At 34.4% G+C, this 72,089-nt stretch overlaps 1 protein-coding gene, 1 long non-coding RNA gene and 1 pseudogene across 2 annotated transcripts; 2 read left to right on the forward strand and 1 right to left on the reverse strand.

Annotated features, from left to right (window-relative positions):
* Window positions 1-17,294: 17,294 nt before the first annotated feature.
* LOC107872410 lies at window positions 17,295-25,679 on the reverse strand. Its single transcript, XR_001674823.2, has 4 exons — window positions 25,554-25,679; window positions 23,817-23,900; window positions 22,971-23,083; window positions 17,295-17,474 (listed from the first exon to the last, which is right to left on the reverse strand). It is a non-coding gene; the product is annotated as an uncharacterized LOC107872410 (long non-coding RNA).
* Window positions 25,680-53,998: 28,319 nt separating this feature from the next.
* LOC107871777 lies at window positions 53,999-54,703 on the forward strand (annotated as a pseudogene).
* A 7,017-nt stretch (window positions 54,704-61,720) lies between these two features.
* Window positions 61,721-65,206, forward strand: LOC107870606 (UPF0187 protein At3g61320, chloroplastic). Its single transcript, XM_016717186.2, has 4 exons — window positions 61,721-62,535; window positions 63,820-63,987; window positions 64,261-64,467; window positions 64,789-65,206. The coding sequence occupies exons 1-4, from the start codon at window positions 61,849-61,851 to the stop codon at window positions 64,963-64,965; spliced, it is 1,239 nt and encodes a 412-aa protein (XP_016572672.1). The 5' UTR covers window positions 61,721-61,848; the 3' UTR covers window positions 64,966-65,206.
* The last annotated feature ends 6,883 nt before the right edge of the window (window positions 65,207-72,089 follow it).

The following is a 72,089-nucleotide window of genomic DNA, read 5'->3' on the forward strand; positions in this document are numbered from 1 at the left end:
AAAAGATCCAACTACCCCCTAAAGATGTGGATTTTTAATGACTGGAAATTAAACCATCAATGCGCAGACCGACATACCGCGTCCAGTCTGCATTAGTTCATAGTAAATTGCCACTGGGGGACAAGGAAAATATTGATCAACGCGATGGCCGATGCACCACACCTAGATCATGTTGATACACTATTTTGGATTTTCAAATATGGTTCAAACGAGGTCCAAAAAATACGAAACTCATTCGGGAACACCTACTGACATTCCTGATCATGAATTAACCTAAAGATTGATATTTTAAAGTAATAGAGGTCGTGAAATAGAGTTTCCAACTTACAAAGTCCAAAATGATACTAAGTTTGAATACTTAGCTAAAATATTCATCCTCGAATGAGACTGATTAAACTAAGAATACTGATAGACTGGATTTAGACACTGGACATGCATAACTAAAGCATAATTTCATGACTGAAATTACTGATATACTGAATTATCATACTGAACATGCATATATGAGGCATGATTACATATCTGAACATGATTCATGAATGCATGACTGAGTATGTAATGTAAATTGATACTACATTGGTAGCTATATCTAAACATGAGACTGAGTAAGTTTAAGGAAAAACTGTTACCTTGGGCTGAGTCTGAGTTTGTGGAGAAGAGGTGAGGACACTTGGTTCGCATATTTGCTTCCGCTTCCCAAGTAGCTCCCTCAACAGACTGATTCCACCAAAGAACTTTGACTAGAGGGACTTCATTATTCCTCAGTCTCTGAATCTGATAGTCAAGGATTTTGACTAGAATCTCTTCATAAGAGAGGTTGTTCTGAATATCTATACCCTCTATAGGGACTACAACTGCTGGGTCACCTATGCATTTCTTAATCAAGGAGACATGGAACACTGGATGCACTGAAGCTAAGCCAGAAGGAAACTCAAGCTCGAAAGCTACCTTTTTGAAACAACTGAGAATATGATAAGGACCGATATATCGGGGACTGAGTTTCCTGTTTTTGCCAAACCTCTTCACTTCTTTCATAGGAGATATTTTCAAATATAAAAAGTCATCAATCTTGAAATCAAGATCCTTTCTGGATACATCTGCGTATGATTTTTGTCGGCTCTGAGCTATCTCAAGCCTTACCCAAATAAACTTAACTTTTTCTACGGTATCAAATACCAAGTCAGGCCCTACTACTGTGTCCTTATCCACTTCAAACCAACCAATGAAAGATCTATACCTTCTCCCATAAAGCACCTCAAGCAAAGCCATCTGAATTCTACAATGATAGTTTTTGTTAAATGCGAATTCAATCAAAGGCAAGTGGTTATCCTAACTACCTTTAAAGTCTATCGGAAAAGTTCACAGCATATCTTCTAAAGTCTGAATGGTCCTTGCTGCTTGACCATCTGTCTGAGTATGAAAGGCTGTAATAAGGTGAACTCAAGTACCAAGACCCTTTTGGAATGCCTTCTAGAAATAAGAGGTGAACTGGGTACCTCAATCGGAGATAATGGACAATGGAACATCGTGCAACCTGACCAACTCCCTGATATAGAGTTTGGCAGTGTCCTCGACTAAATAAGAGGTATCGACTTGTAGAAAATGAGTTGATTTAGTCATCTTGTACACAACGAACCAAACTGAATCATGCCAATGATGAGTACAAGAAAAACCCATCACAAAGTCCATGTTCACTTCTTCCCATTTCTAGGTGGGAATACTGAACTCCTGCATGGACCTACTTGGCTTCTGATGCTCGATCTTAACCTGCTGACATGTTAAGCACTTAGCCACAAACTCTGTAATATCTCTCTTTATCCCACTCCACCAATAGATCTCCTACAAATCACAGTACATCTTAGTGGCCCATGTATGAATAGAGTAGCGCACACCATGCGCCCTGCTAGAATTCACGATCTTAAATCATCTATACCTGGAACGTATAGCCAACCCTGGCAGCACAATACACCAGCACTTCCTTGGGAGAAAACCTCAACTTTTGGATCTCTGAATGATTCCTTCAACTTGACTAAACTGGAATCCCTATCCTGCTTTTTCTTCAACTCAAACTACTCTCTACCCATACACTACCTTCTGCTGAATCGACTAAGTAAAAACTTAGTCAGGCAAGATGATGAACTTCCTGAACTAACTTTTTCTTAACATACTCCACATGAGAAACGCTACCTATAGACATCCTACTGAAAGCATAAGCCACAACATCTGCTTTACCCGACAAATACAAGAAACTCATGTCATAGTCTTTCATCAACTCCAACCACCTTCTCTGATGGAGGTTTAGGTCTTTTTGAGAGAACACATACTACAAGCTTTTATGGTCTGTGAACATATCAACATGTATACCATATAAATAGTGCCTCTAAATCTTTAAGGCAAAAACTACTGCTACTAACTCAAGATCATGAGTAGGATATTTTTTTCATGGGGCTTAATCTGTCTAAAGGCGTAGGCTATGACCTTACCTCTCTGTATCAACACACACCCCAAATCGACTTTAGAGGCATCACAATATACCACAAACCCATCTGAACCATCTGGTAGGATCAAAACTGGAGCTGTAGTGAGTCAATTCTTTAACTCCTGAATACTCTTTTCACAAGAATCTGACCACTAGAATTTGACTTTCTTCTGAGTCAATCTAGATATGGGGGATGGGTCTAGGCCAGTTTCACAGTGCTTCTGTATATTGGGGATCAACTCTAATGCCATCGCTAGAAATAATATGGCGAAGGAAGGATACTGACCTTAGCCATTTGAACTTGCTAAATTTTGCGAATAGCTGATTGTTTTTGAGAGTCTACAATAGTATTCTGAGATGGTCTGCATGATTATGCTCACTGTGGGAGTAGACAAGAATGTCATCTATGAAGACTGTGACGAACATGTCCAAGTACTACTTGAACATATGGTTCATCAAGTTCATAAAGGCTACAGGGGAATTTATAAGGCCAAAGGACATGACTAAGAATTCAAAGTGACCATACTAAGCTTTGAAGGCTGTCTTCAGGATGTCACATCTCTGCTCTGAGATGATGATATCCTAATCCGAGGTCTATCTTAGAAAAGTAACTGGCACCCTAAAGTTGGTCAAACAATTCATCGATTCTGGGAAATGGATACTTGTTCTTGACTGTGCCTTTATTTAGCTGATGGTAATCAATACATATTCTGAGAGAACCATCTTTCTACGCACTAATAAAATTGGTGCACCCTACAGGGACACACTAGATCTGATGAATCCCTTATCTAGGAAATCCTTTAACTATTCTTTTAATTCTCTGATTTCTGCAGGTGTTATTTTGTATTGGCGAAATAGATATGGTTTGAGTATCTGGAAGAAGGTCTTTTCCAAAGTCGATTTCCCTTTCGGAAAGAACTCTGGGAAGATCTTCGAGAAACACATCTGGGAATTTACATGCTACTGACACTGATTCAAGAGTAGAGGTGTCTAAACTAGAGTCCAGGACTCAAATGAGATGGTAGACACATCCCTTAGATATCATTTTCTTTGTCCTTAGGTAAGAAACAAGCTGACCCCTAAGTGCTGAAGTACTTCCCCTCCACTTAAGGACGGGTTCATTTGGAAACTTAAATTGGACTATTCTATTTTTGCAGCCGATAGAAGGGTTGTAGGAATGAAGCCAATCCATGCCGAGAATGACATCAAAATCAGTCATCTCGAATTCGATGAAGTCTGCTGAAGAGACTTTCTGAGATATCATAACCAGACAGTTTCTATATACCCATTGGGCTATAATAGATTTACCCATTAGGGTAGAGACTGAGAAAGGCTCTACTAAAATTTTAGGACTGACTCTAAAATCAACGGCTATATATGTAGTAAGAAAGGATAACGAAGCTTCTGGATCTAGCAAAGCATAAATATATAAATGGAAAACTTGTAATGTACCAATGAATACATCAGGGTAACTTCCCTAATCCTACCGGGACTGAAGAGTATAGAGTGTTTTTAGGCGCTGCCCACTGCTGGCACTGGAAGCGGCACCCTATTGATTCGAGCGACTAGACTGAGCTGGGGGCGGTTATGCTGACCTTGAGAACCTGACTGAGGATAATCTCTGAATCATTATCCTGGTTTGCCATACCCAAAAGACACATCGTTTCTTGCTCTACAGAAACCTTGGTGGTTTCTATAATATTTCTAACAAAGGGGATTGGTTCGGGCACTTCTAACACTACCCTAGGATTTAGGGCCTGACACCCTATCTTTGTTGCCATCTCTGAATTACGGCACTAGAGCACTGGCTGAGGATGGAGATGGAATTGAGGATTTCAAACAAAACTAAGAATGATTCCCACCCTCTGATGTAGGATGAGCGAAGTTGAAACTACCTGTTCTCGCTCTCTTGTTCTCCCTCTCCTTCTCCCTATTCTTAGCATCCTCTATCTGTAAATCATGGACCATGAACCTGGATATATCCATCTCCTTAATCAACATTGCGGTCCTACAGTCCTAGACCACACTATTAGATATGCCAGACACAAACTTACTCATCTTAGATCTGCTATATGCTACCACATGAAGGGCGTATCTGGCTAAGTGAGTAAACTTAAGAGAATACTCTTGTACTGTCATGTTACCCTGCTTTAGATTTATAAACTCCAAAACCTTCGCTTCCCTCAAATCTAGCGGGAAGAACCTATCCTGAAAAGCAGTGGCAAACTTCTCTCATTCTATAGGCCCTGCATCTTTGGCCATTTTTGCTTTCCACTATTTGAACCATAAGTGGGCCACATCCTACAACTGATATGCGGCCAACTCAGCGCTTTTAACAGCAGTCACCCCCATAATATTTGTAACTTTTTACACCTGATCAAGAACCTCCTAAGGGTCCTCATCTGACATAGACCCTGTAAAAGATAGAGGGTTCATTCGGGTGAAATTCTAAATCTTGGTAGCAGCAGTATTGGCCACTGGGCAGGCTAAAACAGAAGCTGGACGTTCATTCAAGGCTGTCATAGAATGAGCTAGGATGGTGAAAGCTTCTCTGAACTCATTGTGGGAGACAGGTTCATCCAGAGGATCTGGCTGAATGGGCTAGGGTTCTGGATGGTCTCCTATTCCTCTTCCCTTAGTCCTCTTTTGAGGCATATTTTGTAAACGGAGGAGAAATTTGGATTAGTCAGGGAGTTTAACTGGAGCTCGTGCCCACTCACACAACATGAATATTGAAAGAAGGAAAACTTTTCCTAAAACACCTCGCAGGCTCCTATCCATAAGTGTGGTGCGCTATACACCCATACACAAGACTCTACTAGATGCGGCTTTCAAACTTCCTAGGATTTCTATTGAACCTTAGGCTCTGATACCGAGTTTGTAATGCCCCGAGTCTGTACCCTGAAGAAGCACAAGTTAACCCATGACTGGTACCTGCTGCATTAACTGAATAATAATAATGTAGTATATAGAAATTAGGTAGAAAATATGCCATAAGTTTTAATAGTGTAATAAAATTGAATACGATATAACAATACAAAAACTGAAACATTTGTCTCAAAATACTTTAGTCTGAAAAGCCTCTAAACTGTCTTAAATGTGGAGTTGATGGGACAAGTCTTCAACTAACTTCGACTCCTGAAATATGGAAATGGTAATCATGCCCTCAAATTATAAGGACTTACCACTAACTCTGACTGCTAAAAATCTATTACTGCTAGGGATGATTGAGAGCCTTTGCATCAGAACCTATGATATAAAACATCATAGTGCAAGAGAAAAGTTTACGTCAGTACTTTGAATGTACCGATATACTAAGTGAGGTAAGCTAAAATACATGGGTTCATATGCATGAATAATACTAACTGAATGACATGAATATAACTGAATGAGAGTGCATGCATGAATACATAAATTATAACTGAGATCGTGATAACACTGAATACTAAGTCTGAATACTGATTAACTAATATCTGAGTATACTGATACTGAATTATTGATAACTGAATGACTGTACCTGACAGTATCGATTCTGTGGAACTATGATGAGTTCTTTACTGAACTGAGAGACTGGTCTGACGGTCTTAAATATGTAGAACTGAACTAAGTTCTATTCTGAGACTGGAATTGAAACTGAGACTGTGGGAGGCAATCATATAATTGACATACCCTTTTCTGATTATATTGAGGTCCAACATATAACCTTCATTGGAAGGGTATCAGTACCATGCCATGGGTAAAGACAAGCTGAGGCACCCTTATCTGGCAGGTACTCTGAACGAGAACGGTGATACCCTCAACTGGGAGGTAGATCACCTCATCAACCCTCAACTAGCAGGTTGATGTCTCAACCTACGCAGGCTACGTAGTTCTGGAACACAAGGACTACTTCTAAGGCTCACACCCTCTACTGGAAGGTGAGTCACCATCCTTGGGTTCACTCGATGTTGAATCCTACTTCCAACTAAATAGAGACTAGACTAATTTCTATACTGTTCTAAGCTGGACTGAACTGCTACTGATCATACTATTTAACTGAACTGAACTGAGTTCACTGAGTTCCATTGACTAATGGAAAACTATTGAATTCTGTAAACTGACTGAATTTACTGAAGTTTAAACTGAATACTGAACTGGAATGGACTGATACTGAGTTTTTCTTGAATTCTATAACTGACTAAGAGTACTACTGATCGTAACATGACTGATACTATCCTAGGACTAACCATGGCTCTCGATAATTAGCTAAATTATAGGGTATTAAATACCCCCAGTACTCGATAGCATAAATTATAAGACATGGCATAATCTTGAAACATGATAAATAACTACTTGATCATCATTCCTTCTTTGGGACATTCTAGCAAACACTTGCATAACATGAACTTGAATACATGTTGACATGATATAATATCATTATTTACTTCTCATGAACAACTCATCAAACACTTGAAAGGCATTGTATATTCACATAGTACTAATCAACACATGAGCACCATAATTTCAAGGCTTTAAAATAATTTCACATAATTATACATACATAATAGTTTTTTTTACATAAATCTTGCACTTAATCATGGAATAGAAATCCAATCAACATTATAATTATGAATACATTTGAATCCAAATCACGGAAAGCATGAAATTATACTTAAAGTTTAAAAGAGTTTCTTGGACTCCAAGGGTGGAAGGAACCCTTGGATAAACACTTGACATACCCTGGTTGCTAAATTCCTAAAGATTAATGGTGGAATCTTAAGCCTTGTATTTGAAATTTAATCTCCTAGGGTTTCTATTCTTGAGTGTTTTGAGAAATAATGAATATAATTTGCTAATTGAGGGCTAAATCTCGTGTTATGGCCGCTAAAGGATGTAGGAAAAAGACCCAATTACCCCTAAATACATGGCTTTTTATTGACTGGAAATTAAACCATCGATGCGCTGACTAACGCACTGCATCATTGGCATCGATGTGATGGCCAATACACCACGTCAAGTCCATGTTGGTTAATTAGAAATTGCCACTAGGAGCCAAGGAAAATATTGATCGACGCGATGGCTGATGTGCCGCGTCGAGATCGCATCGATACACTATTTTGGATTTCTAAACGTGGTTCAAATGAGGTTTATAAAATATAAAACTCATCTGAAAATACCTACTGGCATTCCTGATCATGAATTAACCTAAAGATTGACATTTTAAGGTCATAGAGGTCGTGAAATAGAGTTGTCAACTTACAAAGGCCAAAATAACACTAAGTTTGAATACTTAGCTAAAAAATTTTACGTCTAGGACCCCTTAGCAAGCTTAAAAGACTGAGTTAAGCTTAGGATTTTGTGGGGTTTTACATTAGGTGCAAGGGGTGATCTCTGGTCCATGTGGAACTTGAGATACCTATACGGCCAGGCCCTGGTTCGGGTAGTGACATCTCTCAAAGGGGAGACGGTGTTCTTTGCTATCAAGGTAGACTATGTGTTTTGAATATAGATGACTTAAGACAGAAAATATTAGTGGAGCCTAATGATTCTCGATATTCTATTAACCTAGGATCCACTAAGATATACCATGATTTATTAGAAGTCTATTGGTGGAATGGTATAAAGAAGGATATCGCATAATTTGTGGCTAAGTGTCTGAATTGTTAGCAGGTTAAGTTTGCAAACTTAAGACCTGGTGGCACGTTTTAAGACATCACTATTCCTACTTGGAAGTGGAAGGTAGTGACTATGGACTTTATTAAAGGGCTGCCTCATACTCATCGACAGCATGATTCCCTTTAGGTTAATGTGGACCAAATGAATAAGTCAGCCTATTTTTTTTAGTTAACACTTTAGATTCAGTCGAGGGCTTCTAAACTTCACCTTAAGAAGTTGGTGAAACTGATTGAATTCCCTTTAACTATCATTTCAAATATACTCAGATGCCTCTCAGTTTTAGAAGGTATTTCTAAAAGGTTTTGGCATTTAAGTTCATCTCAATACAACTTTTTACCCACAAATAAGTGATTGGGAAGAAATGACCATTCGGACATTAGAGGACATGTTGAGAGCATGTGTGATCAATTTTAAGGGTAGTTTGGATGATCATCTACTTTTGATCGAGTTTGCATATAATACCAAGTATTACTCTAGTATTCAGATGGTCCTATTTAAGTTACTTGTTAGTAGTTAGTGTATATCTCCTATTGGTTGGTTTGAATTTGATGAATCTACATTAATAGGTCCAAACTCATTTCATAAGACAATGGAAAAAGTTTAGTTGATTAGATAAAGGCTAAGAATGGCTTAGAGCCATCAGAAGTCCTATGCAGATGTGAGAAGAAGGGAGCTCGAGTTTGTTGTTGATGATTTTATATACTTGAAAGTTTCACCTATGAAGGGGGTGAAGAGATTTGGAAAGCAAGTAAAACTCAATCCCTGCTTTATTGGTCTTTATTATATTGTAGGTCATTTTGGCAAAGTAGCCTATGAGTTTGATTTGTCAGCAGACTTAGCAACAGTGCAGTCAATCATTTATGTTTCCTTTCTAAAAACGTGCATAGGTGATCCTGCATCAATTGTGCCCTTAGAAAGTATGCGCATGAAAGATAATCTATCCTATGAAGAGGTTCTTGCTGAAATCCTTGATCGCCAAGTGCGTAGGTTAAGGAATAAGGAGATCATGTTGGTAAAGGCTCTTTGCAGAAATGAGTCGATTGAGAGAGCTATGTAGGAAACAGAGGTAGATATGATGACCAAGTACCCTAACCTCTTCTTTTTGAAATCAATCCTAGATTGAGATAATAGTTTCCTTTAATTAATTAATTCTTTCTATTTTATGTTATCTAGTTACTCCCATGTCATATCATGTGTCCATGAGTCCAGTTCATTCCATATTTTAGTTACCAACTCAATACCATGTTAGTGGTCATCCCTTAGAAATTCAGTGTAGGAATTTCAGGTATAGATAGTGTTATAGGGTTAAAATAATATCAGACGAAGTGGTGAAGAATATGTGGGAATTGCATATTTTTTCCCAAACCTTCTAGCTCAATCAATATCTATTTGAGGATGAATAACTATAAGGGGGAGATATTATAACACTTCAAAAAATCCAAGCTAAGGCTAGAACCATGCTTCAAGTACTTATAGTATTAAACATCAATTTTTAATAGTATGAGATGGAATTTGGCCATGTACTAAGGACACAAGAACCTTCTGGTCCTTAACAAAGTCAAAACCTCCTTTACCAATCGATTCCTCAAGAAAGAATTAGCTTCAAACGATCTTAACTTCTAGATTTTGATGCATTTTGGATCTTTAGACCCACTAAATAATAGATATTTGAATTATCTTTCCAAAGCATCTAGTTTTCCCTAAATCCAACATCTGGGGGGAAAGTTATGGCCTTTTTAATAAGGCATTACTATGCAACGAGATATTAAGAGTCAAACCATGACTGTGGTTATATTGTAGGACCATACAATGGTCTCATCTGATCGAGACAACACCCAACATCAAAAAGTTGACAATTGTACCTTCCTACCATGAGAAGGAACCATGATCGTTCTTTGAACCCACGATCCTAGGCCCAATTGTGAGTCCCACGAATTCTCCTGATTTAACCTACAAACTAAGGTACGACCATTGGTGGATCCCATAATTGTACCAAGTCTTATCTGATCATGTTCAAAGAGTTCTCATCTAGCTCTCAACCATGACTTTAACCCACGATTGTAGGTTGGTCCAACGATTGTGGGAAGGTCCTATACGCCATCTTAGCAGTTTCCAGTTACAAATTATAAAGGGGAATATCAGTCTTTTCCTACTCTTTTAACATCAAAACCACGTCACTTTGGTTATTTCAAGGATTTTTATTTGGGTTAATATTACCCTAAGCCCTCATTACTCAAAAAAAACGTCTGAACCTTGACTTTTAACAAACAAAAGGGGTGATTACTTTTCCTAAGGCAGAGCTATGATTCATCTTCTTCGGGCTACTAATTCCAAAGAATTCTTTAGGATTCTCATCTCCAAGTATGTGGATTTCATCAATGTATCCCCTTTCATCCGTTGAGTCTTAAAGTTAACCCAATTCTTTAGTTCAGTTCCTTCTTCAAAATTTAGGGTTTATAGATATTGGCAAATTTATTGATAACTTAGTATGTTTTGTCATTGAGTTATAATCCTCATTCTATCATGAATTCCAATATTATTAAATAACCATGATCGCAAACCCTATCTATATTGTAAAATCCATGATTGTTGAACCTGGGTCATTGAATTCTTTAAGTTCATTCAGTTTACAGAATTGGTATAATAGTTACATTCTTCAAAGATGGCGGGTTATAAACACCCGATATCCTAGAATTTCATGCATATACCTTTTGGTACTATATCCTCCAGTTTACATGCTTTGAATGTTTTAATATAGTGTATTTATTTTCAGTCGTAAGATTATTAATAGCATTGAGCATTATAGTTATAGTGTTATTCAGTTGGGAGTAGTACTTAGTGCCGAGAGAACACGGGGATAATGGCTCACCTACCAATTAGGTTGAGACCTTTAGTAGAAGTCCATAAGTCCCAGAACTAAGGTGCCAACATAGGTTCTAAGGGTCACCCATCAGACCAGGCTTGACACCTTAGTCCTTTTGGACATTAGTTTTGTAGATCCACGTCAGTTAGTGTTCATATCTTTGGCAAGATATTACACCCTTCCATCTAAGGTTATAGGTTAGACCTCGGTTAGCTCAGAATGGGGTATGTCATTTATTAATATCTCCCACATTTCATTCCACTATTTACAGTTCAGATCCAGATGTTTGCATGGCCTTATATTCTGTTATTCAGTTTATCATACAGAACATGCTCGTTAATTGGTCTTGCATCAGTTTATCATGTTGCATGCATCGTGCTTAGCCTATATCAGTTATTTTCTATCTCATATACTTAGTACATTCAAAGTACTTATCATATACTTTATTTGTGCTATATTGTCTTATAATATAGGTTTTAATGCTCAGCATTTAGATTACACATAGTACGATCTCTTACCGTATCAGAAACATCATCTTGGTGAGTCCTTGTCATGTGAGGGCCAGTGTCGGCATTTTATTTTGTCTTTGTCGTTCCCAAATTTTAGACAGTTTGAGTTAGTTGGGGCCTTGTCCCAGCAACTCATCTTAGTAGAGGCTTTTCAGGCTTGTGATCTCAAATTCTGTTATTGTTGATTTGTTTTTTTTTAATATTCATTTCATTATTCAATTTAGCTTTTGAATAAGTGTTTTATCAGTTATTTTTTTATATTCTTAGTGTTTTTGTCAAGCCATAGGTTAGCTTGGGGTCACTTGTGACTCTAAGCACCGTGTTACAACTAGGGTTAGTCTTGAGTTATAATAGGCATGCTCTAATAATTTTTATCTATTTATACTAGAAAACATGCAGGTAATAATGGAAGAATGACATAAGAAGGGGAACAATTTTCACTTTCATTTTCAAAATAGAATTCTTATCCCTCTGTCGCTCCAATACAATTTGAAATACTTTACCTGTCATTTTACACTTCTCGTCATGTCATTGCTTCAAACCTTATCTACTCCAATCTTATCGACCCATGATACCATTATTGTTGCTCATATCCCTTATCATCAACATCCTTTAGGAATATCGTTAGTTCCTAAATCTAGAACTACACACGATTTGATTCTCATAAACCCGAGATAATTCGACTTAAAACCAAAGTTTCAACCATACTATTTTAACAACCACCTTCTTGTTGCTTTGATTCCAATAACCCGTCCACTCGATTAGACAAAATTGACTACTATGTCAACGTTCATTACTCAATAAATCTTTTATCATTCCTGAGAAACGGAAGGGTGGCTGTTGACACCAAGTTTAACCTCGTGATATTCCTCCCATGCTGCTATCTTTATAAAAAATTATTAGTTTTGGGTATCAATATTTCTTTACTTATTATTTTAGTATCAGATAAACCTTGACGTGTCACATTCATGTTTTTGAAGTATGCAATTTAGTTTATCATTGAAATTTATATTTTCTCAAATATAATAGTTTACATAATTTTATTAATATTTATTAATTTATTTTCGTAAAATAAAAATAGTTAGTATAAATTACAAACACATTGTCTTTTATTATTATCATTATCATTATTATTATTATTATTATTATTATTATTATTATTATTATTATTATAGTTTATTTCAAAAATATTTACACGTGTTGTTGTCTCCTATGTAGTATTTATTAAATGGAAGTCTAATTCAATTGGATTTTCCTAGTTTATTATATTCTAGCCATTTTTGTACCAATTTCAGCCTAAATTGATTATAACGAGACCCCAAATAGAAATTTTCGTTCAATTTTAATTAAATCCAATCTATGATCCAAATTAGGATGACCCAGATCCTACTCATTTCTGTAATTTAAATCTCATACGTTCATCATATGATCCAACTGTCCATGATTAATCCCCACATTTTCTTTCCTTTTAATTAAAACCAACCCCCAAACCTAAACACCCTAAATCGTTCTCTCTCTCAACCAGCCACCCACTTTCTCTCTCCCCGGCATCTCTCTACACTAAAATCTCCACTATAATTGCTCTTCCATGCCAACGCCACTGGCGAGCCTACGTTCGTGAGCCTCTTATCTACCTCCTCCAGCCACCATCCCTCTCCTCTCTATCGAAAACCCATCGCTGACCACCAGGAATCCCATAATGCTCCTCACCACCACCGTCGTTGCCTCCGGTCGACAAAAGCCTTCATCGATGAGCCACACCATCCGTCCCCCTCCCTCTCCTCTCTTCCTCACTTTTCTCTTCAACCCAAAAATCCCCAGGAATTCGCTTCTCTAACAAACTTCAAGAGCATCTAATGAAGCAAGAAACAAGGTTGAAAGCATCAATAGCGTTAGAGTCGAAGTCCAAATTCAGACTGATTTGAATGCACCCGTACTATTTTTGGCTTTGTCAGATTTTGATGTTCTAAATTGATGATGGATTCTTATGAATCCATCTCAGATGCGATTCTATTTTTTATTTTTTGCATTTGATTAGAATCTTTGCTGTCTCGCTTCATCTTTTCTATAGACAGATTTCCAGATTCAAAATATGTGCATTTTTTATTGTATTTTTTTGTTAATTTTGGATCAATTCTTCTGAATCTATGCTTATTTACGTCCTTTAGTCGACATCTGTGAAAAGCCCCAATTTTTACCAACTTTGGCTAACCCTAGTTTACAAATTCAATATTCATTTCATTTGATTTTCCAAACCTTTGTTGATTGGTTGTTTTTATTAAAGTTTGCAAATTTCGAGCATCATCCCTTGTTGCAAAAATGTGATCATTGGAAACATTTATTATTTATTTAGTAATTCAAAATATTATATTGTGACTAATTGGTGTGTGACCAACTATTAAGCGTTTAATTGGGTAAATTTTGATCTCATCCAATTATTACACCCCTTCTAATTGATTCAATCTTCTTATTTAAGTCCTAATGATTTGGTATTTCGTTAGTATTGGTAAGTGTCAAGTCAAAGTCTTGGTAATTAACTCTAGTCAATATTTTTCTTTTATGAATAAATTACAACCTTTAATGTCTGATTCTATATGGTAATGTTTGACTATCCAGTGTTTTTATATTATTTAGGTGCCTTTTTGTTAATTCAAAATAATCTTACTTGCTATTAAATTTAATCTATAAGAGTAGCAATATGAGAGGAAAAATAGGCAAGAAAATAAGAAGACGACAAGAGATGAGAGTTTTTTATTCTTTCAAGTATAAGTGTCAAGTCTTTCAAATCTATACGATATGAACCTTATGTCTATACAATATGGAGCTTATGCCTCTATTTATAGTGTTACATAGAAGGCATATAAAAGGTTCTCATAAACTGGACATTAAAGAATAAGATCATGGAGGAGGTAAAAGATATAACATTTAGGATTTGAGATCATAGAGGAGGTGAAACATAATGATGAATAGTGGCGGAGAGATGGAGGGATTACATTAAGTGGACATCCACATAAACAATATATTTTATAATATTGTCTCTTGAATGTCCTAAAACCTCCTGTGGAAGAAAAATCCCTAGTGAAGAAAAAAGAGTACACATATCTTAAAAATATTCGTTTGTTTGCTACCTTGATAAAATCCTTGCTAGGAAAATCCATTGGGACAAAACTTAGGCCAAAGAAAAAAAGTGCAGCGCATATATTTTACTCCCCTATGCAAATATCATTTCTTCTCAAATAAAACACATTTCAATCTTATATATTAGCTTTTAAATGTTGATATTGATTGTGCCTTTTGTGGTTAAATTACATTCATGAAGATGTTGAATTTTTTAAATCATCCTGATATGTCGTTTTCTTATTTCTTGGATATGACAAGCCTTTGAACTCGGCCAAATAAATTTTTGACAATCACTTTAGTTGTGACCTCATTGTCGTAAGCCAATTGTGCATTAAACTTATCTGTAACAACAACCAATTAGTTGTGGAAACTTTCATTTTCATGATATTAAAATTGACTGTAGATCAAATATTCTTCTTGCATTTATATAACCAAAAATTCTTTGACAATATTTTTTAGAAATAATAAATTCATATCAATAATATTAGATTTCACTCGCATTCACACAAAAGTAAAATTATGTATTTTTTGCACATCAATAAAAATTATTATCTCATGTATAGAAATAGCATGACACATAAGTGCAATAATTGCAATAATGCATGATATTTTCTAATCATTTTTATGAGATAAAAATTAATCTTTCTTTATATAGTAAGCGATCTTGCAACTATTGGAATATTCAATGGAGCGAATCTCTTTTAAATCTTTCAAGAATTTTCTTATTGTATTTGTCGGCTAACTAGACATGATAGTCATTCGTTATACGCATTCACGTTCGTTCTACATTGTCAGATTTAAAAAAACCTTATTGCATCCATCATAAGAGAAGACATCTCCAAAAAATAATGTCGGAACTTTTGTGAATAACCTTTATGCTTCAAGGCACAAGTCGTACTTTATACCTTATGATTTTAATTTTCGCACAATCAATCTATTTGTACCCCATTGGCATTATATCTTATTCTGTAGACTAATTTTAAAACATCACTTTTCAAGTGAAATATAATATACTTAAATTATTTAATTTATCTGTCCATACTATTTGATAGATTTAAATTCAAGATCCTCGACACCATTTATAATGATGAGCTCTGCATTATACCAAAGATATCATCGACAGTTATTTGATATTGGTTCCAAGAAGACATTACTTATCTAGATCTCTTCATTTAATCATTTTTAGGTACTTGAACCTTTGACAAGGTTTTATGAAGTGTTATTTCAGGGTATTCTTTTAAAGAACTTGCCTCATTATCAAGACCATCTTGATCATTTGCTCCTCTCCTTCTTTAAGAAGTTTTACATTTAGAACCAATTGGTCTATCCCGTTTTTGGAGTACCATAGACTCTTCCCTTTAAGGACTTTTCATTGAAGCATTTATAGATAGGTTATAACATAGGGTCAGTCTGTCAAGGAACTTGCAACATTTTGCAAATTATGAATTATCTGTTGAACTTTAAGTTCACTTTTTTTACGAGGATCTAGATAATTCATTTCATATGCATTTCAGCTATTAATCATATCTCTCCCTAACGTTAGGAAATCTATCATTAACCCCAATCTTATTTGTAGATTCATCTTTGTGCATGGGATATTGCACATTTAAATTTTTAGATGAATTTATTTGGTTCCTGACCCTGAACCAACAATATAGGGGAACCTTGTTGGCTTGATGCATGCAAATATTACTACATTTAAATAACTCGTCTCATATCAAAATTTTTGTGAGATTTATTCACATAAACCAATAGTTCAGCTATAATTGGAGGCACACAATTTTCCGCTAAATCAATCAGCATTATCAACTTTTATAATTTGGAACCATGCTCTCAATTTAACAATTTAAGCAAAAAAAACTTACAAAATCAAATTGTACGTTGATAGCAGCACATGTGACCAAACATAGATGCATCTCATTTCATAGTAAACGGTCCACATGAAAGGTGAACGGGCCCTTATTCACCTTGTTATACATTCTAAAAATTTAGGAAATACAATCATAACTTTAGTCGGTATAATATTTTATCGTGAGAACAAACAACATACGAGATTTCTTAAAGAATATTTTATTTCTTCAATATAAAAAATCACATGAATTCTCAATTGTTTTTGCATCACATTTGAATTAGGATGGTCAACTGATCATGCTAACTAATATATTTTCTGTAAACTTTTAGTTTATTGTAGCGTGTGATTTCATCACCATGCTCATATTTGTAACAACAAACATTAAAAAAATCAGAAGCCTTTCTCATAAATATTTAAAACCCATTTCAATTATAGTAATATGAAGATATAAAAATTTTCATAGTTTATAGTTTCAAAATAATAATAATTTCTTTTTTTCTTTTTTTTTGGGTCAATTTTCTTGAAACTTTAAAATTTTCTTTCGGAGACTTACTACTATCCCAATATCATAAATAATTTCATTCCTCCATGTAGTAACGCATTAGCTTTTTGAAGGTATCAAATACTTGTGGACTACCTTATATTTTACAACTAGATAGGTACACCAATACTTTGCACGGCCCCAACGCATAATTTTGCAATGAACCTAATATAATAATCAAGTGACATATAAACATCAATATAAACTAAACTTTACATATTATCTAAACTAAATACATTTCAATATACAACAATGTCACTATTGTGCACCTAGCATAAATCCCAAATACATGCTTTATACAACAAAAGAAATATCATACTACTGGATGCTCACGATATTCACGTATCATAATTGTTGCCTATTTACACTGTTACATATATACTATTTATAAATTCTACAATAGCAGATGCATTTTTCAGTTGTGTTCAATCTCCCGGATAATCATGAACAAATACCTGTTAAATTAGATTTAATGATCAAATGTTAATATTCTAATAAAATAATTTAACAGTATTATAATAAATTATAATAACAAAATAACAACAATATAATCAATATAATTTCATAAATGAGCTCCGGGAGGAGAGGTAGAGAGGCTTAGTCAACCTTTTTTGTTGGACAAAGTTGTCCCCAGTTACCAATACTGGTTAGTTCTTTAGAGTTTTTGCTACGAACCACACAAATAAAATTTCTCTCTGCCTATAGGCCACACAAGTTTATTTTTTATCACAATCGCGCATAACAAATCTTCCAAAAATCAAGCCCTTACTTTATGTTGAGAAATTTGAAAAGATTTGAAAGAAAATAAAAGTTTACCTTCAATTGAAAGATTCAACTGAGAAAAGAAGAAAACTCAGAGATTGTACTTCAAACTGCCAAGAAAATAGGTCTGAAAGTAAAACTATGGAGGGTCGCTCTATCGTTGGAAGGTAGACCAAGATCCCAATAATGTAGAGAATGATCTTTTGTTATCAGAGAAGATAGCAATGAAGAGATTGCATCAACTTCTACGACAAACAAGGAAGAGTGTAGAAGATAGGATTGAAAACCAATATATCAAATGACCTTAAAGAGTAATAATATTACAAAACTACCTCCACTCATTAATCTCAACCAAGTTGAAGCTAGATATATGAATCTTTACGATCTATGTCCCTCCATCTAAGATATATCTAAGCTTTGGTAAATGCTATATGAATCTTCACGATCTATGTCCCGTTATCTAAGCTATATTCAAGCTTTGGTAAATACATAAGTTAAGAAAGGACTTCAAAATCACATGAACAAGAACTTTCTATACTATGTGATGAAAAAGAAGCATATTATGATGGTCAGTAGATATAACAGAGACCTTGCATATTACATAACCAAGGCACTAAAAAGCACTAAGAAATTTTGCTAGGTCTCACATTATACTATAGAGATGTGAAGATATTGAGATTTATAGAAATGTTGAATGGGTGTGTTTCAAATATTTCAAAAGTTCATACATATATACATTTAAAAAAAGAAAGAAAAAAGGAGATGGCATGTAATACAGAGCATCTACTATAGAAAATGAAAACTGATACTTGATTTTGGAGACTGCTTAAGGTCTACTCATTTGGTTTTTTTTTCTTATTGTTCCTTTTTACTTGGTATATTACATAACATTCATAGTCCAGTCTAAAAAGGTGCTCGTGGCCCATATCTGATGTGGTAATCTTTCATTAAATTATATTCTTGGAGGACTTCCTAGCCTTCCTCCATAACCACACAAGTTGTATTAGGTTCTACATGAATATATTATCGCTTATTCTAATCTAAAGTGTGTTTGAATATTATATGTTAGCAATTATCATATATTGACTGAAGTCTGAACCTATAATGCAGCTCTCATTAAAACTTGATTTTCAAGATAAAGGCCTGGGGGAACGAGAGAGGAATGTCATTTTTGTATCACAAAGCAAGTTCTTCATTATATTTTTATTTAAGATGATATTATACTGTGGTACTGCACCTTCAGACCATAACTTTGCTTTTGTCTAGGCCCCTCTATTACATATTTTAGAAGAGTACATCATCTCGCGACATGAAGAATAAAAAGAAAAACGTAGATATCGGATATCACTTTTTATTCTCTTGTCTAGTACTTGAATATTTAGTTAAATTGTTGAACTATTATCGCGTGCTATGATGGTGATTGAAATTTGAAGGAATAGTATATGTTATGTAAACTATCTATTTTCGAATGTATGCTTGAAACTAAATATAATTATTTTTTATGCTTTAATAATGCATAGCATAGGTAGTTAGATTTGTATGCTTGGGTGATTGATTAATATAAATGTTTCAAGAACAAAAGCGACTTTAAGATCAATTTGCTGCAGAATAAGAAAATATCTAATTAAAATTCAAAATCAAAATTGTAGTAAACTGTAGGACCAACAATTACCACCACTCCTTAATTTCAACTAAGTTGAGGCTAGCTATATGAATCTTTACTGTCTATATCCCTCCATCTAAGATATATCCAAACCTTGGTAAATACATACGTTGAGAAAGAACTCAAAATCACATCAACAAGAACTTCCCATACTAAGTGATAAAAAGGAGCATGTTTGATGGTTACCAGATATAACTGAGACTTGCATATTAGACAAATAACCAAGGTGCTAACAAGCACTAAAAAATTTTGCTAGGTCTCACACTATCCTTAAGAGATGTGTAGATATCAAGAGAATATAGATAGATGCTCTGCAACATAAAACCTCTAATAACTTTTAAGTCATCCAGGATGAGTATAATAAAAAAATATTGAATTATTCATCTGAAGATACATCGAAATATAGAGTAGAGGTGTTCATTAGGATTCAATAGTGGTGATCTACAATAGACTCGGAGTTCTAAACAGCTACAAAACTTAATACAACAAGTTAATATCATTTTAAAGTTAGTATCATTTTTTGTAAGTTATAAGATATTAATAAGGATTAAGAGAATTGATAGAAGTATGAAGACAGTATAATGAACTTACTTGTTGTGAAGTTGAGAAATACACAGAATTAATATTCCTGAGTAGAAAAAGAAGTCCATGGGCTTATTTAATTTAAACGTATATTTGGGATACTTTCTAGAAAATGCGGGTGTTAAACTTTGTGATAGATATTTAGACACGTGTAGTTAGAGTAGTAGACAAATACAATAATATTTGTATTTAAAAATAAAATAAAATATTAAGTAAAATGACTATTATACCCCTAGTCATACTTCTACTCACCTTTTACTATTGATAAAGATGAATGTGAGGAGTTACTATAAGTCGAAAAATCGCTGATGAAAAAATTCCCAATACAAAAGAAAGAAAAAGGATATTCAATTGATTGACCTAGCCTGAAATATAAGAATATACTAAATCTTATATATGCCAAATATATTGTGAAAAATGATTTAGTAGGGCTGTATTAATTAACATGCAAGTATATTTCAGTGTTTTTATTGTGGCCTTGCTGTAACAATCGACATGTATATTCTCGAATGATCTTAAATTAAACCTGCATTAGAATGATAGTCTGAGTTAGCAGTTACTTGAATGATGTATATAGTATTGGAAGGGAAGGATGTTGAAGGAGTGCTATGATTTCTCTTTCAACACGTGTTCGATGTACTTGTACATTATGTACCATTAATTTGTCTTCATATAAGGATTAAGAGAATATATAGAATTTCCTAATACAGGAAAGGAATGTGAAGACATGGGTTGGGAATGTAATACAAAGCTCATCAAGGATTAGGCTAAAACATCATGGTCTCTAAATTGATTCCTCCCAGGAAATACTATATGCTCAATATATTGAATACTGATGAAGCAAAAAAATGTTAGACATCCAGACTTCATTACAGTTGATCATTATGAATTTTTCCATTGCCTTCATAGCAAAAATATCTCCCGATACCTCTCAGTTCTACCAGATGGACAGTGTAAAAAAAATAAAAAGAAACTCTCTCAGACAAAAGATAATCTTTAATGTATAAAATACTTACTGCTTTGAGATCTCTTATGACTTGGATATCACGTGAAACAGTTTTATTAAAGTAGAAAACATCATTACAATTCACAAAACAAGAGGTGCTCCATCAAGGTAAGTGAAAGGTGTGATATTAATATTTGCCTAGTAAAAGTTCTGCAAGCACTAACAGTAAACTTATTTAAAGTCGGTCATAAATTTAAACTACATAGTTTAAAAAAAGAAAAAAAACATCAAGATCTACCATCTATGTAAGAGTTGAAACATGTCAATGAAGGAATATACCACATCATTCTTCGAAGAAAATAAACTTGATATAAGCCTCATATTGGAAGAACATTAATTCCTAGTCAGTTGCATTCCGATGCAACGTCAAAAGACTTTAAACACTTTTCTGCCTCAATCAAACTATACTACATATTTATTGTAGCTGCAGTATGAAAAAATACTTGAAATCCTAGCTAGAAGGCAATGAAATTGAAAGAAAGACACGGATAGGAGGGAAATATAACTACAAAGCTAAGAGCATAAACGAAAAAAAATTAGTGCATTGGCTTCATTGAAAAATTAAAAAAAAAATTATAAAGTAAATGAAAATATTTACATGAGCTTCATTGGCATATGAGAATATTGATTAAGAAACATAAACATTTTTCAGAACTGTCACACAAAGAAACACTAATTAATGTTCTCTTTTGAAGTAAGAAACTTTCAACTTCTTATACAAGCAAGCTTGTAAAAAAAATTCTCAAAAGAAATCGAGATTTAAAAGCTCACAAAGTAATATTTCGTGTAAAAAACTATCCAGGAAAAGATCAAATTATCGAGAGTATTCTTCATTTAAAGTTTAACATATTAACAAAAGCTTAAACTATTCATGATGAACCAATTCGTACAATAGAGATAATGTTATACTAAAATTGACCAATGTAATTTCATATTCCTCGCATAAGATGGAACTCATTTTAGAACTCTACTCTGATCTAAATTGAACTCTACTCTCAATTTATAATACTATTTAAAAAAATTATGTGATTGCAAATAATAGGTTAACAAATTTGATGTGTCATCTTTCTTTCACTGAAAATTTCATCAAACATATTGATTGCATTAAGATTCAAGGTTCTTTCCTAGTAATTATCACCTTTGCTCGAGTACAGTAGCAGTAACGGTATTAAAACACAGAAATTTCAAAGAGATATCATAATAAACAAGCACATGTACGATTAAATTTCAAAAAAGACATGAAGGAGGAAGAAGAGCATCAAAAGTAAAATCATATCAAATCAAGAAAAGAGTTTTTTTTCAAAAAAGTTTTAATTGTAAGTCTTTCTACTTCCTTTAACCCAAAATTTGAAACTTCATCAACAACTAAGAAAAATTGTGAAAAAATAGGGTGAAAAGAAAAAAAATGAGCAAAATCATACCTTAAATTGTAAGAAATTCTTAAAATTATAAGAGTACTCAACAAGAAAAGTATTTTTTTCAACTAAATTTTAATTGTAAGTCTTTATACTTCCTTTAGCCTAAAATTTCAACCTCCATTAACAACTAAAAAAATTTGTGAAAAAATAGGGTGAAAAGAAAAAAAATTGAGCAAATCATACCTTAAATTATAAGAAATTCTTGAAATTAGAAGAGTATTCCTTTGATCTATTGGAATAAAATATGTTTTATAGAGTATATCATTTTTCATCTCATTCTTTGAAAGAGGAAAAAAGAGAGAATGATCTAGAAGAAAAGGATTAAGTAGTTTGCTAAAAATATCAATTTTATGTGATTACTATTTTAACATTTACAATTAGAATCATTGATTTAGGAATTTTCATGCCTATTTCAATCAATTGAGTTATATTTGCAACCTTTTTAATACTTATTTAACAAAAAATAATAGTTTAAGATGAAGCAAATAGAGAATGTCCTCATTCTTGAAGATGAACTTACACAGAAGTATTGATTCTCGAACTATTTCAGCAACAGTTTGAATGGTGCACGAAAATTTCAAGATGATTTTGAAGGATGATTGTAACTGTGTTGGGCCTGCGGGGAAGTAAGGACTGCTAATAATATCAGTAAGTTGACTACTAATTTTTCCATAAATGTGTGAGTTAAAATTCAGTTTTGCCCTTGATCGTCCTAATGTTCACCTTTCTATATAGTAGTAACTAAATAACAATATGTCATAATCATATCTAAATAGCACAGTATCAATTATTGAGAATCCTTTATCCTGAAACACTAATTATTGAAAACAATAGAAAAAATAAAAGTTTATTTTGCATAGATTCCTCTTTAAATATTTTCATAGACCGTCTGTGAAGCAAAGCAAATAACTCTTCTTCAGGACAGAAGTCTGTTATTAGGCAAACATGTGTTTCTGTCTGATTAAAAAAAGATGGGCATTTTAGCTCGTCTGGATACTTCATTTCTTAAAGTATTTAAATCAGTATAACACTTTTTAAACAACACTGAATAATATATTTGTCAGAAACTCAAAGGCAATACAGAAAAGACTTCTCAGCAGGCTCTATAAGTTTTTTGGCTCGATAGATGAACGAATGTAGAAATAGAATATTACAAAGTATCTTCTTTAAACGAATATGAACTTTGAAAGCAAATATGACCTGAAACTCATTAAGAGAAAAAGGCCAAGTTATATAAGTCGACAATTAGTTAATGAAAAAATTTTCAATAAAATAGAAAGAAAAAGGATATTCAATTGATTGACCTAGCCAAAAACAATCTTATATACTGAATTTGATGAAACAAAAAAATCTCAGACATCGAAACCTTATTACGGTGAGCATTATGAATTTGTCCATCACCTTCATAGTAAAAAGATCTTTCATACCTTTCAGTTTCATCGAATGAACACTGCAAAGAACAAAAAGAAACTCTCTCATACAAAAGATAATATTTAATGTATGGAAATACTCACTGCTTTGAGATCTCATATGACTTGGATATCACGCGAAGGAGTTTTATTAAAGAAAAAAATATCATTACAATTCACAAAACAAGAGGTGCACCATCAAGGTAAGTGGAAGGAGTGATATTAATATTCGCCTACTAAAAATTTTGCAAGCACTAACAGTAAACTTATTTAAAGTTATCTATAAATTTAAACTATATAGTTTAAAAAGGGGAAAAAACATCAAGATCTACCATCTATGTAAGAGTTGAAACATTTCAACGAAGGAATATACCACATCAGGCTTCGGAGAAAAAAACTTGATATAAGCCTCATATTGGAAGAGCACTAATTTCTATTCAGTTGCATTCCGATGCAACGTTAAAAGACTGTAGACACTTTTCTATCTCAATCAAACTATACTACATATTTATGATAGTTGCAGTACAAAAGAAGACTTGAACTCCTATATAAAAGGCAGTGAAATTGAAAGAAATACACGGATAGAAAAAAAATATAACTACAAAGCTAAGTGAATAAAAGAAAAAACAATTGATGCATTGACTTCATTGAAAAATTAAAAAAAGTTATAAAGTAAATGAGAATATTTACATGAGCTTCATTGGCATATAAGAATATCGGTTATGAAACATAAAATTTTTTCATAATTGTCACACAAAGAAACACTAACTAATGTTCTCTTTTGAAGTAAGCAATTTTAAACTTCTTATATAAGCAAGCTTGTAAAAAATTCCTCAAAAAAAATCAGGATTTAAAAACTCACAAAATAACATTTCATGTAAAAGACTGTCCAGGAAAGAATCAAATTGGCAAGAGTATTCTTTATTCAAAGTTTAACATGTTAACAAAAGCTTAAACTATTCACAATAAATAAATTCGCACAATAGAGACAATGTTATACTAAAATCGGCCAATGTATTCTCATATTCCTTGCATAAGATGGAACTCATTTTACAACTCTGCTCTGATCTAAATAGAACTCTACTCTCAATTTATAATACTATGCTAAAAAATTATGTGATTGCAGATAATAGGTTAACAAATTTGATGTGCCATCTTTCTTTCACTGAAAACTTCATCAAACACATTAATTGCATTAAGATTCAAGGTTCTTTCCTTTTAATTATTATCTTTGCTCGAGTACAGTAGCACAAGGGTATTAAAACACAGAAATTTTAAAAAGATATCATAATAAATAAGAACAAGTATGATTAAATTCAAAAAAAAACATGAAGGAAGAAGAAAGCTAAGTATCAAAAGTAAAATCGTATCAAATCAAGAAAAGAGTTTTTTTCAACAAAAGTTCAATTGTAAGTCTTTCTACTCCCTTTAACCCAAAATTTGAACCTACATCAATAATTAAGAAAATTTATGAAAAAATAGGGTGAAAAGGAAAAAAATGAGCAAAATCATACCTTAAATTGTAAGCAGTTCTTGAAATTAAAAGAGTACTCATCAAGAAAAGCATTTTTTCAACCAAATTTTAATTGTAAGTCTTTCTACTCCCTTTAATTCAAAATTTTAATGTACATTAACAGTTAAAAAAAATTATGAAAAAATAGGGTCAAAAGAAAAAAAAATTGAGCAAATCATACCTTAAATTGTAAGAAATTCTTGAAATTAGAAGAGTACTCCTCTGATCTCTTGGAATAAAATGTGTTTTCTAGAGCATATCATTTGTCATCTCATTCTTTGAAAGAGGAAAAAAGAGAGAATAATCTAGCATAAAAGGAGTAAGTAGTTTGCTAAAAATATCAGTTTTATGTGATTACTATTTTACCCTTATTAAGAGACATATTTACGCAATTTTCTTTGTTCATCCTGAACCAGCTCTTCTATATAGTAGCAACACCATTTGTATGGTGACCATCTCCTTTTATGAAGAAAATTATTGTCATTATAGTAAAAATTATTTTATGATGATCTCTTTCTTGCTTTACTTTTGTCTTATTTTTATAACATTTGGTAAAGTCCTTTTTAGCATACCATATTTACGCTATAAATGATAAATTTATTCGACCACACCATAATATCTATTTTGGTCATGGCCAAAATTTTTATAGGCTCATCACTTCTTGATTTTACCCTTTGGTAGATCATGATATAACACACTATTGCATAAATGACCTTTTTATACCAAATTAAAACTCTTTATTTCTCTCAAACCTCCCATAGAACTGTATTTTGTTGTTTATTCAATCATATATAAGCCTGTCTTTGTCCGTAAATTCTATCACATCTTGACACATTCACTTTCATGAGCGATCGACATCCACGATATTTATCATAAGTCACATTCTCTTCAAGAAATGGACTAATATATTGAATGTGCCCAATGTCTTAACATTTATCACATTCATATGATATATACCTCAACATCATTTTGAAATATTAAATGTACCATCACTTTATATATTCTTTTGATGGATGATTTATAATATTTATCAAATAAGATCGCATGATAACCGCGTACCATTGTATTTTTATACCAAATTGATGGCAAAAGTCTTCTTTATATTATTATCAAAGTGATGACTATTATAAATTTATTCCTCCATGTCCACATACATTTTTAGCCACTTGTATTTTTCAGACTTAAATGCACTGCTACCACGTTTACATCAAGAAATGGAGCAAATCAATGTGGCGGATTTCATGAATTTTCCTTAAAAACACATCATTTTGCTTTAGTTATTAATGTATCATGTTGGTACTTGAACCCAACTTCTTACCCATATGAAGTCGTATTCGTATCGGCCACAAATCATAGAAACTTGAACTCAATGTCTTATCATCATGATGCACCGGAGTTCAAACTGATGTCTTACCCTCAACCAATGTCAAAATAGATCAAAGTATAATAGGATCTTTGAGCATTTAAAATTTAGTAGCAACAAGAAAAACAAATCACAAATTAAATTGGGTGAGAACATAATGTTTCTTTCAAATAGAGTAGCTAAATGTGCATATTGATTATAATTAACATTTTGATCATGCTAAGTTAATATTTTGTTAAAGCTAAAAAGTAATTACATTTCAATAAATAATATGAAAAAAATATCAAAACAACCCAAAATAGTCATGCAACACAATTACAATTACTCGGTAACATCTCAAAACTATTTAATTATAATATATTTTGTCATGCCAATATCATGAAAATACAAGGAAAGAGTAATTATGATTTTTACAATCTACATGTGTCCATGTCTGAAAAATAAAATTATTTTACCTTTCAAAAAATGAGATAAAATAAATAAATATAGGAATCGGATATCCAACACCAACTGATATAGGATTAAAGTATAATTTGTAGAGATGTAAATCAAATTTTGTCCAAACTTATTGCAGTAGAAACAATATTAACAATAATATAATACTATGAGAATTAGTACTAATAATGCAACTTCTTAATTTACCTAACATAGTTTACCTTTAATAGTTGAGCTTGGTACTGATAATGTATTAAATTTAATCTACAAGAGCAGCAACATGACAGAAAAAGTAGACAATAAAAAGAAGACAAGACAAGATATGAGAGGTTTTCATTCTTTCAAATATAAGTGTACAAGTCTTTCAAATCTATACAAGATGAACCTTATGCGTCTATTTATAGTGTTACATAGAGGCATATAAATGGTTGTTATAAACATGACATTAAAGATTAAGATCATGGAGAAGGTGGAAGACATAACATTTAGGATTTGAGATTATGGAGGAGGTGGAACATAATGGTGAATAGTGATGGGGATATGAAGGGATTACATTAAGTGGACATCCACAAATAATATATTTTATAACAATTGCTTATTTATGGAAAACCCATTATTCCATTCCAATATTCAAGTTTGGACAGATTCTCACTTGGTTAATTATGGTATCACTTAACTGATTCAGTTTATAGGTTTAAGGAAAATATTTTCTTAGATTGATTTTTCTAAATATTCTCCTTTCCTTTAAAATAATTGGCATAACTTCTACCTTCTACTATATAATCAACATTCTTTCATTCACTAGGACAAGCTTGAAGCATCTATTCTCTCAAAAAAAATTACTTTACAAGTCATATTTTGCTCTGGATTTGAAAGGGTCGACTTTGGTTTTCTTTGTTTATTTCATTCCCCTAATATGTGGTGCTTAAAGTTCTTTTATTATTATCTATTACTGTCAACTGGTATGTTTTATTAACGCCTCAAGTGTTGAGTGCTATCAATCTGAATTATGTTACTTCTCTGTTTGCTTTTAAATGTCATGATTTCCTCTTTGATGCTTATAAGTAAAAGTTTTAGAACTTGAGAGTACATTTGGATTGTGGTATGTTTTTGTACATGTGTTTGCATCTGACATGTTCTGCTTAAAGTTCTCATATCCGGATATGATGAAGAGTTTTCAAGGATTTAGGGAATGGTTAAGAGTTGTCCAAAGCTAGTTCTTCTCATCTTCTTTTATTATTTTTATTTCATTCATTTTGATCTGTATTAATATTATGTATCAACTTTTGCTATGTAATGAAATTACGGAAATTGCTTATTGTTGAGAGGATCTATGACTTGAATCTCTTATCACTTAGATATCATGCCAATAGGATAATTTAACGAATTTTACTTGGTAATTCAATTCTTTATTACTATAGGCAATATATTTTAGGAGTATTAATTAATTCTATCATCTAGAAACCATATTTTAGGATTTTTAATTAACTTTTGACATATTAAACTACTTTTGAACATGTTGATTTAATTTATATTGTGTTTAATCATTTTTTAGCATATTTAACAAATTTGTCGACATGTTATCACTAATTTTCAGCGTCTATTTTTATTTTTCAACATGTTTATTTAATTTATCGCATGCTTTATTATCTTTTTCACGTATTAACTTAGTTTCTAGCATATCTAAATTAATTTTCAGCATTTAAATGTATGTTTAACCATTTCTAAATCAATTTCCAGCATTTAAATAATTTTCTGCACGCTTTTAATCATTTTTATGAACCTTTAATTAATTTTCTGCATTTTAATTAGTTTCCTGTATTTTTAATAATGTTTAGCAAACTTTCAACGCTTTTAAAAACAATTTTCTGCACTTCTTAATATAATTATCTGCATTTTTAATAATTTCTGTAGACAATGTTTTAATAATTTCCTACACTTTTAATTTCTGCACACTTTTTTTAAAATTTTCTGCACTTTTTTATATAGTTTTCTTTACTTTTAATAATCTTCTTCAGTTTTAAAACGATTTTCTGCATATTTCGATAAGTTTTCTACACTTAAATTTTCTGCACTTTTAATAATTTCTGCTCTTTTAATAATTTCTGCACTTGAAACAATTTTTTGCATATTTTGATAAAAAATTTTAACTTTTAAATAATCTTCTACACTTTAATCAATTTCATGCACACGTTAATCATTTCTCTTCAGCGTCTCTGAAATAAACTGTCAGTCAATTTAATTATTTTTAGCAATAATCAATTATTTGTCATCTAGATATGATGCATATAGGTTTAAGTTATACAAAAATAAATAATTGCCTTTTAAGCGTGCTAATCACTTAATCAACTCTTAATTAATCAAGGGGTTTGTATGAGACCATTACATGCTAATTGCTTAGTCTTTTTTTAATTTTTGTTGACGCTAATCTAGAGTCTAATCAGATAACCTAAGTTTTCTTTACGTCTAGATCCTTATTTGAAATAGATCGTCCAATGCCTCTTGGACATTAAGTTGGGACGGGAAGGCATTTTAGGGAACAATAGTTTTATCATTTCTTTAGAACACCTTTAAGCTTAATAACCAAATTAGGTGGGTAGATAGTCGAAAATGATGGAAGTTGGTCCGAGCAGAATCTGACAATGCGACATACGACATTGTTATCCATTAATAATTCAGGCGCTGATCCGAATAGAATTAAATCGATCATTTGTCCAAGTCTTCTACATCGGCTTTTCTGTTCTTTATTTTGCATGTTTTAATTATTTAGGGTAGTTTAGATTTATTATTAAGTAAATCTTTTTGCTATATAAATTTTGTCCCTTCTATCTTCTCGCTTATTTGATTCACATATTACTTTCTTATTTATGTATCTTATCATCACTTCAATAATTACTAATTAGATAATAATTGAATTGCTTGTCTAGTTTATTTATTATATTTTATGTTTAATCATTTAGTTATTATTAATTAGTTGAAAAATCAATTGACTTTTATTTATCGAGTAGAATCCCCCACATAACGTATGAATTCAGTTGTGACCCATATTTGTGAACCTCAAAAGGTGCCTAACGCCTTTCTTTCGAGGTAACTTAAACCCTTATCCAAATTTCTAGTGACGTAAATTAATAATTAAATATTTATAATTAACTTAGAATGATTTTCTAACACACCTTAACTCGTTAGGTGGCGACTCTTCTCTTTTAAACTATCCTAAAAAGAGTTGTCACATCGAATCCTGTATTTCACAAGAAAAAAGGGGCACAACATTGGTATTCTCTGAATTTCAGGATGTGTTTTCTTCAAACTTACTGGGTATGCCTCAAGATAGGGATATTGACTTTTGCATTGATTTAGAGTCAGACACCCACCCTATTTCTATTCCAACTTATCGAATGGCTCCGACAGAGTTGAGGGAGATTAAACTCAACTGGAGGAGCTACTTGAAAAAGGTTTTATTCGTCCAAGTGCTTCACGTTGGAGTGCTCCGGTCTTATTTTTCAAGAAGAAGGATGGTAAAGTTGTATATTAATCACAAGTAGTTGAATAAGGCTGCCACCAAAACAAATATCCATTGCCTCACATAGATAATTTGTTTGATCAGTAGCAAGGTGCATCGGTGTTTTCAAAAATTGATTTGAGGTCGGGTTATCATCAATTAAAAATTAGATCGAAGAACATCCCGAAGACAACTTTTAGAACTCGATATGACCATTATGAGTTTCTGGTGATGTCTTTTGGATTGACTAATGCACCGACAACCTTTATGAGTTTAATGAATGGAATCTTTAAGTCATTCTTAGATTTCTTTGTTATTGTATTTATTAATGATATTTTTGTGTACTTTAAGAGTAAGAAAAAGCATGCAGGCCATCTTCACATAGTTTCATAGATTCTAAAAGAGAAGCGATCATTTTCTAAGTTTTCAAAGTGTAAATTTTGGTTTTTCTAATTTGTTAACTATTACTTAAAAAATCTTGCTTGTTTCCTTCTTGTGTTTGTAGTTTATCAAAATGGGGTGATGGTGGATCACCAAAGACTAAGGCAGTAAAGAATTGGAATCAGCGTAGTTCAGTAACTAAGGTAAGAAATCTTGTGGATTTTGCTAGTTATTACAAAAAAAAATTCAAGAACTATGCCTCCATTGCAATGCACTTGAAAATGCTAACTCAGAAGGAAATGTCATTTGTTTGGTTAGACCAATGTAAAGAAAGCTTCCAAAACCTCAAGACACTCTTGACTATAAAATATATTCTTTTATTGTCACTTGAAGGTAAGGACTTTATAGTGTTTTGTGATGCCTCACTTCTAGGTTTGGGTGTTGTGTTGATGTAAGATAGGAATGTCATTGCTTATGCTTTAAGGTAATTGAACCCTCATCAAAGGAACTACCCAACGTATTACTTAGACTTGGCAGTAGTGGTGTTTGTATTAAAGATTTGGAGATGCTATCTTTATGGTGTCAAGTGAGAGGTCTTCACAGACCATCATAGGTTGCGGCATATGTTTAGTCAAAGGGATTTGAACCTAAGGCAGCGAAGGTGGATGGAATTATTGAAGGATTATGATGTGGGTATTCAGTATCACCCAAATAAGTCCATTGTGGTGGCAGACGCATTGAGCTGAACAGCTGTAAGCATGAGTAATTTATTATTTGTTAGGATATTCGGCCAACCATTAGCTAAAGAGTTTCAAACTCTAGCATCTCTGGACATGTAGTTTGAGGTCTCGTATATAGGTGGTGTGTTTCCTAGTGTAGAGGTAAATTCAACATTCCTAAAGCAGATTAAGGCCAAGCAACTAAAGGATAAGAAATTGAATGCACTCTAGAATAAAGTGGTGTGAAGAGAGGTGTCGAACGCCACTCTTGACGTGGGAGGGGTGTTGTGGTTTAATGGGACGATTATGTGTTTCTCGGATTGGTGATTCCATTTTTAATGTATTTTCAAAGGCCCATAGCTCGTGTTATTCTATTCATCTAGGTATAACCAAGATGTATCGTGACTTGAGGCAGCTTTATTGGTGGCCTGAGATAAAGAGGGACTTAGTGGATTATCTGTCCGAGTGTCAAAATTGTCAGCAGGTAAAGTATGCACACCAAAGGCCTGTAGGGTTACTTCAGAGGATGCCTATACCTATGTGAAAGTGGGTGCATATTGCTATGGATTTTATGGTGGGTCTTCCTAAGACTTTAGGAAAGTATGACTCTATTTGGGTGATAGTAGATCAGTTGATGAAATCATATCACTTTTTGTCGGTTTGGGTAGACTACAACTCTCAACAGTTAGCTAAAATTTATGCCAAGGAGACTGTAAGACTTCATGGAGTGCCACTTACTATCATTTCTGACAGAGATGCAAAGTTCACTTACAAGTTTTGGGATAGGTCACTTGAGGAGTTGGGCATCAAACTAATGTTTAACACAACTTTAACCCTCAAACTGATGGGCAATCCGAGAGGATAATTCAGGTGCTAAAGGACATATTGAGGGCCTGTGTGATTGATTTTAATGGTCATTAAGACCAGTTCCTTTCGTTGTATGAGTTTTCATACAACAATAGTTACTTCTCCATTATTGATATGGCACCAATCAAGGCACTTTATGAAAAAGTGTAGGTAACCCAATGTCGGGAGATGCTAAGCCTTTGGGAATGCACTTAGTGAAGGAGGCTCACGAAAAAGTAAGATTCATTCAAGCCAAGTTGTTAGCTGCTCAACGTAGGCAAAGGAAGTACGCGGATCGTAAGGTGAGGAACATGTACTTCAAGTTTGGTGAGCAAGTATTGCTCAAGGTGTCTCTCATGAAGTTAGTCATGATATTCGATAAGAGGAGAAAGGTCATTCATCGATATATAAGTCCTTGAAAAAGTAGTTCCAGTTGCATATCGGTAGCTCTATCATCGGGGTTGTCAAGAGTCCATCCAGTTTTTCATAATTTAATGATGAAAAGGTACCATGAGGATGGAAAATACATCATTAAGTGGGATTCGGTGCTTCTAGATTAGGATTTGGCTTACAATGTGAAACTAATAGTAATTTTAGATTAGGACATTTGTAAATTGAGGATGAAAGAAATTAGTTCGATGAAGGTACAATGGAAGCATCGTCTGGTTGATGAAGCCACTTGGGATATTGAGAAGTACATGCGAGAGAAATACCCTTAATTGTTTTTGGATAAATATACTCTTCTTTTTCCTTATTTAGCTTATATTCTCGTATGATCATTCGGGGACAAATGATGGGTAAATTGGTATATATTTGTGAAACTCCAAAAATTCAAGAAAATATTAGAACCATGCTTTAAGTTTGTGAAAAATAAAAAAATCATGTTTTGGTAGTTTTATTAGTGATTTATATACATATTAAGGTTACAAATAGCTTCTAGCCTAAAGACAAGTCAAAACATCCCTTAGCGATTAAATATTTGTGAAGAATATAACTATAATCAGCTTCAAATGAGCATAACTTTTGTATTACTAAGCACTTTTTAGCTTAAGACCCATCATCATTTAGATAATTGAATTATATTTCCAACGCCACCAATTTCACCTTAATCTGATATCAGACTAAAAAGTTATGGCTAACTTACTAAAGCACTGTCCAAATTGCCAATGATAACGACTCGTTGTTAGACATAACGGGTAGTCAGAGGGAGTCATTGCCACTGTATTAGGGGCCAAATTCTGGTCCTCTGACCATGAATCAAGAAATGACTCATGGCTAGACATAAAGAGTCATTTTCAGAGTCATCGGGACTACTTCCAGGAGTTTTTCAAATGGTTTTTAAGGGGTTTTGTTGGTCTTTTTCCACTCTTTTAATCCTAAAACTATGTATTTTAAGCTATTCTAAAGCTGAATATAAATCCTAAATAACTCCAAATCCCTTATTCTCAACACAACTCATGAATTACTCAAGAAACATGTGATTTTCCACTCCTCTAAAGCAAGAAATTAGGATTCTTCATCTCCAAGTTCAAATTCTCAAAACTTCAATTTAAGAATCAAAAGTAATCATGTATATGGATATTCAATGAGGATCTCTTTTTATCCTCATGCCCAAATTATGATTTTGTTCATGAATTTTATGATCTTCGTCAACAAGTGCTTTTACCCAATTATTATTCTAAGCTTAAATTCAATTTTTCATGATATATTTGTCACTCATAAGCATGTTTTAATAATTATTCATGGTTTCTTAGGCCCATATTATATCATTCATGCTATTCTCAAATCCATGCAGAATTTACATGATATTAGTTAAGATTTCAAGCATATGATCAAGCTATATGAAATTTATCAGTTTCAAGACTATTAAGCACCATTTATTATGATTTTGTGGATTTCAGCCAATATTAGTTGACATACCATGTTTTCCCATGAAAATTAGTATTTCACAAACTTAAAATTTTGAACCCTCGGTATGTTGGTAAATTCATGATTTTGGACTTGTGCTATGAAATTTCCATTTTTTCCTATTATAATCAGCTTTTAATATTATCATGTTCATATGAATTAGTCAGAGATGGTGGGTTATGAACACCCGATACCTAGGGATACATGTATATATCAGTTTACATATTATTGAGCATTTCAGATTATTCATTGTTGATATTTCAAGAATATAATAATAATGGACAGTACAAGTTTTAGTGTCATTCAGTTGGAGTAGTACTTAGAACATAGTGAATGCTGGGATGACGGTTCACCTATTAGTTGAGGACTAACAGCCAGTGTTGGTTTCCTTGGTAAGGTACTAGAACCTTTCCAATTGGGATTATAAGTTGGACCCTTATTTGGTCAGATTGGGGTACGTCGGTTATTGTTATCTCCCGCAATCCTCAATTTACATTTCAGCTTCAGATTATTCATGACCTTGTATGCAGTTATTCAGTTTTATTCAATACATATTTACACTTGGTCATTACATTAGTTCACATCCCATAGTTTCAAACCCAGTATTCATACATGATCCTCAGTATAGTTTTACAGTATATTCAACTTTAACTTGAGATTAAATATAGTAGTCATGTTTCTACCACTTCCCAGTTTATAGAAATGTTTTAGCTCATGATTTAGAAATTTTACTACGCCTTACAACTTTTACGTATAGATATGTTTTAAATGCATATTTTAGTAAATGGCTTATATCCTCAGTCTTAAAGCATGTTTTAAGTATTTTCATGACTAGTACGTATCTCACATACTCAGTACTATCCAAAGTATTAATCACATACCTCTTCTGCCTATATTTTTCATGTGATGTAAATTCTAGTGCTTACTCTCAAGATCATAATCAGGTAGAACATTCAGCCAGCTCGTGATGAGTTTTCTTATTTCGAGGACTTAAGTCAGTTGCAGTTCTTGTACTTTATTTTCTTATTCATATGTATTGATTTGGGATAGTTGGGACCAAGTCTCACTTACCTATAGTCAGTATTAGTAGAGGCTTCATAGATAGTCAGCTAGAGTTGTTGAAATCAGTTTTTCTTTCTTTTCAGAATACAGAGGTTGTAAATAAACTTTCCAATATTAAACGCATAGAAACAACTTTTCTCATGATTATGTTTCTTCTCAGTCAATTTAACTTTTATATATGTTTTAATCAGTTGTTCAAGCATTGTGCTAGTATCATGGGTTAACTTGGGATCACTTATAGTTCTAAGCACCGTGTTACGAATAGGGGGTAGTCTCAGGTCATGACAATATTGTAACAACCCTCTCCATCGTTATGCATAAGCCCTACATTTAAAATCTCATGTCTAAATTTTTTCTAGTTTAAAAGTTACCAATTTCAGGCTAGGCTAGTTTCGATTGATTTTGGAGCAAGGTGTGGCCTAGCAAAATTTGAGAATGATTTGGACTGGGATAGTGGTATTTATCTTGATTCCTAATTATCTCAGACAATAAGAAATCTGTAGAATTTTATGAAATCAAATTTGGATAAGTAGAAATCCAAAAATTGATCTTAGCATAACTAGCATTGTTCGAAACATTCCAAGTTTAAGGTATGTAGCAAAACGTTAGATTTTTGGATAAAGATGGATATTTTTTTCATCGACACTGCTATAGAGGCCGGCACACCACTATAGAGGTAAGTTCTATAACAGAATAATTTTTGCTATAGCGGGGGTCAAAGGGGGTCAACAACTGTTATAGCAATCGGTACCATTATAGCAGTGAAAATTGCAGATTTATTAAAATATTTTCCAAAATTATTATTTTTCAAAAACTCGTTGGGAGGAGACTTAGTGTGAAACACACCAGAATTCCATCATCTGACTATTTTAAGGCAAGGAATTCATCCTTGTTAACTCGTATTTTAATTGTTAAGCTTTAAAATTGTATATTCATGAAGTTTAGGGAGGGTTTTAGGGTAAATTTTAGTTAATTTCTGGTTCAAGGGGAAAAATTAAGGAATAAATTAATGGATTTTGATTATTAACATTTAATTTACCCTTGCATTCCGTTAACTCACTAATTTATTCATGAAATTGATAATTTTAAATGAATTACGGCAGAAAATCCCTAGAACGGGAAGAGAATAATAATGAATTTGACCTTAAGAGCTGGGTGTGAGTTATAAATCCTGACATATTAGGTCATTTCTTTAATTATATATTTATATGCATGTTCTGCACCACAAATAACCAAAAATTATATGAAAAGGCAGAGCTCCGACATAGAGGAGTTGTGCAAGCTTGGTCTGAGGTAGTTGATGATACTGTAGTTTAATCCAATTATGTTATTTGTGCATGTTAGAAACTTTGTAGTATGGCTTGTTATTGCATGTTGTTTGGTGCATTCTCTGCAAAGTATTTGAGGTTGTTATATGATTTTGACCTACCCTACTTGCTAAATATGGAATATTTGATATTTAGAACATTCTCATGGGTTTTTGGTGGAACAAGGTTGCAAGACACTTATGTCTAGGGTTTATTACATGGACGGTGATTATTTTCTATAGGGCATGTATAGAGGACGGTTGTATATCCCTTAGCATGTATGTACGAGGGTCAGGTGAGTTTGACGATTCCATGAGTGAACTAAGAAAATATATTTTTATGCTTAATAAACTATTCTGACTTATTTTTGGCTTGGCTTGACTAAACTTGACATGATGATAATATGTTGACTTGTCGATTTATTTCTCATTATTCGTTGTTATTTGTTATGCTAATTGTATATTGTTAAGAATGGATTAGCTTGTTGTGCTATAACTTAGTTATATATTCATATTCCCATCTTGGGTTAGACAAATGACCCTACCCGCACTCTATTATTTCTTGTATGTTGATACTACACTTACATTTACTTTTTGTGAGTACAGCGCACATTCCAGCGACTCCTACGACACCTCAATTGTTATTTTAGCGGTTGACTCTAAATTTTAGGGTGAGCAGTATATTTTCTAAACTTATGTGTTCTTTTAAGTTTTTGGGGTTGCATCTCTTTTTAAATTTCTTTAATAGTTTTGGTTCGGACGACTTTCAGTTCCTAGGGATGATTTAGGATACGTACAATTTTCATTTTTAAGTTGTGCTTATGTTTATTATTTGTACATGATGTTTATTGATGGATTAGTTCTATTATCTCTTAAGTGGTGAATTTAGGAATGGTAAATTAAGGTAGATGGTTTTCTCATCGGGTGGGTAGTGTGGGTGCAACTCACGACAGGTTTGGGTCGTGATACTAGTGCAGCTGGATTTTGTGTTAGAGATGATGGGGTCATGTAATCTATGTTGTGTTAGAGATGATGGGCTCATGTTATCTATGCTAGTCTGTGTAGTACTAGTGATACTACTAACTGGATTGCAGAGGCAATAGCTTTTGGAAATTGCTTGGAATATTGCATAAGGAATAATCATACTCCTATTAACATGGAAACAGACTCATTGTCCCTTAAAAAGGTTCTGGAAGAAGAATAGGAGACACCTTGGAGTGTAAGCATGTAAATAAGGAGAATCAAAATATAGAGCGCAAGATGAGCTCACAATATCACACATGTTCTGTAGAAGGGAATAAAGTAGAAGATTCTTTTTACTATCTGGGTGTTCAATTTTGATTGAACCATAAATTACTAGATTTTCATTAAATAACAAAGAAAGCCCAAAATATTAATTTTTTAGAGCAACAACACATACCAAATGTCAGAATTAGGCCAAGCAGGGAAAGAGAATAGACTAAAAATAGTGAAAGGCCAAATTTCTTACCATTTAAAAGAGATCGATTAAATAGTGTGGTCTTTTGACACTTTCTCTTACTTTATTTCAATTTTATGTGTTGTATTAACTTTGTATGAGGCTCAATCTAGAAATAGGATTTAGTTATAGAAATTTCTAAAGGATGGCGTACCAATAACGAATAAGAGCATCGAAAGTTAGGTTTGGAGATGAGTTGCCTGGTGAGCTACACATGGATACACGACTCAATGAAGGAGATATCTTGAGATGGGATTAGTTATGTCATAGCGTGAGAGCTTGAGGTCGCTGATAATGGCTAATTCCCAAGATTTAAGTTTCAATGATCGTTGTGTAGCTGAAAAGAGCTCAAATTTTTCTCCCAACAACTTCGAGACAACTTTTGTTTCTTATCGACTTCTTTAAGTATTGTCCATGGTAGTGTACACAAGAAGAAGAGGAAAGGGTGTTATCTAGATATTGATTTAGATTCCTAATTTTTGTTTTGTTTTGATTATTTATTTTTATTTCGGTCATCAGCACTAGGCTTGATAAAATGTAGGGGTTGCACCACACTATGAGGGATCAGGTCCCTTAAAGTCAGTCACAGGCAATAACATAGTAAAGCTATAAGGAAGCTAAAATTTTGCAGGAATTTAAAAACATAAAGATTTAACGTGGAAACCTCCTTACTCAAGGGAGGAAAAACAACAGCTTACCCTCACAAGCACTTCAACAATCCACTAGAATTAACCTCTTGATTACAGATTTGATTTGAACCTAACTCTAGGCTCCATTTGCTTGTAAATCTACTACAAGCCTACGCTAACAACTCTGCAAGAACAAACCTCAATACTGATTAAATCTAACCAATATTGAATTCAGGTAACTCTACCTAAGCACTCTCAAGAAAAATTAGGAAAACATTACTCTTATAACGTGAGTAATTCAATTACAAACCAAGACTCGACTCAAGAAAATACACTCTCTCTCAGCATACAAAAAATGAAACTTAACCAATATTGCAAAATTGAGTTTTCACTTTTTTCACTCTTTAATTAATCAAGATTGTTAAAACTACCCAATTAAAAAGCATTAATTTCATTTTATAGTGTAATAATAATTAGGGTAGAAATCTGATTGGGCCAAGTGTCCTGACCGATACACATCTCACATGTATAGTTTGTTACACTAGATGACAAAACTGTATAGGCCATGTGATAACTATATATTTTCATGAAGACCTAGAGATTTGGTCCCTTATTGCCATTTGATCATCATCAAAACAAGATATAGCAATTTCCCTCTTTATTATGATAACAAATCATAAAACTTGACTACAGAACTTATAGCATCAAATTTATTCAAATTATTTAGTCAGAGTGACTACCACTACTGTCAGTGAATGTTCCCCAATTATTATACACCATGCTTCCCTTATCAATATGCCATCATGCTTGAGCAAAGTTCTTCCCCCTATCACTATGCCTTGCCATCATGCTTCACCAATATTCAATACATATGTATCTGGTACCTGGTCTTTTACACATCATGAAACACACACACCTCATCCCAACCACATGAATTTAGTATTTTCCCTTTTGACATCATTTAAAAAGGATACCAGTAAACCAAGAGTAAAATAAGCACAAGTTAGTTAACTCATGGCCACTGGGGAAACACTAACATGAAGTGCAACTTTAAAATTAAGGAAGATACAGATAAAACACACAAACTGAGATTCATTCATATACAAAAGGTAAGTATCATTGTAGTGCATAATTTAAATATTCCAGATAAAAAGACATAGAAATCAAGAAAGATATTTAAATGTTCCAAATAAAAAGTCATAGGAATCAAGAAATATATTTAAATTTTCCAGAGAAAAAGCTATAGGAATCAAGAAAGATTAACGGGTAAAGGACTTAGGAAGAGGTTTTGGAGAAATAGAGTCATGTTATTGTTCTCAATACCATAAAAATGTAACAATTCCTTGGTTAGATGCCTTATCTCTGCATTCAAGCTAAGAACCTCATCACTCAAAGTTGAAACTTTCTTCTTTAGTTAAACATTCTCAGTTCTAAGCTCTTCAGAAATACTTGGATCTTTTTTGGAAAGATGCTAAATTGTCACTTGCAATTCACTAATCTCTCCATCCTTAGCAGCTGAGTAGAACTTCAGTTCTTCTATTTCTTTGTTGAATTCATCTTGAGAGATGTTACCTAATTTCTTTCCCACTCAGTCAGTTTTGATCAGAGTCTTCATACCAAATAGTTATACCACAGTTCCAGGAGTTCCATTTTCACAGACAATGCCAAAATCAAACACTTTATTCAACCAATATCCATAAAGCATGCCATATTTTCCATTTTTCTCATGAACAACTTTATGAATATGTTCCATCATTAAGGAAGGTAAACAAATAAACTCAAAACTGCTAAGATACTCCATCACATAGAAATCAGCAATTGAAGCAATATTCCTCTTTTATGAAGTTGGGATACTGTACTTGAGTCCATTCACATAGTACACATCTTTTATTACTTGATCAGATAATTTTCTAATTTTTCCCATACAATGAATATAGTCTTTTTTACCATTTTCAAAAGAGACAGCTCCGCTTGAAGTGTCTTGAGGAAAAGAAATAATCAATCCTCCCTGCCATATGCTTTGAACGTCCAGTATCCATGAACCAGTTCTGACTGCATCCCTCTCCTCCTACCTGTAAACATAGTCATTTGTTAGATTTGGAAACCCACTTAAGTTTGTGTTCCTAATAGGATGACAAGGGTGTGATCTAATCTTTCATGACCCATCTAGGTAGAGAACTATTTTTCACATTTTTCAAGGACATGAAACCCTTAGGATAATAATTTTCCTACTGAATGTAATTAGCACTGCTCATTTTAGATCTAACCAAATACTGATAGTTTTTCTTCAAGTGTCCATCTCTTCCACAATGAGTACATATAGGTTTGTAGACCCTGTTTCTAATACCATGAACAGCTTTCCCATGAGACCCAGGTGAATGGGTATTGTACTGATTAGATTAGAAAGGATTTGTGAGGATGTGGTCCATTTTAGTAATTTGTTAAAATCTTCCTTTAAAATAACCTGTTCTTTTTATAACTCTTCATTCTTATGGAGGACAGTCATAAGGTGCTTTTGAGAATCCCTCAATTTATCTTCAAGCTCAATCTGAAGCTTTGAAATTCTTTTCTTTCCTTTATTATCAGAGTCATTTATTTTCTCCAGTGGACTCAATAAACTCAGGTTATCAGATTTTAACTTAGCAAACTGTTCTTCTATTTCAGAAATCTAAAGAGTTAAAGCAATTCATTCAAGTTCCTGATTCTCTACTTTTCCTTCTAGACCATTTTTCTCAGAAGTCAGTTCACACAAAGAATCAATCAACATATTTGCTAGCTTTTTTATCTTTCTAGCAGAGTAATCATCTAAATTTTTATTAATGTCTGAGAGAGTTATCTCATTTTCTTATTCATTTTTAGTATTTTCCATGAGAGAAAACAGGGAATCATAGGTAACTTCACACTCCTCCACAGCCAGCATGGATACATCTTCAACCTTTTTATCTTCATCAGATTCACTAGAGGAATCTCCCTACACTGTTAGGGCCTGCCTTACTATATAATCAGCTGCAGCCTTTCTGCTTGATTTTATAGGGACCTGGTCCCTATTCTTTCCTTTGTTACCTCCAGTCTTAAGATATTCCTAATAATCCATTTTGCGTATTTGTAACACCCAAATTTTCTAAACCGAAATACTATACGGTGCTCATGACCCTAAAGGACCATAAGCTAACCCATGACTGATATTTGTAATAGAGCATTGAAAAATATACTGTAAATATGCGAAAACATGAACTGAAAGGCCATAAGGTTCAAAACTAAATGAATATTTGATAAACAATGTATGAAAATGGTATGATAATACTAAACAAATCTGAAATAACTGTCTAAAATGCTATAGTCTGAAAGCCTCTAAACTATCGAAATAAGGATTTGATGGGACATGTCCCCAACTAACTCCATCTACTGAAGTAAACTAGAAACTAAAATAGTAATGTAATCATCATATCCTCAAAAGATGAGGACTCACTGCTAACTCTGAATGCTGAACTGGGATGCTACTGGTTCTATGGAACTCATACTTCTAAACCTATAGTATAAGACACCATAGCATAAATGTGTCAGTACTTTGAAAGTACTGGTATGCAAGTGAGGTAGGTTGAATGCAATAGGTTCATATGTATGAACAATACTAATTGACTAACTCACATGAATGTGAGAATACATGTATGCATATGTAACTGCAACTAAGATCATGATAGGACTGAATACTGAGTTCTGACTACTGATTCTACTGATATTGACATCTGATTCACTAATGAGTAAGAAACTGATACTGTATTACTGAATACTGAGGGAATGATACTATGTTACTGATACATGGATAACTGTGTCTGATAGTTTTGATTATGAAAAACTGGTTTTGTTGACTGTATCTAACAGTCCTGAAGATGAATAATGATAACATGAGTTCTGATAATAGATATAACTGATAACATGAGTGACTGTATCTAAAAGTCCTGAATCTAATGGAACTAGCTGAGTTCCATACTGTATCTGAGTAACTGAATCTGAGATTAGTCCTAGCTGGTGGGTGATCTCTAAATCTGATGATATTGTTACTAATTGACCATAGTTAAAATCAGTCCTATCTAATGGGTGATCCCAAAGTCTATTTATAATGATAAGGAGTGACTGTATCTGATAGTCCTAAATCTATACTACTGAGCTGAATTGGTTGTATCTGACAGTTCTGATTCTGTAACTGAAATTATGGGATGTGTTCATCTAACCAAAATGCCCCATACTAAGCTAACTGGGATCCAACCTGTAACCTCAGCTGGAAGGGTGTTAGTACCGTGCCACTAGTAAAGACAATTATTGTGGAGTCAGTCCTAATCTAGTGGGTGACCCCTGGGATCAGTCCTGTACATATAAATGCTCTAATAGGTGATCCCTGAGTATGTCAGTCCTATCTATCGAGTGACATCTCATACCTACGCTGGCTACGCTATTCTGGAACTTAGGGATTGCTGAGTCTACTAACATTAACATCTGAGTCACTGATGAGTGAGAAAATGATACTGTATTACTAAATACTGAGGGACTTATACTATGTTACTGATACATGGATAACTGTGTCTAACAGTTCTGATTATTAAGAATTGGTCTGGTTGACTGTATCTGACAGTCCTAAAGCTGAATACTGATAACATGAGTTTTGATAATAGATATAACTGATAACATGAGTGACTGTATCTGAAAGTCCTGAATCTAATGGAACTAGCTGAGTTCCATACTGTATCTAAGTAACTGAATCTGAGATCAGTCCTATCTGGTGGGTTATCTCTAAATCTGATGATACTATTACCGATTGACCATAGTTGAGATCAGTCTTGTCTAATCGACGATCCCAGAGTCTATTTATAATGATAAGGAGTAACTGTATCTAACAGTCCTAAATCTGTACTACTGACCTGAATTGACTGTATCTGATAGTCCCAATTTTGTAACTGAAACTGTGGGATGCATTCATCTAACTGACATGCCCCATACTAAGCCAACTGGGGTCTAACCTGTAACCTTAGCTGGAAGGGTGTCAGTACCGCGCCACTGGTAAAGACAACTGTTGTGTACTCAGTCCTAATCTACTTGGTGACCCCTGGAATGAGTCCTGTACATATAAATGCTCTAACGTGTGATCCCTAAGTATGTTAGTCCTATCTATCGTGTGACATCTCATACCTACGCTAGCTATGTAGTTCTGGAACTTAGGGATTGCTTTTAGGGATCTCAGTCCTATCTAGCGGGTAAGTCCACATCCCTAGGCTTGCTCAATACTGAATCTTACTCCCATCTGAAAGGCACTGAACTGATTAACTGAACTAGACCAATTAACTGAGCTGAACTGATTAACTGAACTGGACTGATACTAGTGGTGTCGTGTAGGGGAGCTAAACTGAATTTACTGAGTTTCGTTGACTGACGGAATATACTGAGTTCTGAGGAATGACTAAGAATATTAAAGTTACTGAGATTGACTGGTAATACTGAGGTTACTAAGATCACTGAGATTACTGAACTACTGAGATTACTGAGATTTCCTGACTTACATGACTGACTGAGTTCTATAGATCATAGCTTGACTGAGAGTATCGTGTAAACATGACATGGCTCTAGGAACACAGCTAAATGTTTAGGTATAAGTACCCCCAGGACTCGATGAGAAGAAACTGGCATGGCATGGCTTACTTGAACACATGACCTATAACACAATTCATAATTCATATATTGAAGCACTTCATTAAACATGAGATATGCATAAACTTATACATACATGGGGATTTCATGATATCATACTAGTGGGGCTTGTTCCTTCATCTAGGAATTTAATCATACACATGGTAGGCATGGCATGTGTAGACAACATTATACAACAATCAAACATCATGATTCATATCTAATTTTATCATCCAAGGGTTTTAATCCAAGGTTTACATGAATCTGCATCCTTACTAATCGATTATATATGTAATTTATCACCAAACATGAATTGGAATGCAATTAGTCATTATCAATATGAACAAGAGCAGTCTAATCATGAAATTCATAAAGAAAATCCATAACTTGAATTTAGAAAAGAGATTCTTGGACTTCATGGACGAAAGGAGTCCATGAATGAACACTACACATACCTTAGCTTGTGATTTTACGAAGATTGACGAAGAGATTCTTGAAATTTGACAGTGAATTCCTTTGGAATTGAACCTTCTATGAAAACCCTAGGGCTTGTTCTTGAGAGTTTTTGAGAGTAATTGAGTATAAGCTGCTGAATTATGTCCAAATATCGTGTTATAAGGATTATATAGGGTGGGAATATAACCTTTTTAACCCTATGACACGTCTTTAAGTTCTGAGAAAATTTCTCAGTTTTTATCCTTGGCGTGACCGCCACTATCGCACTAAGTCACTGGAAAGTGACAAATGGGAAATTGCACGATGATGCGACGCGGAGCTATCGCGTAGCCATCTTTTCTATGACTTAGAAGTTTGGTGCGATGCGCCACTATCGTGGAGCAATACTGGAAATTGTCAATTGCCATTTAAGTCATCTCCGCGACGCGCTGAAGGCTTAGGTGATACGTTGTCTTACTAAAAAGGCTCTAACTCTTCACCCGAGTGTCGAATTTGGGAGAATTTAGTATCGATGGAAAGCTTATTCGATTACCCACATAATAAAAAGTGAAAATATTGAAAATACAACGTGTAGAAAAGTAGATTCATCTTTCAAAGAAAAATTCTAATATTCTTAGGGAAACTTTTCAAGCTAGGAAAAGTATGGGGTATTACAATTCTCCCCCTTAAGAACATTCGTCCTCGAATGAGACTGAGAGTGAGGGGAAGAACATAAGCCGACGTACATACTGAACATGAATAACTAAAACATGATCTCATGACTGACATGACAGAAAAGCTGAATATAACATACTGAACATGCATATCTGATGTATGACTAATAAGCTAAATTTATGCATATTTGATGCATGACTGATAATTGAATTGTGAATACATAACTGAATATTCTAATGAACTGAGTTTCTCATAGTGAGAATGCATGACTACTATATAATTACATTCCTGAATTGATATATGAATGCATGACCTAATATGCAAGAGTTATTAGTACCAAGTTTGTAATGGTAATTTGAATAAGGAACTAAGTAAGTTTAAGAAAACTATTATGTGACTGAAAAGTACTAATGACCCCATGATTATGCTAGAAGTATAAATGAACCGAACCTGAGAACATGATTGAGGCTGAAACACGATACATATACTGAATTTTGTGAACTGAACTAAGCCTTTGAATACTTGGCCCATAGCTGAGGTTGGGACTTTAAGGGTCAACTTATGAGTACCCTCTACTCTATACTGGATTCTTCATGCGAAGGGAAACTAAACTTAAGACAAGAGAGCGTTAAGAAAATAATAGGTTATCTTCCCTTTGGGGCACTATGTCCCACTAAGAATGCTTACCTTACTGAGATACTGGGTTAATGCACGGTGCATCCACAGAATGATTCATGACTGAGAGTTTAAATTTGATCATATGCTCACTGGCATGACATGGATACTGAAAGAAGGGAAACTATTCCTAAAATATCTCATAGCCTCCTGCACATAAGTGTGGTGCATAACACACGCATGTACAAGAATCTACTAGATGCAGCTTTTCAGACTTCCTAGGACACTATTGAGCCTTAGGCTCTAATACCAAGTTTTTAAAGCCCTAATTTTCTAAATCAGAATACTACACGGTACTCATGACCCCAAAGGACCATAAGCTAACCATGACTAACATCTGTAACTGAGCACTAAAAAATATACTGTAAATATGTGAAAATATGAACTGAAAAGCCATAAGGTTCAAAACTAAATGAACATTTGATAAACAATGTCTGAAAATGGTATAACAATACCAAATAAATCTGAAATAACTGTCTAACATGCTATAGTCTGAAAGCCTCTAAACTATCTGAATAAAGAGTTGATGGGACATGTACCCAACAAACTCTATCTACTGAAGTAAATTGGAAACTGAAATAGTAATGTAATTATCATGTCCTCGAAAGATGAGGACTCACTGCTAACTCTGATCGCTGAACTGGGATGTTACTGGTTTTCTAGAGCTCATGCTTCTAAACCTATGGTATAAGATACCATAGCGTAAATACGTCAGTACTTTAAATATATTGGTATGCAAGTGAGGTAGGCTAAATGCAATAGGTTCATATGCATGAACAATACTAACTGACTGACTAACATGAATATGAGAATACATGTATGCATACATAACTGTAACTGAGATCATGATAGGACTGAATACTGAGTTCTGACTATTGAGTCTACTGACATTGACATCTGAGTCATTGATGAGTGATAAATTGATACTGTATTACTGAGTACTGAGTGACTTATACTATGTTACTGATACATAGATAACTGTGTCTGATAGTTTTGATTATGAAGAACTAGTATGGTTGACTGTATTTGACAAGCCTGAAGCTAAATATTTATAACATTAATTCTGATAACTGATATAACTGGCAACATTAGTGACTATATCTGACCATCCTTAATCTAATAGAACTAGTTGAGTTCCGTAATATATCTAAGTAACTGAATTTGAGATCAGTTCTATCTGGCGGGTGATCTCTAAATCTAAAGATACTGTTACTAATTGACCATAGTTGAGAACATTCCTATCTAATGGGTGATCCCGGAGTCTATTTATAATGATAAGGAGTGATTGTATCTAATAGTCCTAAATCTGTACTACTGAGTTGAATTGGTTGTATCTGATAGTCTTAATTCTGTAACTAAAACTATGGGATGTATTCATCTAACTGACATGCCTCATACTAAGCTAATTGGGGTCCAACCTATCTAGCGGGTGAATCCCCATCCCTAGGCTCGCTCGGTGCTGAATCCTACTCTCATCTGAAAGAAACTGAACTGATTAACTGAACTAAGCCGATTAACAGAACTGGACTAATTAACTGAGCTGAACTAATTAACTAAACTGGACTAATACTAGTGGTGTTATCTAGTGGAGCTAAACTGAAGTTATTGAATTTCATTGACTAACGGAATATACTGAGTTCTGAGAACTGACTGAGAATATTGAAGTTACTAAGATTGACTGGGAATACTGAGGTTACTAAGATCACTGACATTACTGAACTACAGAGATTACTGAGATCTCTAAGATTTCCTGAGTCATATGACTGACTGAGTTCTATGGATCATAGCTTGACTGATGCATGACTGATAATTGACTCATGAATACATGACTAATATTCTAATGAACTGAATTTCTCATAGTGAGAATGCATGTCTAGTGCATAATTACATGCCTGAACTGATATATGAATGCATTACTTAATATGCAAGGGTACTTAGTACCAAGTTTGTAATAGTAATTTGAATAAGGAACTGAGTAAGTTTAAGAAAATTGTTATGTGACTAAAAAGCACTGATGACCCCATGATTATGCAAGAAGTATGCATGAACATAACCTGAGAACATGACTGAGGCTAAAATACGATACATACACTGAATGTTATGAACTGAACTAAGACTCTGAATACTTTGCCTATAGCTGAGGTTGGGACTTTGAGGGTCAACTTATGAGTACCCTCTACTCTATATTGGATTCTTCATGCGAAGGGAAACTGAACTTAAGACATGAGAGCGTTGAGGAAATAATGGGTTATCTCCCCTTTGGGGCACTACGTCCCTCTAAGAATGCTCACCTTACTGAGATACTAGGGTGATGCACAGTGCATCCACGGACTGATTCATGACTGAGAGTTTAACTTTGAGCCTATGCTCACTGGCACGACATGGATACTGAAAGAAGGGAAATTATTCCTAAAACATCTCATAGCCTCCTGCACATAAGTGTGGTGCACAACATACGCATGTACAAGAGTCTACTAGATGCGACTTTTTAGACTTTCTAAGAGACTATTGAACCTTAGGCTCTGATACCAAGTTTGTAACGCCCCAATTTTCTAAACCAGAATACTACACTGTGCTCATGACCCCAAAGGACCACAAGCTAACCCATGACTGATATCTATAACTGAGCACTGAAAAATATACTATAAATATACGAAAACATGAACTGAAAGGCCATAAGGTTCAAAACTGAATGAACATTTGATAAACAATGTTTGAATATCGTATAACAATACCAAATAAATCTGAAATAACTATTTAACATGCGATAGTCTGAAAGCCTCTAAACTGTCTGAATAAGGAGTTGATGGGATATGTCCCCAACTAACTCCATCTACTGAAGTAACCTGGAAACTAAAATAGTAATGTAATCATCATGTCCTCGAAAGATAAGGACTCACTGCTAACTCTGATCGCTAAACTGAGATGCTACTGACTCTCGGGAGCTCGTGCTTCTAAACCTATGGTATAAGACACCATAACATAAATACGTTAGTACTTTAAATATACTGGTATGCAAGTGATGTAGGCTAAATACAATAGGTTCATATGCATGAACAATACTAACTGACAGACTAACATGAACGTGAGAATACATGTATGCATACGTAACTATAATTGAGATCATGATAGGACTGAATACTGAGTTATGATTACTGAGTCTATTGACATTGACATTTGAGTCATTGATGTGTGAGAAACTAATACTATATTACTGAATACTGAGGGACTGATACTATGTTACTGATACATGGATAATTGTGTGTCTGACAGTTCTGATTATAAAGAACTGGTCTGGTTGACTGTATCTCATAGTCCTAAAGTTGATTACTGATAACATGAGTTCTGATAACTGATATAACTAATGACCTGAAACCTCAACTGAAAGGGTGTTAGTACCATGCCACTGGTAAAGACAACTATTTTGGAGTCAATCCTAATCAAGCGGGTGACCCCTGAGATTAGTCCTGTACATATAAATGCTCTAATGGGTGATCCCTGAGTATGTCAGTCCTATCTATTGGGTGACATCTCATACCTACGTTGGATACGTAGTTCTGGAACTTAGGGATTGCTTTTACGGATCTCAATCCTATCTAGCGGGTGAGTCCCCATCCCTAGGCTCACTCGGTGCTGAATCTTACTCCCATTTGAAAGACACTTAACTGATTAACTGAACTGAGCTGATTAATTGAAATGGACCAATTAACTGAGTTGAACTGATTAACTTAACTGGAATGATACTAGTGGTGTTGTCTAGCGGAGCTAAACTAAACTTACTGAGTTTCGTGAACTAACGGAATGTACTGAGTTCTAAGGACTGACTAAGAATATTGAAGTTACTGAGATTGAATGGGAATACTGAGGTTACTAAGATCACTGATATTATTGAACTACTGAGATTTTTGAGATTTCCTGAGTCGCATGACTGACTGAGTTCTATGGATCATAGCTTGATTGAGAATATCATGAAAACATGACATGGCTCTAGGCACACAGCTAAATGTTTGGGTACAAGTACCCCTAGGACTCGATGAGAAGAAAATGACATGGCATAGCTTACTTGAACACATGACCAACAATACATTTCACAATTCATATATTGAAGTACTTCATCAAACATGAGATATGCATAAACTTGTACATACATAGGGATTTCATGATATCATACTAGTAGGGCATTGTTCCTTCATCTAGGAATTTAATCATACACATGATAGGCATGGCACATTTAGACAACATTATATAACAATCAAACATCATGATTTATATCTAATTTCATCATCCAAGGGTATTAACCCTAGGTTTACATGAATCTACATCATGACTAATCGATTACATATGTAATTTATCACCAAACATGAATTGGAATGCAATTAGTCATTATCAATATGAACAAGAGCAGTCTAATCATGAAATTCATAAAGAAAATCCATAACTTGAATTTAGAAAAGAGATGCTTGGACTTCATGGATGAAAGGAGTCCATGAATGAACACTACGCATACCTTAGCTTATAATTCTACGAAGATTGATGGAGAGATTCTTGAAATTTGATGGTGAATTCCCTTGGAATTGAACCTTCTATGAAAACCCTAGGGCTTGTTCTTGAGAGTTTTTGAGAGTAATTGAGTATAAGCTGCTGAATTATGGCAAAATCTCGTGCTATAAGGCTTATATAGGATGGAAAATTGACCCTTTTAACCCTAGGACACGTCTTTAATTGCTAAGAAAATTTCCCAATTTTCATCCTTCGCGTGATGCGCCACTATCGCGCCAAGTCACTGGAAAGTGATAAATGGGAAATTGCACGGTGGCACGACGTGGAGCTATCGCGTAGCCACCTTTTCTATGACCTGGAAGTTTGGTACGACGCGCCACTATCGCGGAGCAACACTAGAAATTGACAACACTGAAGGCTCTAACTCTTCACCTGGGTATCAGATTTGGGCGAATTTGATATCGATGGAAAGCTTATTCGATTCCCCATATGATAAAAAGTGAAAATCTTGAAAAGAACACGTGTACAAATGTAGATTCATCTTTCAAAGAAAGCTTCTAACATTCTTGGGGAAACTTTTCAAGCTAGGAAAAGTACGGAGTATTACAACATTAGACAGTCCTTAATAAAATGCTCAAGAATTCTATATTTAAGACAAACTTCAATATTACCACTCATTTTCCTGCTACTTCTTTTTTTTTTTGAAAGTGATCAATTTTCTTCATAGCTCTAATAATTCTTTTTGCCAAATAGGCAACATCGGTGTCTTCTTCACTTGAATTAGATTTTACCACCTTCAGTGCCAAAGATTTTTCCCTCTTTGCTTCCTTCTTCTCTTGTTCTTGCTGCTTTTTGAGCTCATAATTCTTTAAATTACCAATGAGCTCAACCATAGCGAGAGTCTTCAGGCTTCTTACCTCAGTTATAGCATTCACTTTTCTTCACCAGAACTTAGAGAGAACACGTAGAATTTTTCCCACTTCTTTATATAAAGCAATCACTTCTCCTTAGCAGTGCAGGTCATTTGTGAGAGAAGTGAAACTTGTATGCATTTCTCTAATTCTCTCTCTTTCTTTCATGGTCAAGGTTTCATATTGAGTAGTCAGCATATCAAATTTAGAATCCTACGCATCAGTTGTTCCCTCATGAGCTATCTTCAGGCAATCTTAGATTTCTTTTGCATTTTCACAAGAAGAAATCCTTATACTCATTAGGTCCTATGCCACAAACAAGCAATTTCTTTTCCTTGTAATTATTTTCAACTTTCTTTCGATCTTCATCATTAAAATCTCTCTTGTTTTTGACAATCATCCTTGTTATGTCTCTTTCTTTTACCTCGTTAACAGGAATATGAAGACCATCAAGTATTATATCCATCAACTCATTGTCCTCAGCCATAATGAAGTCAAATATCCTGGTTTTCCATCACCCATAGTACTGCCCATTAAATAGGGGTGGTCTAGTAGTAGATTGCCCTTATTTTAGATTAGGTCGAGGAGCTATGATCAATAAATCACTCTAGGTATGAAATTTTTAGAGTTTCCTTACTCTGATACCAATTGATGAAACATGGGGTTGCACCAAACTATGAGGGACCAGGTCTCATAAAGTCAGTCACAGGAAATAACATAGTGAAGTTGTAAGGAAGCTAAAACTTTTCAAGAACTTAAACACACAAAAATTTAACATGGTAACCTCCTTGCTCAAGGGAGGAAAACCCACAGCTTACCCTCACAAGCACTTCAACAATCCACTATAATCAACCTCTTAATTACAGATTTGATTTGAACTTAACTCTAAGCTCCACCTGCATGTAATAACTCAACTATAAGCCTACCTTGACAACTCTGCCAAGAACATACCTCAATGCTGATTAACTCTAACCAATATTGAACTCAGGTAACTCTACCTAAGCATTTTCAATAAAAACAAGGAAAACATTATTGTTAAAACATGAGTAATTCAATTACAAACCAAGACTCAACCCAAGAACACACTGCCTGAGCATACAAAGAATGGAACTTGAGCAACGTTGCAAAATTGAGTTTTCGCCTCTTTCACTCATTGAATAATCGGGATTATGAAAACTACTCATTGAAAAGCATTATTTTCTTTTTATAGTGGAATAATGATTAGGGTTGGCCAAGTGTCTTGACTGGTACATATCTCACATGTGCAATTTGTTACATTGGACGACAAAACTATGCAGGTCATGTGGCAGCTATATATTTCCATAAAGACATAGGGACCTGGTCCCTTATTATCAGTTGATCGTCGTCAACACAACATATATCAAGGCTAATACCTTTTGGGCATTAGCCAATTTTTTCTGTGAATATTTATTTTTTCTTTCAATAAAATAACCACAATGTGGTACTTCAATTAAAAAAAAAAACTAAAACTATAGTTAAAAAGAAACAATGAGGTGCATTAAAGCGCACACAATACATAGAGTTCAGGAAAGAACCCTGCTTTAATGTATGATGCCTTGCCTTGAGATGAAATTATAGCTGCATTTAGTAATTAGTAACTAAAATATAGTGCTTTCTGAAATTTTCTCTAATTTATATTACTATAATGTAACTAAAACTTACACAAATACACAATTTATGTTTATAATATTACAAAAAATCCCAACTCCTTAAACATATTACAAAAATTCCTAACATATACACAGAATGCTATGTATATGTTGGCTATGTTATGTATATTAATAGAGAGAAAGAATAAAGTAATTAAAAAAGTGAGAGAGAGTGTAATTACTTCCAAAAAGATTGGTATTTATGTTATGTATACTTAATGTATTCTTAGGCTAATGAGTCAATGACGTTGACTCACCAAGATGTCGCACTAGCATTTCCTATTTATTTTATCCTATATTTTGGGTACAAGTGAAAAAAGGAGATTCACAAATTAACTGTTACCAACCACCTAATAATACACCAAGTTCTGTTATAACAGCACTCTTGACTTCACTTCTTTCAAATATCTCCCATGTTGTCACCTTCCTCCTAAACACTAAACGTAATTTTCATCAATGACAAACCCAAGAAGCCTCTTCACCATTCAATCTCTAACAAATGCATCTCTTTATTCCCATTTTACCCTAAAGAAACCTTCAAAATTACTTAGCTACAAGAAGCTTACTTTTTGTTATTTCAAAGTCCTCTGCTCCTCTCAACCTTTAAAAACTCCACATAATTCAAATCTAACTTCTACCCTTGTCGCAATTTTACGTGTAATACCCGATTGGGCTGACAAAATTCAAAAAGAGGGTATAAGAAAGAAGAGATCTTTATACAATCATGAAACTTGGGTGCAATATAGAAGTTCTTTAAGGCATCTTAGGCACTTGTTTTCAAGCTTTAATTCATGGGTCGTTTTGTCATTGATCCCTTCGGTTGTAGCATTTACTTCATTTGCTTTTTTGATTTCTAGTTATAATTCAGCAGTTTTATAACATTGGTTGCCTGAGTTATTTCCCCTGTTAAGAGCTAGTCCACAACCATATCAGTTGACAGCTCCAGCTCTGGTGCTACTTTTAGTGTTTAGGATCGAGGCATCGTATGCAAGGTTTGAAATAGGGAAGAAGGCTTAGACTAATGTGATTGCTGGAACTAATGATTTTGCTAGGCAGATGATTACTGCTTGTGTTGACAAGAGAAATGGTGTGCTCAAAGAGGCACTTTTGCAGTATATCATGGCATTTCCAGTTGCCTTGAAGGTTAGTATGTTGGTATAGTTAATCAACTTGTCTTTAAGATAATTTTTTTTTTTCTGAAAAAAAAAATTGGGGTAGGTGATTACAAGGTTGGAATCGAACCTTACCAACAAGGTAAAAGTGTAGATAGCCAATTAACTGAGCTACTAATATTCCCCCCTCATTGTAGTCTTTATATACATATCATACATTTTATTTGTGTCCTTAGAATACGGACAGAGCCAAGTAGGGCTATAAGTTTCATCAATGAACCTCTTTCGTACTGTTTATACATGGTTAAAATTATTTCTTTATGTATATATATTAGATAATGAATCCTCTTTGGCTTCATTATGTGTTTACTTCTTCGTATTTTGAGCTATCTCAGTGAAAATTCTAGCTCCGCCACTTGCCTTAGATTATGCTAAATTCATTCTTGGTATGCGGTTGCAATTGGTCCTTGCACTGGAGGCGGGTCAGGATTTAAGCTCTATGGGTTCAACCTTTTGATATTGAACCCATTATTCTAATGTTACGGTTTCATGTATTTCTTGCAATTTTAGTAAACTTTACACTAAATTCATGCTCTACACCAAAAGTTCTAGGTTCATATAAACCTGTTATTAACAAGCTGCATCTGCCCCTGCCTGCACTCCCTATAGGAGAGAAATTCATGTCAATTGTTATCAATATGGCATTGCTTCAATTAGTTCTGCCGCGAAATAGAAAAAGGGATGAGATAACACAACTTCAGTAAATCCCTATTTACAAATGAAAGTAGGAATAATCTGCTATCTGCTGGCTAATGCCATGATCAGATAGGTGATGCCGAAATTGCAAATACCACGTGTACAAATATAGATTCATCTTTCAAAGAAACTTTCTAACATTCTTAGGGAAACTTTTCAAGCTAGAAAAAGTACAGGGTATTACAATATCTCCCCCTTGAGAATATTCATCCTTGAATGAGACTGACAGTAAGGGGAAGAACGTAAGCCAACGTATATACTGAACATGAATAACTAAAACATGATCTCATGAATGACATGATTGAAGAGTTGAATATAACATACTGAACATGCTAATCTAATGCATAATTGATAAGTTGAATTCATACATATCTGATGCATGGCTGATAATTGACTCGTGAATACATAACTGAATATTCTAATGAACTGAATTTCTCATAGTGATAATGCATGTCTAATGCATAATTACATGCCTGAACTGATATATGAATGCATTGCTTAATATGCAAGGGTACTTAGTACCAAGTTTGTAATGGTAATTTGAATAAGGAACTGAGTAAGTTTAAGAAAACTGTTATGTGACTGAAAAGCACTGAAAACCCCATGATTATGCTAGAAGTATGCATGAATTGAACCTAAGAACATGACTGAGGCTGAAACACGATACATACACTGAATTTTATGAACTGAACTAAGCCTCTGAATACTTTGCCCATAGCTGAGGTTGGGACTTTGAAGGTCAACTTATGAGTACCCTCTTTTCTATATTGGATTATTCATGCGAAGGGAAACTAAACTTAAGACATGACAGCGTTGAGGAAATAATGGGGTATCTCCCCCTTGGGGCACTATGTCCCTCTAAGAATGTTTACCTTACTGAAATACTAGGGTGATGCACAGTGCATCCACAGACTGATTCATGACTGAGAGTTTAAATTTGAGCCTATGCTCACTGGCACGATATGGATACTGAATGAAAGGAAACTGTTCCTAAAACATCTCATAGCCTACTGCACATAAGTGTGGTGCACAACATACACATATACAAGAGTCTACTAGATGCGGCTTTTCAGACTTTCAAGGACTCTATTGAACCTTAGGCTCTGATACCAAGATTGTAACGCCCCGATTTTCTAAACCAAAATACTACACAGCTCATGACCCCAAAGGACCACAAGCTAACCCATGACTGATATCTGTAACTGAGCACTGAAAAATATACTATAAATATATGGAAACATGAACTGAAAGGCCATAAGGTTCAAAACTGAATGAACATTTGATAAACAATGTCCGAATATCGTATAACAATACCAAATAAATCTGAAATAACTATTTAACATGCTATAGTCTGAAAGCCTCTAAACTGTCTGAATAAGGAGTTGATGGGATATGTCCCCAACTAACTCCATCTACTGAAGTAAACTGGAAACTAAAATAGTAATGTAATCATCATGTCCTCGAAAGATGAGGACTCACTGCTAACTCTGATCGCTAAACTGGGATGCTACTGGTTCTCTAGAGCTCGTGCTTCTAAACTATGGTATAAGACACCATAGCATAAATGTGTCAGTACTTTGAATTTACTAGTATGCAAGTGAGGTAGGCTGAATACAATAGGTTCATATGCATGAACAATACTAACTGACAAAGTAACATGAACGTGAGAATACATGTATGCATATGTAACTGTAATTAAGATCATGATAGGACTAAATACTGAGTTCTTACTGCTGAGTCTATTGACATTGATATCTGAGTCACTGATAAGTAAGAAACAGATACTGTATTACTGAATACTGAGGGACTGATACTATGTTACTGATACATGGATAACTGTGTGTCTGACAGTTCTGATTATGAAGAACTGGTCTGGTTAACTGTATCTGATAGTCCTGAAACTGAATACTAATAACATGAGTTTTGATAACTGATATAACTAATAACATGAGTGACTGTATCTAACAGTCCTGCATCTAATGGAATTAGATGAGTTCCATACTGTATCTGAGTAACTGAATCTAAGATCAGTTCTATCTGGCGGGTGATCTCTAAATCTGATGATACTGTTATTGATTGACCATAGTTGTGATCAGTCCTGTCTAATGGGTGATCCCGGAGTCTATTTATAATGATAAAGAGTGACTGTATCGGACAGTCCGAAATATGTACTACTAAACTGAATTGACTGTATCTGACAGTCCTGATTCTTTAACTGAAACTATGGGATGCATTTATCTAACTGACATGCCCTATACTAAGCTAACTGGGGTCCAACATGAAACCTTAGCTGGAAGGGTGTCAGTACCGTGCCACTGGTAAAGACAACTGTTGTGGAGTCGATCCTAATCTAATGGGTGACCCCTGGGTTTAGTCCTCTACATATAAATGCTCTAATGGGTGATCCCTGAGTATGTCAGTCCTATCTATCGGGTGACATCTCATACCTACGCTGGCTACGTAGTTCTGGAACTTAGGGATTGCATCTACGGATCTCAATTCTATCTAGCGAGTGAGTCCCCATCCCTAGGCTCGCTCGGTGCTGAATCCTACTCCCATTTAAAAGACACTGAACTGATTAACTAAACTGAGATGATTAACTGAACTGGACCAATTAACTGAGTTGAACTGATTAACTTAACTGGAATGATACTAGTGGTGTTGTCTAGCGAAGCTAAACTGAATTTACTGAGTTTCGTTGACTGACGGAATGTACTAAGTTCTAAGGACTGACTAAGAATAATGAAGTTACTAAGATTGACTGGGAATACTGAGGTTACTGAGATCACTGATATTATTGAACTACTGAGACTTCTGATATTCTTGAGTCGCATGACTGACTGAGTTCTATGGATCATAGATTGACTGAGAGTATCATGAAAACATGACTTGGCTCTAGGCACAAAGCTAAATATTTGGGTACAAGTACCCCCAGGACTCGATGAGAAGAAACTGACATGGCATAGCTTACTTGAACACATGACCAACAATACATTTCATAATTCATATATTGAAGTACTTCATCAAACATGAGATATGCATAAACTTGTACATACATGGGGATTTCATGATATCATACTAGTAGGGCATTGTTCCTTCATCTAGGAATTTAATCATACACATGGTAGGCATGACACATTTAGACAACATTATATAACAATCAAACATCATGATTTATATCTAATTTCATCATCCAAGGGTTTTAATCCTAGGTTTACATGAATCTACATCATTACTAATCGATTACATATGTAATTTATCACCAAACATGGATTAGAATGCAATTAGTCATTATCAACATGAACAAGAGTAATCTAATCATGAAATTCATAAAGAAAATCCATAACTTGAATTTAGAAAAGAGATTCTTGGACTTCATGGACGAAAGGAGTCCATGAATGAACACTACGCATACCTTAGCTTATAATTCTACGAAGATTGATGGAGAGATTCTTGAAATTTGATGGTGAATTCCCTTGGAATTGAACCTTCTATGAAAACCCTATGGCTTTTTCTTGAGAGGTTTTGAGAGTAATTGAGTATAAGCTGCTGAATTATGGCAAAATCTCGTGTTATAAGGCTTATATAGGGTGGAAAATTGACCCTTTTAACCCTAGGACACGTCTTTAATTTCTGAGAAAATTTCCCAGTTTTCATCCTTCGCGTGACGCGCCACTATTGCGCCAAGTCACTGGAAAGTGATAAATGAGAAATTGCACAGTGGCGCGACGTGGAGCTATCGCATAGCCACCTTTTCTATGACCTGGAAGTTTGGCGCGATGCGCCACTATCGCCGAGCAACACTAGAAATTGACAACACTGAAAAAAGCTTTAACTCTTCACTCGGGTGTCGGATTTGGGCGAATTTGATATCGATGGAAAGCTTATTCGATTTTCCACATGATAAAAACTGAAAATCTTAAAAATAAAATGTGAACAAAAGTAGATTCATCTTTCAAAGAAAGCTCCTAACATTCTTGGGGAAACTTTTCAAGCCAGAAAAAGTACAGGGTATTACAGCATTGGACAGTCCTTAATAAAATGCTCAAGACTTCCATATCTGTGACAAACTTCAATATTACCACTCTTTTTTCTGCTACTTCTTTTTCTTTGAAATTGATCACTTTTTTTCATAGCTTTAACAATTCTTTTTGCCAAATAGGCAACATCGGTGTCTTCTTCACTTGAATTAGATTTTACCGCCTTCAGTGCCAAAGATTTTTATCTCTTAGCTTTCTTATTATCTTGTCTTTGCTTCTTTTTGAGCTCACAATTCTTTAAATTACCAATGAGCTCAACCATAGTGAGAGTCTTCAGGTTTCTTACCTCAGTTATAGCATCCACTTTTCTTTCCCAAAACTTAGGAAGAACACGTAGAATTTTTCACACTTGTTTATATAAAGCAATCACTTCTCCTTAGCAGTGTAGCTCATTTGTGATAGAAGTGAAACTATATGTATTTCTCTAATTCTATCTCCTTCTTTAATGGTCAAGGTTTCATACTGAGTAGTCGACATGTCAAATTTAGAATCCTTCACATGAGTTGTTCCCTCATGAGCTATCTTCAGGGAATCCCAGATTTCTTTAGCATTTTCACAAGAAGAAATCCTTATACTCATTAGGTCCTATGCCACAGACAAGCAATTTCTTTGCCTTGTAATTCTTTTCATTATACTGTCTCTTGTTTTTGACAACCATCCTTGTTATGTCTCTTTCTTTGACCTCTTTAACAGGAATATGAAGGCCATTAAGTATTATATCCATCAGCTCATTGTCCTCAACCATAATGAAGTTAAATATCCTGATTTTCCATCACCCATAGTACTGCCCATTAAATAGGGGTGGTCTAGTGGTAGATTGCCCTTATTTCAATTAGGTGGAGGATCTCTGATCAATAAATCACTCTAAGTATGAACTTTTTAGAGTGTCCTTGCTCTGATACCAATTGATGAGACTGGGGGTTGCACCAAACTATGAGGGACCAGGTCCCTTAAAGTCAGTCACGGACAATAACATAGTGAAGTTGTAAGGAAGCTAAAACTTTTCAAGAACTTAAAAACACAAAGATTTAACGTGGTGACCTCCTTGCTCAAGGGAGGAAAAAACACAGCTTACCCTCACAAGTACTTCAACAATCCACTAAAATCAACCTCTTGATTACAGCTTTGATTTAAACCTAACTCTAAGCTCCACCTGCTTGTAATAACTCAACTATAAACCTACCTTGACAACTCTGCCAAGAACACACCTCAATACTGATTAACTCTAACCAATATTGAACTCATGTAACTCTACCTAAGCACTCTCAAGAAAAACAAGGAAAACATTACTGTTATATCATGAGTAATTCAATTACAAACCAAGACTCAACTCAAGAACACACTCTCTGAGCATACAAAGAATGAAACTTGAGCAATGTTGCAAAATTGAGTTTTCGCCTCTTTCACTCTTTGAATAATCAGGATTATGAAAACTACTTATTGAAAATCATTATTTTCTTTTTATAGTGGAATAATGATTAGGGTTGGCCAAGTGTCTTGACTGGTACACATCTCACATGTGCAATTTGTTACACTAGACGACAAAACTGTGCAGGTCATGTGACAGCTATATATTTCTATGAAGACCTAGGGACCTGGTTCCTTGTTGTCAGCTGATCGTCATTAAAACAAAATATGGCAAGGCTAATACCTTTTGGGCTTTGGCCAATTTTTTCTGCGAATATTTATTTTTTCTTTCAATAAACTGACCACAATGTGGTCCTTCAATTAAAAAAAAACTGAAACTATATCAATGAAAAAAAAACTAAAACTATAGTTAAAAAGAAACAATGAGGTGCATTAAAGCTCACACAATACATAGAGTTCAGGAAAGAGCCCGGCTTTAATGTACGATGCCTTGTCTTGAGCTGAAATTATAGCTGCATTTAGTAATTAGCAACTAAACTATAGTGCTTTCTGAAATTTTCTCTAATTTAAATGTAACTAAAAATTACACAAATACACAACTTATGTTTATAATATTACAAAAAATCCCAACTCCTTAAACATATTACAAAAATCTCAATATATACACAGAATGTTATGTATATGTCGGCTATATTATGTATATTAATAGAGAGAAAATAAAGTAATTAAAAAAGTAAGAGTGAGTGTAATTACTTAAAAAAAAAATTAGTATTTATATTATTTATACTTAATGTAACCCTAGGCTAATGAGTCAATGACGTTGACTCACCACGATGTGGCACTAGCATTTCCCATTTTTATTTTATCCTATATTTTGGGTTCAAGTGAAAAAAGGAGATTCACAAATTAACTGTTACCAACCACCTAATTATCCACCAAGTTCTGTTCTAACAGCACTCTTGACTTCACTTCTTTCAAATATCTCCCATGTTGTCACCTTCCTCCCAAACCCTAAACCTAATTTCCATCAATGACAAACCCAAGAAGCCTCTTCAACATTCAATCTCCAACAAATGCATCTCTTTCTTCCCATTTTACCCTCAAGAAACCTTCAAAATTACTTAGCTACAAGAAGCTTACTTTCTGTTCTTTCAAAGTCCTCTGCTCCTCTCAACCTTCAAAAACTCCACAGAATTCAAATCTAACTTCTACCCTTGTCTCTATTTTACGTGCAATACCCGATTGGGCTGACAAAATTCAAGAAGGGGGTATGAGAAAGAAGAGATCTTTATACAAGCATGAAACTTGGGTGCAGCATAGAAGTTCTTTAAGACATCTTAGGCACTTGTTTTCGAGCTTTAATTCGCGGGTCGTTTTGTCATTGATCCCTCCGGTTGTAGCGTTTACTTCATTTGCTTTTGTGATTGCTAGTTATAATTCAGCAGTTTCATTGCATTGGTTGCCTGAGTTCTTTCCACTGTTAAGAGCTAGTCCACAGCCATATCAGTTGACAGCTCCAGCTCTGGCGCTACTTTTGGTGTTTAGGACCGAGGCATCGTACGCAAGGTTCGAAACAGGGAAGAAGGCTTGGACTACTGTGATTGCTGGAACTAATGATTTTGCTAGGCAGGTTATTACTGCTTGTGTTGACAAGAGAGATGGTGTGCTCAAAGAGGCACTTTTGCAGTATATCATGGCATTTCCAGTTGCCTTGAAGGTTAGTATGTTGGTATAGTTAATCAACTTGTCTTCAAGATAGTCTTTTTTTTTTTCTGAAAAAAAAAAAAAAGAATTGGGGTAGGTGATTACAAGGTGGGAATCGAACCTTACCAACAAGGTGAAAGTGTAGATAGCCAATTAACTGAGCTACTAACATTCCCCCCTCATTGTAGTCTTTATATACATATCATACATTTTTATTTGTGTCCTTAGATTACGGACGGAGCCAAGTAGGGCTATGGGATTCATCAATGAACCTCTTTCGTACTGTTTATACATGGTTAAAATTATTTCTTTATGTATATATAGTAGATAATGAATCCCCTTTGGCTTCATTGTGTGTTTACTTCTTCGTATTTTGAGCTATCTCAGTGAAAATTCTAGCTCCGCCACTTGCCTTAGATTATGCTAAATTCATTCTTGGTATGCGGTTGCAATTGGTCCTTGCACTAGAGGCGGGTCAGGATTTAAGCTCTATGGGTTCAACCTTTTGATATTGAACCCATTATTCTAATGTTACGGTTTCATGTATTTCTTGCAATTTTAGTAAACTTTACACTAAATTCATGCTCTACACCAAAAGTTCTAGGTTCATATAAACCTGTTATTAACAAGCTGCATCTGCCCCTGCCTGCACTCCCTATAGGAGAGAAATTCATGTCAATTGTTATCAATATGGCATTGCTTCAATTAGTTCTGCCGCGAAATAGAAAAAGGGATGAGATAACTCAACTTCAGTAAATCCCTATTTACAAATGAAAGTAGGAATAATCTGCTATCTGCTGGCTAATGCAATGATCAGATAGGTGATGCCGAAATTGCAACAAATTTCTAGAATGATTCTGGAAATTCACATATGAAATGTAGCTGTACAAAATTACAAGTGAATCCAGTGAGTGGTTTTTGATTTATTTTCATAATTTCAGTGGCCATATTATACTTTGACTAAGCTTGTAGAAATGACTTAACGTTTTCTATCCATTGTTCAATCATAAATTAAAAGGAGCTTCCTCAAAACTGCGTCAGTAGGCCTGCAATCAAAGTATTGTTGAGGTTTAACTGAAATGACCATAAAATCATAAAAGCTTTAAATCCCTATCTTACATTTTAAAATTAGAACATCTGGTATTTCAATCTCATTGTTAGCTGATACTATAATTCGTTGTATTGTATATGCATTAATGTACCCAAAAGAAAAATACATTTCTATGATGAGCAAAGAGATAATTATCCTTGCCACTTGCATAGTATTAAACACTAAGATTACAGTACTTCTATGCAGTGCCACATAGTGTATGGCTCGGACCTAGCAAGTGATCTCAAGAACTTACTCGAGGCTGATGATCTAGCAGTAGTTCTCAGTTCTAAGCACCGCCCCCGTTGCATCATTGGATTCATCTCTCAGAGCCTTCAGTCGTTAAACTTGGAGGGAACAAAACTGAGTCAACTGGTAATTACTCTTCAAGAAATATGCTTTTTTTATGAAGTAGAGAAGTTTCCAGTGGCTAGATCTTTTATTTCTGTTTCAAACATTTTCCTTTTGGCGTTTTAGAAATCTCTTTTTTCATCGACTTATTGTCTTGAGGGAATGTGGAAAAAGATGTTCTCTGGTTCTATGTTTTAGTAATCTTGCTAAGCACATTGATTTCATCTCTAGCATGATGCTCTTCAGCTTTAAACTTTGGGAATAGTCTCCAATGACTTATGGTTTTAAAAAGTGCAGGAGTCAAAGATTTCTTGTTTCCATGAAGGTATTGGTGTATGTGAACAACTCATAGGCATACCTATTCCCCTTTCATACACTCGGTTGACATCAAGGTTCTTGGTCCTTTGGCATCTAACTCTTCCTATAATACTTTGGGATGATTGCCACTGGCTTGTGGTTCCAGCTACTTTCATAAGTGCTGCTTCCTTATTCTGCATCGAAGAGGTCAGATTTCATTCTCCTCATTTTTCCAAGTTTTCCATCTATACTCTAATTACAAGAATAAATACTTTGTGATTTTAATTACCTCATGAAGTAGAGATCAATTTGTAAGAAAGCAAGGCTCTATTAAAATGTCACAAGTTGGCCTGCGTTACTATTCAATATGATAGCTCAAGAAGAAAAAGGGATTGGAGTGCTGATGGTGTCCTATACAGAGGTTCTCAGCTTGATTATTAGCTTTCCGGATAAGGAGTGTAGAGGATGACTAACTAATATCGGTTACATAACTTATATTTGGCCAAAAGAGGATGTTCATTTTTGCAGGTTGGTGTCCTTATCGAGGAGCCGTTTCCAATGCTTGCACTTGATGAGCTCTGTCAACGTGTTCATGACAACATCCAGGAAGCCATGGCAAGTGAAAAGCAGATTCAGGAAAGACTAAACACCAAAAGGAAGAGGCATTTTAGTGAAAATTCTCCAAATGGTTGGCCAACCTCTTAGAATATTAGGAAGTATGGCTTTAAACGAAAGACTGAAGTCTTCTCTATCATGACTTCAGCAATTGTACAGAAAGAGGGAATGTACCATACATGAATGTTTCAATACGTGAGGGTAACAAGGGAAGACTTATTTCTATTTCCATATATGTAAATATATAGTTGGTAGAAAGTATTTGTTCCAGACAAAAAAAAAAACAATATATAACACGTTGAGTTCATCTTCTAAATTCAGTTACGTCAAAGTTGGCTTACAGAATGCCCCCACATGTATAAAATTATGTGTGATCTTATGTACAATCTCATGAGAAGCATGATGCTCTTGGAAATATAGTAGATTTTCTCTATTGGTCTAGTAATCACGATCCCTCTTTTGGAGGATTAATATTGTGGCGATATAATAACTACATTATTTCTATTAGCTGTAGCGCAAAGTCATCTTTCATATGATAATCTTCTGCACAAAGTAAGATCACCATACACTTATATCTTGTGAGAAGTATCCTCCAAGAAATGCTTGATATGTCAAATTCAGCAGCCTTAGATAGAAGTGAAGATCTTGAAATTTTGGTGATACAGTAATGAAGTTATTTGAAACCCCTAACTTTTCAATATTATAATTGTTGGGTTCAAGTTGAATGTGTGAATGGTAAATGGAGGAATTGGTGAAGGGAAAAATGAGATTACACTTAAAAAGAAAAGTGGTGGAAGAAAGAAACTTCCATGTATTCTTATTAAGAAACACATCTTCACATTGATGGTGAGGCAAGAATAAAGAGGTGTCTCGTGCCATTGTTGCTCGCTCGACTTTGGCATTGGATTAATGAGATTAATTTTCCAGACAAATTTTATTTGAAACTTGTAAAATAAGTGAAGTTTTAATCCAAAAATCCAATGGAATAATTTTCTCCATATGCATGCGCATTTCAGATGCCATGCAAACGCATGCGCAATGCATCTCAAAAGGAACGCGCCCTTTAGAGAAAAAAACACTGTTTCTGAAAAAAGACGGCCTGCAACCGCAGGTCAGGCGCAGACCACGCGCAGGCTGGCTCTGCCTAGTACAGGTCAGGCGCAAAAGCCACTGGAATGGGCGAAACATCACCAGTGGCCACAGGTCCGGCGCAGTTCTAGCACAGACTAGTCTTAGGAGATGCGACTGTTTAGTAATAATGTAACTTTTCCAAAATCAATGCTTCCTGTCCGAAGGGACACATAATGGCTATAAATACCTGACTTATTCCTTAGGTAGATACATAATTTTGAGAGCTGAAAAACACTTCTTGTTTTCTAAAAACTCTGTGTGATCATCTCCCATTGGTTGAGTTTGAAGAAAATCAGAAGGTTTGTGGTACTGTTACATTCAGATTGTGAAGCCATTTTGTCCTGGGAGAAAAAAATTCCGCAACCTCGAGTACTTGAGGGGAATTAATTCCTTAAGGACACTGTGAATTTGGAGGACTTGGCTTTATTTCTGTTTCATCTTATTTCTTAAATATAACACACTTCTTTGATAATTTATTTTGAACTTGTGTTAAAGGTGTTGAAAAACTTCATAAGTGTTCTTGAAATAGTCTTGAACTTGTGTTGAAATTTACTGTACAAACATACAAATTGTGTACCCGAAACAACAATCTTAAGGAATTAACTTTCGTAATCTGTATTGTTTGGTTTTTGGAGATTAAAGCTTTATGCTTTCTACTCTGTTTGAACTTAACAAGTGATTTGAAGAAATAAAAACTTCATCACAAGTTAAAGGTCATTCGGTTAATGATTGAAAGACATAAAAAAAAGTTCAGCATTAAACTAGAAACAAGTAGTGTTTTAGAAGTTGCTACAAACTTGTAATTAGTCTATTTATCTACTAAAGTTAACTGTTTTTTCGTGATAGTAAAAATGACTACAGAGTCACGTGAATGATGCGGGGACAAGTGTGGTAGCAATAAATATTGTTACAAGTAGTCGTACGAGTGCTCTGCAGGTAATGGCACCAGCGGAGAAACCTAAAAAATTCACGGGTGTTGATTTTAGAAGGTGGCAAAAGAAGATGTTCTTCTACCTTACAACCTTGTGTCTTCAAAGATTTACATCTGATGAAGCTTCAGAATTGCCCGAAGAAATTTCAAACCATGAGCGATTTGTTGTTATAGAGGCGTGGGAACATTCTGATTTCCTATGCAGGAATTGCATTCTAAGTAGCCTCCAAGACGACCTATACACCGTGTATAGTGGAATGAAGACGTCAAAAAAGTTGTGAAGTGCGCTGGAAAGAAAATACAAGACTGAGGATGCTGGAACCAAAAAGTTTTTTGTTGTAAGATTCTTTGAGTATAAAATTGATTTACAACAAGTCTGTCGTATCCCAAGTACAGGAACTGCAAGTTATCATCCACAATCTCCTTGCGGAAGGTATGAGTTTGGTTAATGCCTTATTTGAACATGTTAAAAATGTTATTAATGTTCACATAAACTTTATTGTAGGTTTGATTGTGAACGAGGCATTTCAAGTCGCAGCAATAATAGAGAAGTTGTCATCTATATGGAAGGACTTCAAGAACTACTTAAAACATAAACAAAAGAAGATAGCAATCGAAGATCTCATAGTAAGACTGTGCATTAAAGAAGACAATAAAGCCGTAGAAAGAAGGTTGAAAGGAAATTTTGCAATGAGTGGAGAAAATATTGTAGAAGATGACCACAACAACTCAAAAAATGAAAGAAAGCTGGACAAGAAAGCAATCAACCAAAGAAGAAATTCAAGGAGAAATGCTTTAATTGTGGCAAGATTAGACACATGTCAACAGATTGTCGTTCCCCAAAGAAAGGCAAAAAGAAGGACCAAGAAAATATAGTTGGATCCATGAACGAAATGGACAATCTGTGTGCCATGCTGTCTGAATGTAACTTGGTGAAAAATTTTCGAGAATGGTGGATGGATTCCGGTGCCGCCCGCCACGTTTGTGCAAATAAGGAGTTGTTTGCTGCATTTACTCCAGCTCAAGGCGAAGAGAAGATCTATATGAAAAACTCCACAACTGCAAAAGTTGAAGGAACAAGAAAATTCTGCCTGAAAATAACATTAGGCAAAGTTTTGACTCTTAACAACATCCTATATGTACCGGAGTTAAGGAAGAACTTGATTTCTGTATCACTTCTTGATAAAAATAGATTCAAATGTGTATTTGTTTCTATCAAGATTGTACTTAGCAAAGGAGAAGTGTATGTAGGAAAAGTCTACCACACTGAGGGTCTATTCAAATTGCATGTAATGACAGTTGAAATTAATAAAAGTTCTGTTTCTTCTTACTTGCTTGAATCTAATGAATTGTGGCTTGAACGACTAGGACATGTCAATTACAAAACTCTACAAAACTAATTAACTTAGAAGTTTTGTTAAACTTTGAGTGCAATAAATCAAAATGTCAAACATGTGTGGAATTAAAGTATGCCAAGTATCCGTATAAGTCCGTTGAAAGGAATTCAAATCCCTTAGACTTAATACACACTGATATTTGTGATATAAAGTCAACACCATCTTGTGGTGAAAAAAAATATTTTATAACTTTCATTGATGATTGCACTAGGTACTTTTATGTCTATTTGCTAAACAGTAAGGATAAAGCAATAGATGCATTTAGGCAATATAAAATAACAGTTGAAAATCAGTTAGAGAAAAAGATCAAAACGATAAGAAGTGACAGGGGTGGAAAATATGAATCTTCCTTTGCGGAAATATGTGTAGAGAATGCAATTGTCCATCAAACTACGACTCCGTATTCACCTCAATCTAATGAAATTGTGAAAAGGAAAAATCAAACCTTAAAGGAAATAATGAATGTCTTACTAATAAGTTCAGGTTTACCGCAAAAATAGTGGGAGGAAGCTATCCTTACAGCTAATTGAATACTCAATAGAGTGCCCCATAGTAAGTCACAATCAATTCCATATGAAAAATGAAAAGGAAGAAAACCCAATTTGAAATATTTCAAAGTGTGTGGGTGTCTAGCGAAAGTCCAAGTTCCTATGCCTAAAAGGGTAAAAATAGGACCTAAGACAGTGGACTGTGTGTTCATAGGATATGCTAAAACTAGTAAAGCATGTTAATTTTGGGTGCATAAATCTGAACATCCAGATATCAATGAAAATACGATAATTGAATTAGATAATGTTGAGTTCTTTGAACACATTTATCCGTATAGAACTGGACATAAACAGTCTAGTGGAGGGTTTAAATGACCTTGAGATGAACCAAGTGAGGATGTGCATAATGATGAGAATCCAAGATGTAGTATACGTCAAAGAACGTCAACTTCATTTGGATCAGATTTTGTAATATTTCTGTTAGAAAATAAGCCTCAAACATTTAAATAAGCAGTGTCGTCTTTAGACTAACCTCTTTGGAAAGAGGCAGTTAATAATAAGATGAATCAATCTTGAGAAACTATACTTGGAATTTGGTTGATCTTCCTCCAGAAAATAAACCTTTAGGGTCTAAATGGATCTTCAAATGGAAAATAAAAGTGGATGGTACTATTAACAAATACAAGGCAAGACTTGTAGTTAAAAGGCTTCAAACAGAAGAAAGGCCTTGATTACTTTGATAAATACTTGCCTGTAATGAGGATAGCATCAATTCAGATGTTAATTTCCTTGGCAGGGGTATATGATCTTGAAATCCATCAAATGGATGTGAAAACAACACTCCTAAATGGAGAATTGGAGGAAGAAATTTACAAGGAACATCCTAAGGGTTTTGTGGTTCCAGGTAAAAAAAAAAAGGTGTGTAAACTTGTTAAGTCACTTTATGGACTAAAACAAGCACCTAAACAGTGGTATGCAAAGTTTGACCAAATCACGTTAACAAACGGGTTTAAGATAAACAAATGTGATAAATGTGTTTACATTAAAGACACTCCAAATTATAAGATCCTTGTTTTCTTGTATGTGGATGATATGTTGATCATCAGCAGAGACATTTCTAACATAAATGCTATGAAATGAATGCTTGGGAGCAAGTTTAATATGAAAGACCTTGGAGTTGCGGATGTGATCTTAGGAATAAGAATCCACAAAACTCCACAAGGGTTCGCATTATCATAGTCTCATTACATTGAAAAGGTACTTGACAAGTTCAAGTATTTAGAATTTGGTATTGCCAAGACTCCATCGGATGTGAGTTTTGCACTTCAAAAGAATGAAGGTGAAAGTGACTCACAGTTGGACTAGGCAAGAGTGTTGGGATGTTAATGTATATAGTGAATTGTACACGACCAGACATAGCATGTGTTATTAGTAAGTTAAGTTGGTACACGAGTAATCCCAATAAAACTCATTAGATGGCAATGAAAAGAGTTTTGGGATATCTTAAATACGCTCAAGACTATGCTTTGCATTATAATAAATATCCCGCGGTAGGATATAGTGATGCAAATTGGATCACCGAATCGAATGAAGTAAAATTCACCAATGGATATGTAGTAAAATCCACGAATGGATATGTATTTACTATAGGTGGAGGAGCATTCTCTTCAAAATCTTCCAAACAGACAAGCATTGCTCACTCCAATGGAATCTGAGTTTATCGCACTAGATAAAACCAGTAAAGAAGCAAAACGGATCCAAAATTTCTTAGAAGATATTCTTTATTGGCCAAAACAATTGGCATTAGTATGTATACATTGTGATAGTCAAGTGGCAATAGGTAGGGCAGGGAGCATAATGTACAACAGTAAATCTCGTCACATAAGATAGAGACATAATACCGTTAGAGAACTTCTCTCTAGTGGAATTATCACTGTTGACTATGTAAAGTCAAAGAATAATGTGTCAGATCCACTTACAAAAGACCTATCTAGAGATGAGTTGAGAGAACATCCAAAGAAATGAGTTTACGGCCTAGGACAAGTCAGCATAGCAGTAAATCTACCTAGCAAACTAGAGATCCCAAGAGCTAGGTTCAAGGATATCAAACAAAGTTGATACGAACCAAAATACGAACAACTAAAACAATACTAAAATAAAGAAAAACCATAAAATACGAAAATACAAACACACGAATACAAGGAAATAGAATGATAAAGTAAAAGATAGACAGATTGACATAAATCGATAATGAGAGGACAACGAAGGGTATACTAAACCCTATACCTTCCTATTAATTACCGATAACACCAACCTCTTATGAGGACACATATGAAAATAGATTCTTGAGCACCCACGTTTCTTAACAACGAAAGAAACGCCCAACAAGTTTCAACAAAAACATTCACAAGTGTATTTCAATTCATCATCATTTATCAAATAATCTAAAATGAAGGAAAACCTAGCTATTTACAGCCATGGACTACTTATTACAAGATGGGCCCAAAAGTGACCCTAAATGCTATTGGGCCCAAAAGTAAACCAAGAGAAAAAATAATACAAATGGGCTCTATGTGGTGCCCGTGCTCTCCCATGGCCTTGTGGACCTCATAGTCACCATGCTACATTCAAAATACGATGTGGCTCAATATTACAAGTGAGGACATCATCAAATATATATTCTCCCGTGCCCCAAGCTATCGTCTAATCACGTATGAGTTTACCTAGGATGATCAAGTCATAGATACTAAGGTTTGGTCCTTGAAGCATAGATCCCAAAAGAGTGAAGTCAATTTGGCTCGTATCATCCTCCCTTTCTTGAAGAGGATTTGTCCTCAAATCTAACTCTTTTGTCGACTTGTCATCATGTTTCCCAATCTTAGAATCCTTTGATAAGAACTCCGTTAGGCCTATAAGATTGCCTTCATAAGGCATTCTCCTTGAATCTTCCTTTAAGGGTGATGATTCATAATCCTGCACAAGAGAAAAAATTATACTAGGCAAAATATTGGTATCGTGGTTAGTGAGTAACAAAGTGTCAATGTAGGCATTGTCTTATTAAATTTGAAGCTGGAGTGTTTGTAAAACAATTTATGGAACTTGTGTTGTATTTGGTAGGTTCGAGAGAGTTTGGACATAGGGTTAAGGACTAGGATAAGAAGCCTTTGAATTCTCCCTAATATTTTCCAAACTACCATCTATCCTTTCCAATCCACAATCGATGTTCAACAACTTCTCATTCTTGCTCTTCATATTTTGTCGCATCCC

This window comes from Capsicum annuum, chromosome 5, assembly GCF_002878395.1.
Source record: "Capsicum annuum cultivar UCD-10X-F1 chromosome 5, UCD10Xv1.1, whole genome shotgun sequence".
In the NCBI taxonomy this organism is placed as follows: Eukaryota; Viridiplantae; Streptophyta; class Magnoliopsida; order Solanales; family Solanaceae; genus Capsicum; species Capsicum annuum.

Excerpts from the sequence above, each read along its gene's own strand:
- LOC107870606 (XM_016717186.2), top strand. The coding sequence starts at position 61,849 with ATGACAAACCCAAGAAGCCTCTTCAACATTCAATCTCCAACAAATGCA. Across the intron at positions 62,536-63,819 it reads CATTTCCAGTTGCCTTGAAG|TGCCACATAGTGTATGGCTC; the intron begins GTTAGTATGTTG and ends ACTTCTATGCAG. Across the intron at positions 64,468-64,788 it reads CCTTATTCTGCATCGAAGAG|GTTGGTGTCCTTATCGAGGA; the intron begins GTCAGATTTCAT and ends TCATTTTTGCAG.